Genomic DNA, 71,867 nt, shown 5'->3' on the forward strand with positions numbered 1-71,867 from the left:
GCGGCCTTACCGGACGGCCCACCGGTGGAGGAAGAAGGACGTTCGCCGCAGAGTTCGGGGAGAACTGGAGGGCGGCACCTCAGAGGTAGCCCTTGGAGAGTCGCGCGGCGTCGGTGTACTCTCTATAGAAACTGTCCCGGATAACATTGGAGCTTCATCGCCCCGCTCGGACTGTGGCTCATCAGATGGAGTTGGTGTAGATGCCGACTCTGGTCGTCTGCGCTTCCGAGTGGCCAGGGGAATGTCGTCGGCCGAACGGCCCTCTACCTCGACTTGAGTAGAGGGTTCTATGTCGCCCGCGACCTCGTCGCGAGAGGCAGGAGCGTCTAAGGCTTCGGGGACATCCTAAGTCCCCTCGCCTTCTTCGCCGGCCGGCTCAGCTGAAGCCGAGCCCCGCTCGACGACCTCCTTATTCTTTGCCGCCTCGATCTCGGCGGCTTGCAGTTTCAGCCGCTCGGTAGCTTTGGCGCGCCACATGACTTCAGCTGCATAAGCAAAAAATAAATCAGTTAGAACAAAACAAATGGGAAGATAAGGGAACTTACTCATGCTGCAGGGCAGATCGGCTGGGGTAGAAAACAAGCCGAATATATACATTACTCCCGGAAGGAGCAGCTTGTCAATATGATAGCGCTGACCGACCAGCCGGTCGGCTGCATGAAGATAGGCTGCATCACCTCTAAACTTGCCGAGCTCCGATTGCGCCGGCATCGACGTCTGCCACTTGATACGGAAGGTCGGTGGCTCAGGAAAACGTACGTAGAAAAAATGCTCCTTCTAATGTTTGTTGGAGCTCGGCATGTTGTCAAAAAGGACAAAACCTATCCTAGATTGAAAAACGAAGGTACCCCACTCGGCTTGCTTTGGGTAGTAGAAGTAGTGGAAATTTTTGGGGTCTAGGGGAATGCCGTTCAGTTTAAAGAGAATTATCACCCCGCTCAGCAACCTTATAGAATTCGGAACTAGCTGGCCGAGCGGGATGCGGAAGTAATTGCAGACTTGCACGAAAAACTTATGGGGTGGAAAGCGTAGCCCGACCAAAAATTGGTCTCTGAAGAAGAGAATGGTGTCGGGCGGCGGTTCGTGAGGCCGATCGGCCGGTGTGGCTAATACTATGTGGTGGTCGGAAGGGATGTCGTAAGTCCGAGCGAGACGCAACGCGTCCTCCTCGTCAAAATGGCTCTCCATGGTCGTGTACCATAGACCAGGAGCGCTGCCGATCGACTGCGAGGTGCTAGTCATGGTCGAAAAACAAGAATGCGGAACCAAAAGGGAAGGTTCGAGCAAGGAATGAAGGGAAACCGACTGAATGAAACGATTAACAGAAAGAAGAAAACGTAGGGAGCGAGGAAAAGGGTCTTACGAGCAAAAGGGATGGTCGACTGGGGCCTGGGGGTTGCCGAAGAGTTGAGGGGCAAGGTCGCCGGAGAAGAAAAAGAGCAGAGGGGCGCTGGAGGAGGATGAAGCAACAATGCGGCGAAAAAGGAGTTGCGGACTTTATATCGCCACCCGAGAGCAGCCTCCACCGTCCGATCCAGGTCGTGAAGAACGAGGCCATCATCCAGCCGTTCATTTCAAACGGCGGTCGTCCCATCAGAAGTGACGCCACCGCCATACACTGACAAAAGCATGATCGCCACTTGTCAGCAGAATATAGGTCGCATTTAATGATCGCCCCTTACCGTGCGCAGCACACGTGATGGGCAGTAGGGGAGAGGATGGGGCATGGATTCCAAGGGAATACAAGGCATGGGCAAAGTACCGCCGAACGGATGAGCATCCTTAATCCTGGCCGAGCGGATTAACGTATCGGTCGTTACTTTGTCAGATCGGCAGTCCAGTCAGTCGGACTTCGCCTCCTTCGACTAGACTTGAGGGGAAGGCAAGTGATCCGGCGGTTAGAACACGGGATCCCATAGCAAGGGGTCAACGCCACGTGGAAGTCAAAGGGTCAGGTGGTCGACCGGAGAAGGATGAGTCGACCTCCCGACCGGCCGACCAATGAACATCCGATAAGTAAAAGGCGCCCTGACAGGGATCAGGGTTCCGGCGCTCGATTGAACAGTAACGAAGGGCTGGGCCGAGCGGACGTTATGATCGTCCGAAGACATAATGTAACACACTGCTAGTAGTCCCTACATAACATCTTACCGAAGATCTCCCCAGCATGCCGATGGAGAGAGAAGGTCGGACGTGATGTAAGTGCCGTCCGGCCAGGCGTAAGAAGAATGCCGGCCGGACGGACGCCCCGTCCCACCGGCCGGCCGGACGCCCCGGCCTGTGGTCGGTAGAGGAGGACAAGAACATCTTATGACAGTTGTCAAGTCCTATGGCTAGGTCATACTCCAAGTCTGACAACGAGGTGTTCTGTTGTCCCATCGAAGACGTGCTTGGACTGTAGCAGTATGGCGTCAGGTAAGCTTTCTGACAGACACATACCGAGGTATGGGCTGCGGACACGTATGCGCCTTGGTGGACATGCAGGAGCTCTTTCACCGCTCTATATAAAGAGCCTTATACTTCGCCGGAGGTACGCACGTTCAACACCTTTGGAGCCACTTCTTTCACTGCTAACTTGCCTGACTTGAGCGTCGGAGGGTCGCCGCCGGGAACCCCTTCCCGGCCCGACTTCTGTGCAGGTTCGCCGGAGGTTCATACGACTAGACGGAGGCCCACGTCATCGACTAGGGGAGCGTCACGTGCCCAGCGTCCGTTGGTTCAGCGATTCGGACAGGATCAGGTATAGTTTCCTACTTCTATTACCTCCTCTCCATCTCATTCATGTAGGGCATGCATGGAATCTAAAAGTCATAAGCTACCTTTCTGTTCATCTAATCATTTTCTAATTTTCCACTTGAAATAATCCATTCTGATGTTTGGGGCCCTGCACCTATTTTGTCTAATCAAGGTTTCCAATATTATGTTACATTCATTGATCATTTTAGTAAATATACTTAGCTCTATCCTATGAGAAGGAAATCTGATTTATTTGATATATTCTGTAATTTTCAAATTCAAGTTGAACGATCTTTTAATCGTAAAATACTCTCTTTTCATTCTGATTGGGGAGGAGAATATCAGGCTCTCCATCGTCATCTTGTCTCTTGTGGAATTGTTCATCGAGTTTCTTGTCCTCACACTCCAGAACAAAATGACTCTGCTGAGAGAAAACATAGACATATAGTTGAAACTGCCTTAGCTCTTCTTCATCATGCATCGGTTCCACGTAAATTTCGGGATGAAGCTGTTAGCACTGCAGTGTATCTCATAAATCGACTTCCTACTCCATTGCTCAATCATAAATGTCCTTTTGAAAAACTTTATAATCAAACCTTTGATTACACTTTCCTTCGAATTTTTGGTTGCGCATGTTATCCATAGTTACACCCCTATTCTAAACACAAACTTGACTCTCGTTTACTACAATGTGTTTTTCTTAGTTATAGCAATTTGCACCATGGTTATCGTTGCTTGCATAAACCAACAGGACAAATTTATATTTCACGACATGTTACTTTTAATGAGTCTCTATTCCCTTTTTCGGTAGCTTCTTCAATCTCTCCTCCAGATAAAAGTGGCACCTTCTTAATGCCACCTAATATTATCAGAAGTGATGGCATCCTAGGTCCTGCTCCGGAGCTCTCTAATAACTCTCCTATACCATCAGAATCACCTCAGGTTGCTGCTCTAATCTTAGAAGCCTCACCGATCGAAGATAATATGCTCATTGGTTCTGGATCCTCGGATAATGCAAGTCCATCATCTACATCACCATGTCAGCCTACTTCCTCGTCGTCATCAACAAATGATTCAGATGATAATGCTCCTTGTCGCATGCTTCCCATTAGTGATATTTATGAGTGTTGCCCACCAAATGCAACTCGATATCCCCTTCCACGAGCTCTAGTGGTCTCTTCAAAATCTATTGAACCAACCTGTTTTACACAAGCAAACAAGGATCCAAACTGGCGTAGTGCAATGGGTACAGAATTTGATGCATTTCTTCGCAATGGAACATGGACTCTAGTTCTGCGCACTCTCTCAATGAATGTCGTGGGCTCTAAATGGGTATTACATCTTAAGCATCGAGCTGATGATTCTCTTGAAAGATACAAAGCTCGACTTGTAGCTAAAGGATTTAGTCAACAACTAGGTATTTACTTTAATGACACTTTTAGCCCAGTCATCAAAATTACATCTGTCAGATTATTATTATCAATAGTTGTTAGTTCTAATTGGCGTGTACGACAATTGGACATTTCAAATGTATTTCTTCATTGCCATCTTGAGGAAACTGTATTTATGGAGCAACCACCTGGGTTCATGCATCCACAATTTTCATCTCATGTTTGCCAACTCAAGAAATCCTTATATGGTCTTCGACAAGCTCCTCGTGCATGGTTTCATCAACTATCTAATTTGTTACAAGCTCAAGGATTTTCTGGATCAAAGACTGACTCGTCTCTATTTCACAAATATAATGATGGAAATATGATATTTTTTCTTATTTATGTGGATGACATTTTGATAACCGGTAATGATCACAAGGGTATCACAACTTTATTAAGTCTTCTCAATCAAGAATTTTCTACTCGAGATTTGGGTATTGCTCATTTTTTCTTGATATTGAGCTTATTCCACATGAGGATGACTATCTTCTCTCTCAGAGCAAATACATTACTGGACTTCTTCAAAGAGCCAAAATGGATGGAGCACGTTTGGTCTCTACACTAATTGCTATAAACAACTCTCCAACTTCATCTTCTCTTGCTCTATCTGATCCACAGATTTATCGAAGTATTGTTGGAGCCATACAATATGTCACTATCACGCCCTGATATTACTTTTGCGGTAAATCGTGCTTGTCAATTCATGCATGCTCCAATTGAACAAAATTGGGATAATGTAAAAAGAATACTTCGCTATCTCAAATATACTATTCTACATGATTTTCTTTTATATCGCCAATCGTCTTGAGATTTACATGCATATAGTGATGTGGATTGGCAAGTTCTCTTGAAGATAGACGCTCTACTAGTGGATATGCAATATTTATTAGACGAAATCTTATCTCATGGAATTCGAAAAAGCAACCTACGGTATCTCGTTCAAGCACTGAGGCAGAATATAAAGTTATAGCAAATACAACGTCAGAAATTATTTGGCTTCAATCACTTCTCTCTGAACTTCATCTTGCATCAAATATTGCACCAAAAATTTGGTGCAACAATATTGGAGCAACATATCTTATAGCAAATCCAATCTTTCATGCTCGTACAAAACATGTAAAAATTGATTTTTATTTTGTTCGTGAACGTGTGGCAAGTCAGCAGTTATCCGTCTCTTATATTTCTGCTGAAGATCAAATCGCTGACATCTTTACTAAGCCACTATCCAAACAACGTTTCAATAAGTTAGCAAGCAAACTCAACGTCAGAGATCTCCTGTTGAGTTTATCGGGGGGTAAAAGAGATAAAATAGAATTATCAAAATTGACCGGATCAAATTAGCAAATCAAATCATATTAGTATTTGGATCATTCTAATAATTCTGTTATAATTATTATCAGAATTATTCTTAGAATAATTCTGATATTTATTAATTAGTTAATTGACCAAGTACTTTTACATTATATATTGTATTGTCCTTAGGACAAATATCAATGAACAATATATTTTATTGCTCTCATATTATTTCTTGCTCTCTCCCTATTCTTCTTCTTTCAATTAGTTTTATTATCTAAAAAAATGGGAATAATACAATTTATGATGTTGATGGTTATATTGTTGATCCATGTGATTGCAGCTCCACCAAGTTGGATATCATCATCTACCGGGTTTTAACACGATGGGACACTGTACATTGCCAACTATTCCCACAACATTTTTTTAAGCAACTGGGTATGTCTGCCTTTCCTTTGTTTCTTTTACTTGATAGAATATCATACTTTTCTGTTGTTGCACCGGTTTACCCTCGACCAGGTCGGGCTTGAGGTTGATTATGTATTTTTTTTCATGCAAAAATATCTTGTTTTTCCTGATCCACTTTAGTCCAAACTTCTAACTTTCAGTATGGAATGTTATGCCTAATGTTGGATTCTATTGAAGAAAGGTCATTTTCTAGCATTTATGGGAAAACGGACAATTGGCAGAAACAGGTGGTTTAGGTGTTCTAATAGTTATTTCGCAATCTTTATAAGGTAGATCATTACTTTCAAGAATACTACTGATGGTCCAAAAAGTTTATTATGAGGTGGTCCAAATTTTAATGAGGTTGGTCGAATCTTTAGAGGTATATACATTCAAAAGATCCAAAACTATTGAATACAAAACATAGATATGATACGCTTCTTGTGAATTCTCTTTTCATTTAGCAATGCCTATTTGTAAAGCTTGAGATCATTTTTAGGGGATACAAGAGGAATATGATGACACTTCTCTTGCCTTTCTGCCACAAGAGTCATTGATTGCTTAATTCAAATCTGCCAATATTTTTCATGCATGTCCATATTTCTCACTACAAAGTGAAACGAGCAAAGATTATGTTCTGAGTGAAAACAAGTCAAAAGTTTAGTTATCACATAAGTAATATAGGATTTGTATGTTTCCTAGAAACTTACCAGTGGAGGAGGGGGCTCATACAAGAAATTGTTAGAGTTAGGGTAAGATTGTTGCTGGGGCATCATTTGCTGCCGCAAAAATGGTGGCTGTCTCATGTATACCTGTCAAAGACACTAAAATCTTCAAATCACAATTGACAATTAATTCATTTTCTTGCATTGATGTTGATTCTTATTTTTCTTTTTTCAAGCAAACATCCTCATCACAATTGAACCAGAAAAATGGTCCACTGTATACCTGTAGTTCTTCTGCATGAAGAATTTCTAACAAGAAGTTGAGAACATTTGAATGGCAAATGGCTCCTGCAACATCCGTTCTCCGGATGGTGTGCCTCTTGCACTGCTCTGCATGCAGCCATGATCGCACCGCGAGCTCCGAGATGAAAAGCTCACACGCTTTTGCAAAGAATATCGGAGTGTCCGCACTCACCATCTGTTGCAAAATTTATGCAATCACAGTCCTTAAAAGAGTCCGTAAACATCGCTAGGTAAATACGAGATCACTTAGTTCAAGAGAAAAACCTTTGCATCTCCTTCCATTTTCATTATACGTTTAATCCTAGCAAGTGGGAGCTGGTGCTGTTTATAATCTGCGAGAAGAGTTTTAAAATTTTTAATCAACCGAGTGCGGATAAAAAACAATTGCAGAGTTCCTTATAGTGCAATTTTTTTACAGCTATATCTTCACCTGCAAGGTTTTCTACTTCTTGCATTTGTTGCTGCCAGAAACATTGCAAATGCCATTTCTGCAGATCCATAAAATTGATTTGTGCATGCCCAGTCACCTGTGAAGTTACAAAACTTAGAATAGAAATTTCAAAGTACATAAAATATATAATGATAACTTCTTTTTGCATTTTTACCCCGTGCAGAGGATTGAATTGGAATTGAACCAGTGGAGCATGAGGCACTTGAAGGAAGTCAAATGTGGGAGCAGAAGCAATGGTTGATGCCGATGGGAATTCTTCTGGTTGACCACAAAGGTAGATATTCCTCCCTTGATGATTCATTTGTGGATGAGAAATCAACTTCAGTGCGAGGAAGCAAGCCAGTTGTATGTCTAAATGCTTTGTCCCAATCTAAAGTCCCTTAAATAAGGAGAGAATTCAGGAAACAGATAGCAGAGGATAGGATGAACCACGCAATAAAGAATAAGCCTGTTACCACAAAAGAATGCTGGTGCAGAGAAGAAGAACAGGGTGGTTGGGGATGATGACAAAGTGGCACGAGAAGAGGCCAGTTTGTCTGCGACACTTGGCAATGGAGGTCAGATTTCTGCTGCGAAAGTAATGAGTTTCTTTATCAGTTGTTGTGGACTTGGAGCCAAGAAGATGTCACGTTTTTGCCATTGCCCCTGTTGACTGTTGTGAGAAAGATAGTAGGAGGGAGGGAGGGAGGGAGCCATGAGTCTGACAGCCACTTGCAAGGTAAGTCTCAATTTTGAATTGTTCAACAGTAATTAAGTACATGCACTCCCTGGTATCCTATGTGACTTGATTTCACTTGGTAGCTATCATTGGCAAGGTAAAAAACAAGCCTTGTTCAGTAGAGAGTATTTGGATGCCAAGATCCTCCACCCAAGATCATTGGCAAGGTAAGCGCAGGTAGTCTCTGGCATCCTGTACAACTTGAATCATTTAGTATTCACTGAACAATTTATTAGGTGGTATTTGTATTGAAATTGTGTCAAAATTCGAATATCCTGAAGGTAGGTTTTTCTGAGCCTTCCAAATTGTTGAGCCAAATACAACAATAACAATTAAACTTTATGTAAGACATTTTTCTTAGACCCAAATTGCTTAGTCAAATAATTTGATAAATAGCATTTTCTATTGAGACTTTTGGTAAAGGAGTATTGTTTATCAAGTTGTTTGATATAGCGCACACATTAGGGACATCAAACCACCTATCATACAAATATAATCTTCGAAACTAGGTTCCCTCAGGATGGTGCGATGGTTAAGTCATGGGGTGTTGCCATATGAGGTCTTGGGGTCGAACTCGACGTGACCGAGTATAACCTCCCCCATGTCTTGGCCATTTGCACTAATGGCTAGTAGTCACCCGTGATTTACCTCCTCCATGTTGGCCTAGGGACGGATTGGCGGGGGCGCTGGAGGTGAGCAAATCGTCTTTTACCACATAATCTTCGAAACTAGTTCTCAGGATAATGGTGCAGTGGTTAGACTCTCCAAATGATTAACTATACATCTAAGAGTCAAATCTAGAAATTTTTTTAGAATTAATCGGTTTGAAAAACTGGATATATGGATTATCAAAAAAAATCTTCCAAACTGAAATATTATAATTATTAAGCTTGTTACTGCACTTGCATTATTACTCATGGCATTAACTTGTGATATGGATTATGGATGACTGAATTTTGACTACATTATATATTCAAATAATTAGATGATATCTTTGAGTTAAGTTGTTGAGGAGTCAAGTTCAAGTAGTTCCTTCGATTGATAATTCCAAACATGTACTAAAAAGGTTTTAAAGGAAGATGGAAAATGACACAAAGGTTTGGTTAGATGACTCTCTCCCAACTAGAGAGACTTTCACAAAAACAAATATGCTGATAAAGACTCCTTTACAAATCATAGGGAGGTGTCTTAGTTAAAGGATTAAAATTGTACTAACGATGTGACCAATTGTCAAGCTTTAAATTATAATGGTGATGTACGGTGCATTTAAAATTATGAAAATTTCCAAAGGGCATCTAATGTTTAGATTTTTGAAAGGACACATTTATTTTTTATTTTAACCTCCCTTAACATTACATTCAAATAACAATATCATTTATGATATTGAATTTTAAAGAACACAAATACTGATTTTCAAAATACTACAGCAGTTGTTGATTTTAGGATTTATACTATAATATTGATTTTTAAAATATAGTATTACAGCGATGTTGATATTTGAAATCTAACGCTAGTGTTGATATTTATAATCTAAGAGTATTCATACCTGATTCTCTATCCAAAATATATAATTTAGATAAATAATGATTTTATTAAATTTAAATATTCATTTTTCACTATATTATCTAATAGATTCATTATTTTTTTCTCTTCTCTATAATATTTAGGAAATTAATTTTCTAAATTTAGAGTACTATTTATAAATATAAAATTTAAAGAATAAATAGGATAATTGATAAGGTAAACTTTTTAAAGAAAGTAAGTAATGTGGATGCTCAAGATTATTAATGAAAAAGGTAAAATAGGAGACAAGCATTTTGAAAAATTTGAAAATTAGATTTGTCTTTTGAAAATTTCTTAATTTTAAATGCATCATTTGAGGTTATAAATTAGTACAATGTTCCTCAACACTTAAATTATTTCTCCATGGAATTTAAAAAAAAAAAACTTAAATTGAGTACCCCAGATGTCCTTGTCTTCAATTTGTACAATGATGGGCCTCACTGGCCTTCGATTCTTTGTGGTTCAATTCGTTTGTCTTCTTCTAGGAAGCATGTGCTTCGGCCCCCCTCAAGTAAATCTCCCTCCACTGACAGACAGTTTGGGTGGGTGATCAGCCCATCCGCCCATCAAGCGAATTGACCCCTCGAATTTCTAAAACTTTTTAACTTTGCTTCCTAAAGAGTTTAATAATGATGTGTGTATTAAATTTACATGTAAATAGGGGTGTAATCGACTAATTCGAGTTGAATTTTAGAATATTTAAATTTAACTGGTTTATAATTAAGCCGAACTTAAGTTTAATTTAACGAATATATTCATAGCTCACAAAAATTTATTCGAATTTTTATCGAACCTGAACGAGCTTAATAAATATAAATTATAAATTTAAATATTTATTAAAAATAAAATTATATATTTAAAAACATATAATATTCTTATAAAAATTTATAATTTTATTCTAATAAATAAATTTAATAAATTTATCTATATTTTTCATAAATAAAGTATAAAATATATAAATTCAATATTAAAATTATTATTTTTTTATTTAAGAATTGATTCATGAGCTTACTAATGAATATGTTCACGAGTTAACGAGCCGAGGATTGTAAAATTTGAACTTGATTCATGAGCCTCATTAAACGGACTCAAATAAATTTTTATCGAATCGGACTCAAATGAATTTTTATCGAATCGAGATTCGAATAACTCAGAAGTAACTTGATTTATTTACATTCCTACATGCAAGTTTCATTATTATCCATTTCACTTATTCAAATTTTAAAATTCCCCAATCGTATAGGGTATTCCTAAACTCATTCTTCTGTGTGTTTTTTTTTTTTTTTATAAATTTTTTTTTTTATAAAACTAATGGATGGATATAGAAAACTTTGAATTATTTAAAATTAAAATTAATATATTCTTAGAAGTCTTCTAAATGAGGGTGGATCTTCTTGACCAGGAATTCCTGGTTCCCCTTGAATCACATACCTCATATAAAACTGGGACCCTCACGTGCAAACCATGTGCACACGTCAGCGCCCAAAAGCCTTAGCGTCACGAACTCTCCTCCCTCCAGCGTCGAAGCGTCGCCTCCCTCCCTCCAGCGTCGGCCTCCAACGACCTCCCTCCCGCTCCCTCCCTCCAACAACTCCCCTCCCGTGACCTCGAGCGGCCTCCAGTTCGCGGTGACCTTGAGCGGCCTCCAGCATCGCGGCGACCTCCCTCCAGCGCCGCCTCCAGACAGCATCGCCGACCTCCAGCGTCCGCGACGACCTCCAGCAGCCTCCAGCATCGCGGCAACCTCCCTCCTGCGACCTTCGCGACCTCCAGAGTCCGCAACGACCTCCAGCGGCCTCCAGCATCGCAGCGACCTCCCTCCTGCGACCTTCGCAACCTCCAGCGTCCGCGACGACCTCCAGCAAAAGCCCCAACCAACGACCTCCGTAATCTCCAACGACCTCCCTCCCGCTGCCTCCAGCAACTTCCCTCCAGTGACCTCCAGCCACCTCCAACGACTTCCCTCACCTCCAGCCGCCTCCCTCCCTGAATTAGGTAATAGTGGTTGAAAATTTGATTTTGTATATACAATTTGCAAGCCTGAATGTGTTGCTGCTCGATTTTCTCAATTGGCAGTTACTAGTGATTTTCAACTTTGCACCAAATAGTTCCCAAGTTGATTGATGTGCTATTTTTTGAGTTGCACTGGAGGTGGAGGTGCCGTTGGAGGTGGAGGTCCTGGAGGTCGGCGATGCTGGCTGGAGGCCGCTCGAGGTTGCGGGAGGGGAGGTGCTGGAGGGAGCGGGAGGGAGGCCACGGGAGGTCGCTGGAGCCCGGCGCTGGAGGGAGGGAGGCGACGCTTTGACGCTGGAGGGAGGAGAGTTCGCGACGCTAGGACTTTTGGGGCTTTTGGGCACTGGCGTGTGCATATGGTTTGCATGTGAGGGTCCCAGTTTTATATGAGTATGTGGTACAGGGGAGACCAAGAATTCCTGATCTGCACCCCTTCTAAATGTATTTATGTACATGAATCTAAATTTAATTGTATAAATTGAGAATAGTAAATTAAATTAAAAATACATCTTTAATTTTTTACTCTAGTCATTCAAAAATTAATTCACTGTTCTCAATTGGTGTTATCAAAATTTAGATCCAATGGCGTAGATATATTAGGGAGGTTTTCAAGAGTACATTAGTTTGGTTTGAAGTGATTCAAAATTTTATAGGTTCATCATCCAATCTCATTTGAAACCTTTTGAAAATTTAAAAGTTTGATATTTTCTAAATCAAAAGAGTCATAGGAATCTGTTGATGGTGTTAGTTAGTAAGTATTATTGTCCTAGACCTTATAATGAACTTGTTATAAATTTTATCAAGCATTTATAAGCTTAAAGTTCACTCCTAGTAATTTATGTTATCAAATGCAAATTTGAGATCATAGATATATTAAGGAGATTCCTAGGAGTACATTAATTTTAATTTGAAATAATTTAGAATTTTATAAGTCCAAGTATTCGGGGAATATGCTATGCGATTTGAGTATTTTGAAACTTGGGTAATTTTTTGAAATCCAGGTATTCAATTCTTCGAATTAATTTATTAGTTTGATCCCACAGAAAACTCTCACTAATCAGCAAGGTAAATCGAAAAGTATGCACCACTCCTCGCCCAACAACCAACGCCCCAGGTTTTTCATCTCATTAGAGAAAAATGTTTTGCAATACGTCATAATTAGGAATCGAACCTTAATTTTTCGAAATCCTGGTATTCAATTATTCAAACCAATGAAGTCCTAGAGGTGACTAGCCTGGTCCCACAGAAAGCTCTCACTAGTCATCAAAATAAATCAAGAAATTGAAAGTGACTAGCCTAGTCCGACAGAAAACTCCCACTAATTATCAAGATAAATCGGAAAATATGCATCACTTCTCACCTAACAACCAACGTCCTAGGTTTTTCATCTGATTAGAGAAAAATATTCTACAATATGCTATAATTGAAAATTGAACCATGAATATATTTAACTATTCTGTCAAACAACTTGTTGTTGCACCATTGTTTGGGTCACTAAATGGGTAATAGGTTTTTTTAATATTAGGTATTAAATCTTCCAACTTGATTAATCCTATGATAGATGGACCATCCCCACATTTTGCCCAAGTAAATATAAGAAGCTCGATAACTCGTAAGTGTCTTCCATGAAAATCAAACCCTCATCGTTGGAGAGAAATGCCAAGCCTCATGCTACCACACCATGCCTTAAAGGCGTGAAATTGGTAATAGTCACATGATTCAGTGAATTGTTGTTAAATTTATAATTAATTCATACAACTTATGAGGTTTATTCATTTGCTAAATATTATGTTTGATTTTTTTCTTGTTAATAATTTAGGTGTTTAAATTTTGTCCCGAAGGTAAATAATTTTTCTTCTAGTTTACTTATTAGATAAATTTGAAACATAACTTATGTATATTTATATTTAGAGGTTGACTTTAAGAATATTCATTTATATTAGGATTCAAATTTTGATCCTCTTTACCATTGCATCACCTCCATTGGGGCAATGTTTAATTTCCTTTTTTTTTTAAGGTTTGTAGGGCTTTTAAATCTAGCATAACTAATATATAATTTTTTTTAAAAAAAATATAACATAACATTTTAAAATAAAATTAAAAATATAACAACTCACTATTAGATAGCGTCAATTCTTAATAATGGATAATCTCTTTAATCTTATGTCTTTATTTTTTATTTCGACTTTCTTGAGTTTTGTACACATTGAAAGTCTAATTAAAGAATCTACATTCACCTTGCAAATAAAAAATAAATAAATATAAAAGTCACCTTTAATATGATATGCTTCACAGCTTCGAGCACTAATCATATTTTACTTTTATCCTTTTTATGCCTTTAAGCTTTTTAATCTAATTTTTAATTTATCAATAAAAAATATTAAATCAGATAATACCGAATCTAGGCATCAATCCGGTCCTATCCAAATTTTTCATAGTTGAAGATTGCTGCACCATAGTCTGAGCGTTTTATGCTAAAGGTAATCTACAGTGAAATAATTATAAAATTTTGGTCGATGCAGTGAGAAACAGTTAGCAAAGTTGTTGTTAGACAACGGATGCATGAGCAAGTAGATCTATTGCAATTGACTGCTTTTTAAGTCGCATGATAATAATTTTATGGTTGCATCTTTCATAAATTGGGTGGAAAATATTATTTTTTAAATATTTTAGGGTAAAATTCGAATGAACTTAAATTGCTGGGAGTTTTATAGATATAACTTTTAAATTATGGGGCGAATTGAAAATTTTGGGACAGTAAAATTCCCTCGCTGCTCCTTAACCCATGCTGCAAAGGTTGTCAACCTAGCGGCCCCCTCAACCCGGCCCCACAAGTATGAGAGGGAGTAAATCACGGTGAATACGGGCCCAGCTATGACATGGCGGTCTTAGGTGCTTAGCACGGACAGATATTGATGTTATTGCAATTGCTACCGCAGACCCTCGACCTCTCCATTCATGCTGCAAGAATCCATGTCATAACCAGTTGATCCCGCCCGTGGGGCTCGCTGCTCCTTAACCCAAAGCGGGAGAGAGAGAGAGAGGGGCGGAGTGATGGACGGGGGGAAGGAGTCGCCGGGAACTCGTGATTGCCGCGGCGACGGGAGAGTGTCGGCAGCGGAGCTGCAGGGGATTATGGAGGGCGTCATGTCTGGAGTGGAGGAGATGCAATCCCAGGCAGCGCTGGACATCAGGAGGCTCACCAAGACTTCCTCGAGGAACCGGCGGCAGCTCTCCGCCGCCGTACCACCCCTCGTGGCGATGCTGCGGTCTGGGAGGGCTTCGACGTGTGAAGCTGCCATTCTCGCCCTCTTGAATCTTGCCGTGAAGGATGAAAGGTGCGGCCTTTGGTCTGAAGAAAATAAAAATGGTTCTTTTTCTGTCCTCTAGATTATCGCTCGGTAAGCTTATTGTTCTAGTTGCTTTGTTGATTGGAAGATGATGGCGCTTAGAAGAATGGAGCTTGTAGAATCCGATAATCTTTCCTTGGAAGAAAAATGAGAAATTTACGAAGCTGTTACATAAATTACTGGATGCATTAAAAAGGGATTCTTAGATCGACCGATGCTAGGAAGTACCAAAGAGAAACCCTAACCGAGCGGGATCCAGCCACTTAATTGTTTCACTTTCTGTTTTTTTTCTTGGATAAAGGTGCTTCCAATTAGGAGAAATATTCATTTTGTAAGATTTAAGCTTTTATCAGTTGCTGAAGATTTCCCAAGTTCTAGGCCTGAAGCAGCCATGGTTCTCACTCAGTATGAAGTTCCATCTACATTTGTCAGTTATATGCAACCCACATGATCTTGAAATAATGGTTGTATCCGAATCCATTGGCCTCAGGGGGATCAATATATTTTGAATTATTGGGATAGAAAATCTATCATACTTATTAGATTCACTTGCACATTGAACAACCCAATTAGTAGCTCATTTGCCCTGTCTAACCAAATGAGACACTTTAATCTCCCCAAAATTAGTAAACAGGTCTGGGATGACTTCAGCCAGTTAGATCACAATGTGCGGAGTGTCTTTGTGTCCCTTTGAAAATTGGACAAAAATTTAAATGCTTGTCACAATATCTTCTTTTGTAGCAATACAATCATGCATAATCTGAAGTGAGACAAGGTTCATGTTTATAACGACCCCAAATATTTAGCAATAACAGTTAGTTGTTATTGTCGCCCATACTTTCCCCTATTATTCTCCCATACTGTGACTTACAAGTGCATACAACCATGGGTTTTATGTCTTGATTTGAGTTACAGAATTTATAGTTGAATTGCCAAAATGTTACCATCGCTTGCAAGTTCCGTAGTTTAATTTGATGGGATTTTTTTTCAGATGTTAACATTGGTTGCCCAAATATTCTTGGTCTACTGCCCCTGATTTATAAATTTATTTTACTGCAACACTGCATAAAACTAATACGAAGTGTTTGCTGAATTGTGCTGTGCTTTATATTTGCAGGAACAAGATCAGTATAGTGGAAGCAGGAGCACTTGAACCATTGCTTGTTTTCTTAGACTCAACAAATTCTTGTTTACGGGAGTATGCCGCTGCCTCCTTTTTTACCCTTTCTGCCTCATATGTCAACAAAACCAGGATAAGTGCCTCCGGGGCCATTCCACTCCTTATTAAGGTTCTTGAATATGGAAGCCAACAAGCCAAGGTAGATTCTATAGCAGCTCTTCACAATCTTTCCTTGATCAATGACAACCTCAAGACCATCCTCGCACTTAATCCTATTCCACATATGATCAACTTTCTCAAGACTTGTAAGAAGTCCTCAAAGTCAGCGGAGAAATGTTGTGCCCTTTTGGAATCATTGATCAGTTTTAATGAAGGTAGGCAGGCTTTGACAGCTGAGGAAGGTGGGGTGCTAACTGTCGTTGAGATTCTTGAAGAAGGATCTTCTCCAAGTAGAGAGCACTCAGTTGGAGCTCTCTTGACGATGTGCGAGAGCGACCGAAGCAGATACAAAGGCCTTATTCTAAAAGAAGGTGCCATTCCAGGTCTTCTTGAGCTCACTGTTCAAGGGACTCCAACATCTCAAGCGAAAGCTCATCGGCTTCTAGAGTTACTGAGGGACTCTCCCTATCAAAGATCCAAACTAAAGCCAGACACGCTCGAGAACATTGTGAGTAGCATTGTCTCCAAGATTGAATGTGAGGAACAGGCAGGGAAAGCAAAGAAGATGTTGGCAGAGATGATTCAGATCAGCATGGAGCAGAGCTTGAGGCATTTGCAACGAAGGGCCCTCGTGTGCACCCCAAAGGATCTTCCTCCCGGAAACCGTCGTTCCGAAGTTTCATCAAAATAAGCATAGTTTTTCTTTGTTTTGCTTACTTTCATAGATATGTTTACTGATTAAGAAGAGAAAATGCATGTATTGACTACTAGGATGGTGTGCCAGTCCTGGCCAGTGATGGTATAAGGTGATTGGTGAGGTTTTTCTATTCAATACCATGTATATACGATTAGCCACTTTTTCCTACAATATTTTCGTCTCTGGAATCTGTTGTCGACACTTGCATGTTATGAAGGGTTTAACAAGTTATTATAGTGCAATCATGCATAACTTATTGTCTAAAATGAATACCTACAAACCCCAACCAAAGCTTGGGACTTTGTCTAATCAATCAGCATGTTTAGAGCAACAGTTGTAACTTTATTATGCTTTCTTGCCTAATACTGTTTATGAAAGAATTCTGAAAGACTTTATGCTATAAATTGCATTTGTGGGTATTCATAGGCTTCAAAAAAACTTCTCTATTTTGCTGAGCTACGCTTGGAATGTTGTCATTCTGTATAATGAAGGAACAAGCCTGGTCTGCCATTTTGGTACCATACCACAAGACTAAACTAAAAGGGCTGCGTTCACCTTTGCTAAGGAAAAGTGGTAATTGCTAAACAAAACAAGTAACAACAACAACAATTTCTTAAAAACAAATAACAATAGTGAAAATTGGTCAAATGAAAAGATAACCATATGATTGTCCAAGGCTGCTTTCATTTAATCCCGTCTGTTTAACTAAATCAAATTAGAAGCTTTGGAGACAATACTGAGTGGGTCTGAATTGGTTGAGTTAGATTGGGTTTCCCTATAAGAAAGCTTTGTAACCATACTGAGGACAAAAAGGATAATTGTCTTAGGAAAGGAAATTGCAATTATAAACACTTCATTTACTTGTCATGCGTTGTGATGATATAAACTGTTGAATAATATTAAATAATACTTATGAAAATAGTGTAACAATAAAACAGCAATAACGTGCTTGCTTTCTGATTAATGCTCTCGTCATTTTTCCTCAGACTATTAATTTCAGTGCAACCCGACAGTTAGCAATCTAAACAGCTCTACCCACCTTCGTTTCTTTCAATTTCAGAAATTATAAAATTGATAAATATTAAATATCTCAAAATAACATTCCAATATATTTCTCATTCTAAAAATACTTTTTTTTTCAATATCTATGATAATATATAATACTATTATATCAAATATTTTTGGATAAAAATCAAAACAGCGCTTTAAATTTTATAAATCATGGAAAGAAAGCCTCTTTTTTTTCAAAAAAAAAAAAAAAAAATCAAACTAACTTTGATTTTTTTCCGAAAATATCTCTTGACCCAATACTATTGTACAAATTACTAGGTAGCTTCTACAACGTATAAAAATTATCAATGTAGAAGTTACAGATAATTGCTATAATATATTTAGGGTGAATTTAGGATTTATACTGTGTAGAAGCTACCAATAGCTGTTACAACATGTAAAAACTATCAATAATTGCTACAACATGTAGAAACTAATGCATAATTGCTACAACGTGTTTAGGGTGAGTTTAAGTTTAGAATTTATGATTTTTAAATACTATTATATCAAAATTTTATTTATTAACTTTATCAAAATTATTTAAACTTTATCAAAATTACTAAAAAAAAAATTATCATGTAACTTCCTAAACCCTAAACTCACTTTAAACATATTGTAATAACTATTTGATAATTTCTACATGATATAAATTTTAAATCTTAAATCCTAAACTCATTTAAAATATGTTGTAAAAATTATCTGATAACTTTTATAGTAATACAATAATACTGAATCTAAAGGTATTTTCAAAATAAAATAATGAAAGAGACAACCATTTAAATTTTTGTTATGGAAAAAAGAAGTGCCCATGTGATTTTTCTCTTAATTAATTTCGAGTTTTTTTTAAAAAAAATTTGCCCAATATTTTTTATCAACTTATTTAAAATTAAATTAACATTTTATAACTAGTTATGATGCATCTGCCATAATAAATTTTAAAGTAATTTTAATTAAATTAAATATGATTTTATAACCTCATGTCGTCAATTCTTCGACCCTGATCATTAAGTCAGGGATACCATGCGTACGCCCCGGGGGCAAATATGATTTTAATAAAGAATAACGATTCCTTCATCCACCAATCTGTCCTAGACACCCCTCCATTTAATATAATAGTATTATATATTTATATACAGTATATATTTATCATATCGGATTAATTATGCACATATATAATTGTTTTCGAGCGTCTCCTTCTGTTTTGTCGGGGAAATACATTATTACGTCCCTATTGTTTCTGAATTTTCCCACTTATGTCCCTAAAATATTTTCGTTCCCATTTATATCCCTCATAAATCATTTTCGTTCCCACTTATATCCCTGCCGTTAACTGGTCCTTGATATGAGACGGAATCGGCACGTGATTTGCACGTGCATGTAAAAATCCCGATTCCTCGTTCATTCGACGCAACGAGGATTTCGAGACTACGCCAACGCCCTCGGGCGGGACCGCCAGCGGTGACCTTTAGGGTGCGTTTGATTCGGGGTTATTCTTGATAACCTTGGTTATCCATCCAAGGTTATCAACAAAAACCTTGTTTGGTTTAGGTATTCGATGATTCTCAAGTAATGTTCCATGCCCGACACGTCAGCAAAAGGGTCATGCAGCCCAGAATCGGAAAACCTCATAAAACTAAGGTTTTTGTTGATTCCGGGGTTAACGATTTTTTTTTACCAAAAATACCCTCCGATAAGAAAAAACATGAAAAAAAAGAGAAAAAATGTAAAAAAATATTAAAAAAATAAAAAAATGTTTTAAAAAATTTAATTTTTTTTTAAAAATAAATAATTTAAAAAAATAAAAAAATAAAAATTTAAAAAAAAAAATAAAAATTTTAAAAATGTTAAAATTTTTTTAAAAAAAATTAAAAAAAAAATTATAAAAATTTGAAAATTTAAAATTTTAAAAATTTTAAAAAATTATAAAAATTTTAAAAATAAAAATAAAATTAAAAATAAAATTAAAAATAAAATTAAAAATAAAAATTAAAATTTAAAAAATGTAAAATATATATATAAATATAAATAATTTAAAAATATAAAAACATTAAAAAATAAAAAAAACACATAAAAAAGTAAAAAAATATACAAGAAAAAGAAAAGTAAAAAAACATTAAAAAATAAATTATTAATAATAATAATAAATAATAATAATATTATGTATAGTTGGTTTTGTAACTGAGTGTAATACGGTAAAATATTAAACTAAGGTATTCATTAAAACCTTCAAACAAACAAGTTTTGGTTGCATTACCTAAGTTGAACCAAACAACATTTGGTTATGTTTTATTTCCTATAACCTTGGTTATGTGATTACCTGGTAATCACATAACCAAGGTTATACATGATGACTTGAACCAAACGCACCCTTAGGGGATTTCGACGCAACGGGGATCGGGACTTTTAGGGGATTACAGACAGAAACTCGACGACACGCTTTCCTTGAGGAACGATGAAGTGGTTAGAGTCAATGTACCGCACCGCACGATTGGACTCCACCAACCAGCCCAGGAGAGCTGACATGGCCTCCTCGAGGTTGGTGGGAAGAAGAACGTCGAGCCTGGCATTTTGGAACATCCACGGACCTTCCTTAAAGTCCCCGTTCACAACAGCGTTGTTTGAGAAATAGAACAATTAATGGCCACACTGATCCAAGGCAACACAAGGACAATTGAACAGGGAAAAATCGACACCTTTGGGTCTTTTGGGAGTGAAGAGCTTCTTAATGGCAATGCTGTCGATGATAGGGCTGCAAGTGGGATCGTCTTCCATTCTCGGATTCTTAAAGCTTAGCAGTGACTCGGTGCCGTCGTCGGCCTCGGCATGGAAAGCCCAGGCATAGGCATCCCACCCCTCGACGTTGTACAACGTCTACAGGTCCACCGTCGACGCTGCCAGAAACACCGACACGTTAAGCGACTCCAGTTGCGCGCATGTCCGCGCGACGCTAAATGTTACTACGTATGATGCCCCTTTCTCCAGCTGCAGACCCTGCGATATCTGCACCTCGTTGCCCAGCCACAGCGCACGCGATCCTACATCGCCAAAGATTACAGTCAAGTAGAAATCAGAGCAAAACTTCGTAAACAGTAGCCATCGATCATCAAATCAGCAAATTTATGTAAGAAATTACTTTCAGGAACGATAAGAATCATGCCGCCTTGCTTTTGGCCTGACTCCACGAGCTCGACGGTGCCATTGACGGTCCAACCGAGAAGGGAGGTAATTCCTTCACCGAGGTGACCGCTTGCTGTCCGGCCCGAGGGCGCTGGCAGCCTGGCATAGTCTCGAAATCCTCGTTGCATCGAATGAACGAGGAATCGGGATTTTTACAAGCACGTGCAAATCACGTGCCGATTCCGTCTCATATCACGGACCAGTTAACGGCAGGGATATAAGTGGGAACGAAAATGATTTATGAGGGATATAAATGGGAATGAAAATATTTTAGGGACATAAGTGGGAAAACTCAAAAATAATATGGACATAATAATGTATTTCCCCTGTTCTGTCCTATTTTCTTTCATTCTCGTCCTCTTCCCCTTCCGCGACACTCCGTCCTCACTTCTCCACTTCCTTCAATCCCCGCTCGAAAACCCTAACCCTTAAATCGAAGCTGAAGCCAGAGGCGGGATCCGATCGCTTGGTTCTGGATCGATGGGGGAAGGAGACGTGCTGCAGAGGTTCGGGCCAGAGGAGATAGATAGTTCGTGCACGAAGGGGGATCTCGCGATGGAGGTCGATGCGCAGCCGGGACGGGATGGCGCTGCCACCGCGGAGGACTGGAGGCGAGTCCTCGCCAAGGTGGTGCCCGCTGTGGTGGTGCTGCGGACCACCGCCGCGCGGGCCTTCGACACGGAGACTGCCGGGGCCAGCTACGCCACCGGTTTCGTAGTCGACAAGGTTCGGGGCATCATACTGACCAACCGTCATGTGGTCATGCCCGGTACTCTTTTTCGACCTCGACCTCCTCTGCCGATCGGCTTTAGAAACACACTCGCATCTGTTTCTGCATCTTCTTGCTGCTGCAGGTCCTGTGGTTGCGGAGGCGATGTTCGTTAATCGGGAGGAGGTTCCAGTTTATCCTGTGTATAGGGATCCTGTAAGCCTGTAATTTATCAAATTTACAGCAATTTCATTAACTTATTTATCGTTTATTTGACCATCTGGCCAAGTTTTTGTCTTTGCTATTTGTTATTCTATATATTATCGTATATATAGTGACCCTTTAAGTTTCTAGTAAGCTAATCTGATTGCAATTTCATTAACTTATTGTTCATAATTTAATCAGCTGACCAAATTTCTGTCTTTGCTATTAGTTATCTTTATCAAGTAAGAGCTTTTCAATCGTTCTATATGTGGAGATGTGGTTCTTTTTTGGCAGCAAAAAGGTGAAACTGTTGCAGCCCCTCCAGGTTGGCCCCCCACAAGTGACGTAAATCACGGGGGTTTCTCCCATCAACAACAGTGCATGCAAGGAGGGGTTGAGACCCAACGGGGCATTCCACATCCGCTGCAAATCGACCCTAGGTTTATTGGCAATAACATCCTTGCATTAACCAACTGCACTAGCCCATGGGGGCGAGATGTGGTTCTTTGTTGCCATTTGGGTTGGTTGTTGGTCTTCGGTATTAGAGCATCCATAACTGTGGCAAAAGGCGAAATGCTCGCCCCCAGCGCCTCCGCCGTACCCGACCCAAGGCCATCACGAGGGAGGTAAATCGCAGCATCCGAGTGAGCATGTGACGGACAGGGTGTAATACAGGGATAGGGGATTTATTCCCCAGCTGCCCCGAGGATCGATCCTGCGACCTCATTGTGGCAACACCCGCCACATACCAACTCGGATGACCTGCGGGGTCAAAACTGTATGGGTAAACTTTTTATAGTGATAGACACCACCGTCGAAATGACCCCTTATCAGAAACCCCCGAAGGGATTTTTGGGTGAACGGTACCACTTAATTGATAAGAGCCTGCGCAGGGGGGTGCTCGAACCTGACACCTCAGTCAAAGGGTACAATGTCATAACCATAGCATCCATAATGGATGCATTAATGGGGTGTTATAACATCCCCTTAGTGTTAATACCATTGTGAAGGGGTGTTATAACACCCCTTTACTTGAACGCGTTCAAGCAAATTTTATTTATTAAAAAATTATAAATTTTAATATTATTTTTTAAAAACAATAAAATTATTTTTTTTAAAAAAGTAAGATTATTATTAAAAATAATAACAATAATTTTAATATTTTAAAACATATTTAAAATGTATTTATTTAATATCATATAATTTTAAGATAATTGAGTGTATGAGACCTATAAATAATGAGTGTTAATGTTAAAAGGAATGTGGGTGAAAGAGATATATTGTTATAATGAGTATATGACAGTGGACTCCATGCTTTTTGATGAGGTGGTGGCTGTTATAATGGGAGTGGGTTGTGGATGCCCTTAGTGATAAATAAAAATACATTTTTTTTTTCAGGGTACTACTTTGTTTCAAATGACAAGATACCAAGGTGCATGCTTGTTGATGCCGCCTATTTCTATCTCTATATCTTGACCTTACTGATGGATATCTTTTTATTTAGTTGTAGGCTATTGCAGTTGCTTGTAGGATATGGGTATAGATTTCAACTTTGGCTGCAATACCATCACATTCCTCTGTTTTTGATTGCTTCATATGCTTGTGCTTATCAAGCAACCAAACTTTTATACCTGATCAATCTTTCATTCCTCTCAAGCTGGCCGTTAACTAGCTTTGATGGATTTTTCATCTTGCATCATTACTTTGCAGTTCTAAAGTTTGTCCTGTTTGTGAATACAAGATCACTTTGTGATGTATATTTGCTTAAAAATTATTTATTAAATAGTTGTTTCAAAATCATACATTCTTGCACTTTTGGTAAAATTGGAAATTTCACCCAAATAGAGGATTTGGTATAGCCTTCAACTAGTACACAATTGTCCTTGTATTAGGGGGAAGGAGAAAACATTCATAAAAATTATCATATTTGATGGAACTAATGTTTTTTTTTTTGCTGGGTTCTCATCACTATTTATTTTCAATTTTGTCTTTTACATAGGGGTTTCAAGGACCTAAGGGGGAGGTAAACTATTTTGAAATACAAGTCATTCCACAACACCCTTTTTTGTTAGTTGGCCAGTATGAAACATTGACAGTGTGTTGGAAATAACTAACTAAAGAGAAAAGGGGGAAAAATGATGGATACATTTTTTTTGGAGTTCTTGAGATTTCTTTTTTCACCTAAATTTCGTCCTCAAGTAGTTGGAGTATTTCTAAAGTACTTGCTGAATTGCTGAATGTCTAGAATTGAGTCTTTTGACTATTATGTAGCCTGAACTGGCCAAGCTAACATTCCCATCCTTTACCTCAATCTATTACATGTTGACGCTGCATTAGCCTAGTATTTCTGTATGAAAATAAAGATTGACCTGGGCAATGGTTTACAATTGGAGTCTTTGAGATTTTTTTCACCTAAATTCTTGTTCCCAAGTAGTTGGTGTAAGGCCCCTTTGCGGCCGGCTAGAGGGGGATGAATAGCCTCTGCACAAATCAAGCAAAAAGAACCTTTCTCGGACTTATAACTTAAAATAACACTTGCATAAATATAGAATGAATAATAAACTAAAAGACAAAGGCATGTTTACTTAGTTACAATCGGGGAGGTTGTTAATCCAAGGCAGATGAAGTCGCACTAATTACTCCTTCAGGCGAAGAAGCCTCTTTACAGCAATGAAAGCTCAAAATGACAAAGCTAAACAGAAAAGAAAGTATGTACAAGTGTTGCTTAGATCTTTCTTGTTTTTATTAGCTTCTGGAAGTAGGGCTGCTTATATAGCCCTGCTCGGGATGCCTGGAAGGATTCCAGGCGCTTGGAATGAGATAAAGCTTTATCCCCGACGCAACGGTACATGCCACGTAGAGTTTGGCTAAAACTTGGGTTATGAGCGCCCCGACCTGGTCTGGGCGCCCTAAGCATCAAAAGTCAACATTTTGTTGACTTTCGGTCTCGGTCTCCTGCTCTGGTTCCGCTTACATCGATCCAAGTCTTCCGCTCTGGCTCCGCTCGCTTGGGTGATTTCGGCCATCTGAAATAAGGCTCACCCGAACCTAACTTTCGATCTTCTCCTCGAGCAAGCTTCCGCTCCGGCTTCTCGTCTCTCAGAATTGCTGCGTTCTTCCTTCTCGTCTGCCAGCGTACTCTTCCACAGCTTTTCGTCACAGCTGCGTCTTTTGCTCCTTGAGCAATCTTCTGCTTCGGTTTCTCATCCCTCGGAAACACCGCATGCTCCATTCTCGTCCGCCGGTGTACTCTTTCGTAGCACCTCGCCCCTTAGACGCACCGAGCCCGTCGGCTCTCTCCCATGCTGTCCTTCTCGCTAGCTGCGTCTTTTGCTCGACTTTCTGTGCTCCTAAGTTCTTGCACACTTAGACACAGGTTAAACACAACATGACCTAACCTAACTTGTTTGATCACATCAAAACTAGCTTGGGGTACCAATAATCTCCTAATTTTTGATGTGAGTAACCCAAGTTAAGTTAGAGTAACCAACATAAAGTAAAAACAATAAATTTGTAATTAAAGTGCAAAAATTTAAAAAAGTTAAAATTACCTCCCCTAGATTTAATCTTCCCTTCTCTCCCTTTGACCACATAAAAAATGGGGTACCTCAAAAAATCTAAGGGTAACTTTTCAAAAATAAGAATTTTTTTTTGTTATATAAAATACTCTGATTTTCCAAAAAAAAACTTATTACGTTTTTGAAAATTTTGAAAAAATTTGAAAATAATTTGCAACGTAAATAATTTTAGAAACTTTAAGTTTTGCAAATACAATTTCTTAAGTTAAACAAATTTGCAAAAAAAAATATTTGAGTAATTTTGGTAAAGTAAAGCTGGTACTTTCAAAAAAAACTTTGATAACTAATTTAAAAAAACTTGAAGGTTTTTTTTTTAAAATTCTAAGTTAAAAACACCGAAAAAAATGTTTGAGTAACTATTTGAAGCATTATTTAATTACAATTAAATGTTTTATCAGTTAGTCAATTAAACATTTTATTTTATTAATTGGCTTCCAGGCTGTGGCGAGACACTAGACTTTCTTGGTTATTAGAGCAACAACCACTTTCTAGACAAAACCTCTTTAAGGAAATCAAACATTTAATTTTCTCGCTGAAAGCCCTAAGTCCAATTAAAGTTCAATTTATACAAGATTTGGGAACCCAATACTGGTTCCTTTCAACTGGATTAATTAGAAATCTCTTAGGATATATATTTCTGAGAAATTTTCCTGATTTGTCTCTTATGGTAATTAAAATACTAGTTCAAATTATTATATTTCCTAATATTTTGATTTTTCACATTTGAGCATGCACGATTTTTCAAGTCTTCTACTTGTATTTTCAATTTATCATTTTCCAATTTTAATTTTTCAAAATCTTCTAATAGACAAGATTTGGCTAGAATTAACTTTAATTCTTTATTTTCTTTTTCTAGTTTGCAATAGTCTTTAGATAATAATTTAACAAATTTCAATAACTTATCGGGAGAAAGAGATCGTATCTGACTTATCTTGTCGATCTCGTTATCCGTAGCTCCCCCTGAACTGCTGTTTTCTTATGATGTCGCTCCCCCTTCATCGATGCTCTCGATGCTCATTTTGGACGAGCTTGCTTCGTTTTCATCTTCTTGGTGACTCACCATTAGCGCAAGTTCGGAGAAAGCCTCAATCTCTGATTCGGACGATGTTTCGTCCCATGTTGCCTTTAGCGTACTTGTTAGATTGGACAGGCTTCTTATTCTTTCCTTTGTCCTTGTCCTTGATCTTTAACTTAGGGCAGTTGTCTTTAACGTACCCTACTTCATTGCAGTGGTAGCATTTGATTGTTCTTTTCTTTCTACCCTGTAGATGGTTAGTTTTTCTAGATTTAACTATTTTTTTAAATCGCCTTACCATCATTGCCATTTCTTTGTCGTCGAGAGAGGATTTTAAATCTTGTTCGTCCATCCTTGCCTTAAAGGCAACGTTGTGCTTCAGCTCCTTCTTTGGATCTGCACATCTTGTTTCATGGACTTCAAATGTTGAAAACATTTCCTTTAAGATAACCGATTCTAATTCTTTAGATATATAGTAAGCATCTACTAATGATGCCCACTCGGTAGTTCTAGGAAATACATTAAGCGCGTACCTTAGCGAATCTCGGTTGCTTACCTTTTCTCCGAGATTCGTGAGTCTCGTGAGTCTGGTGATTAGTTCCTTCATTCTCGAGTGAAGATGTGCAACGGTTTCTTCTGCTTTCAATTTTATGTTACTCAGCCGGTTCCTTAGCAGATCTCGTCTCGTGAGCTTGGCTTCGGACGTCCTTTCGTGTAGCTCAAGGAACTTCTCCCAAAGCTCCTTTGCTGAGTTGTAGGCGCCGATCCGGTTGACTTCTTGTGTCGATAGGACGCTCAGCAGATGGAACTCTGCTTTGCTGTTTGCCACGAAGTCGACCTGCTTCTTTTTCGTCCACTGGTATTCTTCCTTACCTTCGGGTGCTATAAAATCGAACTTCATTATTAAAAGCAATTCAAAATTTATTTTAAAGAATACCTCCATTCTCTTTTTCCAGCTTGCGAACTCCCCCTCGAACTTTGGTGGGTAGATATTCGGTCTGGCCATTGTCTCATGTGCTTCGTTTGACGGTTAGTCCTCCTGAAATGTCCTGGCTATGATATCGCTTGTTAGGCCCCTTGGCGGTCGGCTAGAGGGGGGTGAATAACCCTTACACAAATCAAGCAAAAGAACCTTTCTTGGACTTATTACTTAAAATAACACTTGCATAAATATAGAATGAATAATAAATTAAAAGACAGAGGCACATCTGGTTTACTTGGTTACAACCGGGGAGGTTGTTAATCCAAGGCAGATGAAATGCACTAATTTCTCCTTCAGGCGAAGAAGCCTCTTTACAGCAATGAAAGCTCAAAATGACAAAGCTAAACAGAAAAGAAAGTGTGTACAAGTGTTGCTTGGATCTTTCTTGTTTTTATTAGCTTCTGAGAGCAGGACTGCTTATATAACCCTGCTCGAGGCGCTTGAAAGGGTTCTAGGCGCCTGGAATGGGATAAAACTTTATTCCTGACGCAATGGTACATGCCACGTCGAGTTTGGATAAAATTTGGGTTCCGAGCGCTCGGAAGGCTTCCGGGCACCCGAAGTATGGGGCGCTCGGAAGGCTTCCGGGCGCCCGGAGTCTGGGGCTCTCGGAAGGCTTCCGGGCGCCTGGAGTCCGGGGCGCCCCGGATTGGTCCGGGCACCCCGAGCACCAAAAGTTAACATTTTGTTGACTTTTGGTCCCAGTCTCCTGCTCCGGTTCCGCTTGCATCGGTCCGGGTCTTCCGCTCCGGCTCCGCTTGCTTGGGTGATTTCAGCCATCCGGAATAGGGCTCACTCGAATCCAACTTCCGGCCTTCTCCTCGAGCAAGCTTCCGCTCCGACTTCTCGTCCCTTAGAATCACCGCGTGCTTCCTTCTCGTCCGCCAGCGTACTTTTCCACAGTTTTTCATCCCTCGGACAGCTGCGTCTTTTGCTCGCAATCTTCCGCTCTGACTTCTCGTCCCTCGGAAACACCGCACGCTCCCTTCTCGCCCGCCGGTGTACTTTTCGGCAGCACCTCGCCCCTCATACCCACCAAGCCCGTCGGCTCTCTCCCGCGTCGTCCTTCTGCCTAGCTGCGCCTTTTGCTCGACTTCCTGCGCTCCTAAGTTCCTGCATACTTAGACACTGGTTAAACACAACAGACCTAACCTAACTTGTTTGATCACATCAAAATTACCTTGGGATACCAACAGTTGGAGCATTTCACAAAGTATTAGCTAAATGTCTATAATAGCTGTGTTTTGTCTACTGTGTTGTCGGAACTGGCCAAGTTCATGCTCCTGTTCTTTACCTCAACATACTAAATATTGATGCTGCACTAGCCTCTTATTGCTATATCAAAATAAAGTTGACCTGGACAAATGGTTCACGGCTATATTACTCGGACTTGTGTACACGTATCTAACACAGGTGGGTTCGAAGTGTTCAATACAATTATTTCTAAAAATAATTAACTAAAAGTATCAGCATCCGAGTTCAAATGTTCGAAGTTCACAACGAGTCGAAGATATGGGTCTTGTATGATTTGAGTTTTTCTTCTCAATTCATTGATATTTTTGTGACTGCTAAGTTAATTGAGTCACTCCCATACAAATGCTTTTGTGGTTATTATACATTTTGTCTTGCTTCTTAGCGTTGGTTCAGCATCTTTAGAGATGTAAAGATGCTAATGACTTAAATGTTTGAGAAGATTGCATTACTTTCTATTTTAGGATTCTTAGTAGATGAATGATGTATATCCAGTAGGATGGCCATAGTTTGATCACTTGTTCATTCAAATTTTGCTACTTGGGCTATATATAGACAAATTAACATTATGTCTCTCAAAACATCCATAACTCATCGTTGTTTCCATTTTTTTCTTTGTAAACCACATATCGTGCTTGTTGATTTGCTCCTTACAAGATTTTTTTTGTTGAAATTACTTAATATTCTAAACATTTTTCTTTTAATAGATACATGATTTTGGGTTCTTCCGTTTTGACCCTGAAGCAATCAAGTTTTTAAAGTATGAGGAGATTCCTCTTACACCTGAAGCTGCTTGTGTTGGATTGGAAATACGAGTTGTTGGGAATGATAGTGGAGAGAAGGTAAGTTTTTTGTGATAGTATGTGTAAATGGAGTGATAGTGAATTACTTTCTTATCTACCAAATTGGATATCTTATTATTTGGGTTTGTGTGGTAAGTAAGCTAGAGATGATGATTTTCACGGTTGTGTTTTATTTCACTGGAAATAATTGATAAGAAAAGTCTCCATTTTTTTTGTTGTTTTCTAAGGAAAAAATACTTAGTCCACAGACAATGATAAGTAGCTTAATAATAAACATTATTTACTAAACTGTCGGTCACCATATTTTGTCAGCATTTTTGAATTATGTCTTGAGCTGTTTGGTTGCCTGAAAATTCTCATTTCAGCTTAGTTCAGTTTGGATGGCATAATAAATCATATCAAATTTATATTATATACTAATATAATAATGAAATTATATATAAACTAAATAAAGTATAATAAAAATCAATATATGGCATGTATAATAGTTAAAAAATTAATTACATAAAAAAGGAAAAGATACAAAAAGAGAAAACATACAAAAACAAAACAAAACAAAAGTGTTTAGTTTTTTAAAATTAAATAATTAAATAGAAGCCCAAACTTATAGAACTATAAATGCATCAAAAGATGTTTACTAATTGGATGAGCATAGATTGAGCTGCATGCTGCACATGCTTAATCTAAAAGTTGGAATGCAGAATCTAATTTAGTTTAAAATATTCAAAATAATTGTATATGTTGTGGGCTAATTGAGCCTATTTGTAAATATTAAGATGTAGTTGTCTACTTCTAATTTTTTTATATCGTTAATAATATTAAGGGAAGTTAGCTAGGGATTTTTTGAGGAACAATCTCCTAATATCATAACATGATATTAGTGCCACCTGTTCTTTCATAATTGGCATTCATTTCTTCGCATGCATTTGTTTTTGTAGCAATCATCTCCCTGGTGACAAAGCTCACTGCGTGTGTCGTCCTTCAATGCAACATCATCACATTGTGGTTTCCAATTGAAGCTTTCGCTCGTTTGCTTGTTGGTATCTAGGGGTGTAAACGAGCCAAGCCAAGCTCAAGCTAGCCTTGGCTTGAGCTTGTCTCGGCTCGAAATATGCTAGCTCGGTTCGAGCTCGAGCTTGATCGAGCTTGTAAATTTGAGCTCGAGCTCGGTTTGATCATTTAATCCAAGGCTCGAACTCAACTCGAAAAGCTTGAATTAAAATCAAGCTTTCAAGCTCGAGCTCGAGCTCGAGCCAAAGGCATAACTTGAGTCAATTTTGTTGTACTTCTTATTTTATTGTAAATCAAACCATAATAAATATAAACAAAAAATTGACCAAATTCATTCATAAAACAGAACAAAACATAATTATCTCTGTCTCTCCAATAAAAAAAAAGTAACTAGACATCAAAACATAATTATCTCAATCTCAAATATCATCCCAACATAATTTACCAAATCCAAAAACATGATATTCCAAAATTGAAACCACCTAACTTGCTCAAAATACCAAATATCTACAACATTCAAAATATTTGTCTCCGTCCCATACCTGCATTCAATAATATGAATATTAAGCTTAACAATAATAGCATAATAATTACACCAAATCACATGTTAAACACAGAACTAAATTGAACTTACTTTAAGAGGTAGATACCGGAAGAAAAATTTCCTGATAAGTTTTCTCTTTCTGAAAAAGCAAAAATCAGATAAATAAGTGATTAAATTTAGTTTGTAACTTAGAAAACTAATAATGAAATTTAACTTACTTTAGTCTTCTTTTCAGTCCATGTATCTGTCGAAGCCAATCACCCCCACACAATAGAGTCTGCACTGTGTCTGGAGAGAGTGATGAACGATAAGAATTAATAACTCTCGTCCCTGGACTAAATGTTGCTTCTGAAGCCACTGAACTCACTGGGATAGCTAAAATATTAGCTGCTATCTTTGACAATATTGGATGCTGCATTCTATTCATCCTCCACCATTCTAAACATGAAAATATTTTAGGAATCTCATTCTTCTTTAGACGACCCTTTTCAAGATAATCTACCAATTCAGATCTCTTAATCTCTGAAGTTTCAACTTTTGCACAATAGTCATCAAAATCATCCCAACTATACGCAGAACTTTGTTGACTTCTTCTAATACTTGAAGAACCAAAACCCTCAGATTCAGATGGATGAGGTGCTCTTTTATTAGTTTCTTCAACAACATACTCTTCATACAGAGAATTAATTGTCTCCTTAACTTTTGAGATATGCTTAGAGGCATCCAATTCAGAATAAAGCTTAGGGAAACAAAATTCAACCGCAAGCATTTTTTTGGTTGGATCTAACACAGCAGCTATAGCCATCAATAGATTACAATCACCCTAATACTTATCAAAATTTTCTTTCATTTTACTAGCTAGTTGCTTAAGAAACAAATCTTCATGCATAAGTATCCAATGCTGACTTTATTTTTTGAACTTCTTGAAGAAATAAATTTGAAGTAGGATATTCACTACCTGAAATGATATGCGTGGCTGTCCAAAAAGCCTCCAATAATGAGCAAATCTTTTGAGCTTTGTTCCATTCTTCTTCTTGAGGGCAGCAACCATAAAACTGATCACGTTCTTTGAACATTTGAAAAACTTCTTTGAACTTGAGTGCACAACTTAACATCTCAAAGTCGAGTTCCACCTAGTTTTGCAATTGCGAATCAACTTTTTATCCTTCAATTACAATTGTTGCACACAAGCAAATTGCACACATCTTGCCTCTGAACGATTTACATATTCTACACATTCCCTTATATTACTAATAATATCTTCAATCTCCCTCAACCCATCTTGAACACACAAGTTCAAGATATGTGCACAACAACGAACATGAAATAAGTTTCCTTCACATACTAATGTTCTAGATCTTCGAATGGTATCTTTCATGTACCGAATAGCCAAATCATTACTTGAAGCATTATCAACTGTAATAGTGAAAACCTTGTTTTCAATGCCCCACTCTTTCATGCACTTGAAAATGGCATTGGCAATTTGAAGACCTCCCCTTGGTGGTGGAATGTTAATGAAACTTAAAACTCTCTCTTGTAAATTCCAACAAGAATCAATCCAATGCCTAGTGACAACCATGTATTCAATCTTTTGAGTCTTTGACTTCCAACAATCTGTTGTCAAACTTATTTTATCAACGCACTCAAGACTTTTCTTCAACCTCTTTTTCTCAACCTCATAAATTTTCATACAATCTGCTCTACATGTCGTCCTACTAATTTTTTGTCATTCCGACATTCCACGCCTCATCATTAAATTGAACCCCTCTTCATCAAGAATGGTGAATGGATGTTCATGCATCATAATCCAATGGGCAGCTGCCTCCCTCATTTGTTCCATGTCAAAATTTCCAGAATGCAAAGCAAGAATGGATGGTGAAGTTAAATCAGTGGGCAAAAAATTCAACTTTGTTTGTTGTTCAGCTGCTCGCAAATGAATTTTTCTCTTTACACAATTTAATCTATGCCTCAAAAGACTTGATGTGACCCCTGATTTACCCAATGTAAAAAGAGATTGACAATGTTTACATTTTGCTTTCTTTGATCCATTCACTGTGTCAAAATCATTCCAAACTTCTGAAATTTTTTTCCTTTTCTTTGTTTGGAACCTCTCTTCCTCTTTTTCTTCAGCATTTGCTTGTGTTTCTTGACCAACTGTGCCAATTTCCTTGTTGATGTCAAGATTAACCTCATTACTTTCAGCTACAACACTGTTTATGGTATTTGGAACAGATGACTCTTCTACAAACATAACTGATCAAGAGATAAATAATTGTCAAATAAATTATAAAAAGCTCAAACACTAATAAGAAGAGAAAATACAATCTACAAAGAACTCCATGCAAGCACTTACGAGAAAAAAAAAATAAGCTCCAAACTTCCAAGGTCAAATCTTTGAAATCAATGAAGGAAACAAACCACAACACATCAGTTCATTATCATGTCTATATATTGCAAGCACACATATTTTAAAGGTCATTCATATTACATCTAACAGAAGATTATGAAAACGTGATAAAAGTTAAATCTTTAGGCTAAGAATTCTAATATAGCCGCAAGAATAGATAAGATAAAGGAATAATAGGAACAACAGTTATAATACTAGGATATAAACTAAACATCCTTTAGAATTCTAAAGAAGATGAAATCGCATGTCAGAAAATTAAATGGAAAAATCATGAATGATTGCCCTAGCCAATAAAGAGATGAACAAAGGAGGCTTAGATCCGCTGGAAATTAAAGGGCAAAGAGGGATAGACAACGTCATGGTTGAAAAAAAAAGAAAACTAACCTTTGAGGAACCCTAATCTTAGTCTGGTTGCAGAAAAAAGAAAGAGGGAAACGTCGAAGGTTAAGTTGAACGGCAGCAGGGTAGCGTGTTGAGTCTGCTGAATCAATCTCTGTTAGGGGACTTAGGGCCGCGGTCGCCACCTTAGGGGTGATTCAGGTGAAGGCTTGAAGACGTGAAGGTGAACGAAGAGAAATAGGACCGAGAGAAATTGAGATACTAACAATGAGGGATTTTGAATTTTATCCTTTTATAATTTTGAAAAATCTTCCAAATATTATGATTTTACTTAATATTTATTAGTAATTATTTAATGTACTAAATTATCAATATTTACCTGAATAAATTAAAATAATATATTATACATTAAAATCCGGCTTGATAGGCTCAACAAGCCCTCGAGCCATAATATCTGGGCTTGAGCTTGACTTGAATAATAAACAAGCCGGCTTGAGCTCGGCTCGAGCTTGGTCAACTCCGAACTCGAGTCGAGCTTTGACCGAGTTGCTCGCGAGGGGCTTGACTCATTTGCACCCCTATTGGTATCTATATTTCATAGCACAACTACATACTAAACAATGATGCTCAAGGAGGTTGGCATAGAAGGAAACTAGGAAACCTGTAAATAGTCTTACAAATCCTAGTGTCAAATTAGTAATAGGGCAAGGGGAGCTATTAATTGATTCCAGGAAATATGAAAGGTTGGTAGGAAAATTAAACTTTGAGTCAATACTTGACATCTCATTTGTTGGTACAATGATCAGCCAATTTGTGAAAATTGATTCTATGCTACCTAAAAGGTGAAAGATGCTCTAGGGAAAGTGGCTTATTTGGTGATTGTAGCCATTTTTAACACGGATGGCAATGAGTCGGGTTCGGATCAGATTCCATATTCTCCGTCCCTATACCCATCGGGGATTGGATATCTATCATCATACCCATACCCATTAAAGGATCAAATATCTTCTATACTAATAATTTTTTTTCTTTCCATTCAACTATCATCATTCAACAAAAGCATATTAGAATTAACATTATATTAAAAAAAGGAAAATATAATTAAAAAAATAGATTAAACATCTATATAGCCTACTCCTAACATTAACAAAAATATTTAGTGGGTTTTGTAAGATCACCGCTGTAACATGTGAGTTCATTTAGGTTAAGCATTTGATGATTGAGTTAAGATACACCCTTGCAAAGTCAATGAAACTTTATTATGACAATCAAGTTGCAATGCATATAACCTCAAGTATCTTGTCATCCATGAGTGGATAAGGACAAAACATATAGACATTAATTCTCACTTCGTTAGAGAGATTCTTTTGTTAGTTCTAACGACCAATTATTGGTTTCTTGACCAAATCATTAATAAGACTTAGAGTTGAATATATTTATAATAAGCTGATTTTCTACAATACATTCAAACTAGCTTGAGGGCATGAGGGGGAGTGTTGTGGGCTAATTGAGCTCATGTTTAAATATGTAAGACATGGGGCTCTATTTGTTATTTTTCATATCTTGAATAATATCTCATATAGGTAGAGGAGGTCTACCTAGGGATTCTACAAGGAAATTCCTCCTAATATCGTAACAATATTAATATATTAGATATTGAAATTACCAAATGTATAAATAAAATGTTCAAATAAGATTGGTTTGGATGGCCTCAAGGTCTGTTTGTTGCACCGTTCTTTGTGTCTTCATCAAAATACCCCAAAATTGTATCATGCCTCACTTTCTATGCATGACTAAATGCAGACACAAATTACTTTTATGAAATAAATAAATTTTAAATATTTTTCTTAAGGTTTTGTAGTAAATTTTCTGTCTAATACATGTCTAGTGGTGTGGAGAACATGGTTTTTAAGTATTATATTTAAATATTTAATTCAATGTCAAGAGTACATGCTCAATTCCTCTTTGCCATGGCATGTTGGTATGTTTTTTGACATTACCTCTCTTTATGTCTTCAACATGCATGCAACGGTACCTTTTGGCATGGTGTGCTATGGTTGTGGCAACATTGCCAATTGATGTAATAGTTGGTGATATTGAGGATGCTTTTATCACATGCAGAACTTTTATGTTGTATATTGAAGAATGTATGCTCTGTGAATGTGCTTCTGATAATGTTCATTTGTTATTTCCCATCTTTGTATCTTGTGATGTCACTGATATAAGTTTGAATTACACATGTATTGGAAGGTATTTTCAACCATGAGTTACAAACATTTAAATTTTCACACATGCTTGCATGATCTGACTTAATAGATGAGCATTGTTTAAGAATAAAGAAGAATGCAACTCAAAGTTTCAAACAATTAGCTGAATATATTATATAAACCAACTCAATTTGTCTAAATGTCCAGTTTAAGGTCTCTTATGCTATGGCTTAATAAAATCACAGGTCTCCATTTTGGCAGGAACTCTTGCTCGTCTGGATAGGGACGCTCCTCATTATAAAAAGTATGTTGTGTCTTTTTGATTCATTTCTAAAAGTCCTATTACAATTTATGTATTACAACTTAGAAAATACAATTTTGTTCTTTTGAAGAAATGAGCATACTATGAGAAAGCATTCTCAACATCTATTCCAAGTGCATTAAAACCATAACTATATTTTCCTCTCTCTCTCTCTCTCTCACACACACACACTCATGACATGATGCGCCCTCGGGGTTATAGTGCAGCGGTAAGGGTTCTCAATTGTCTCCCAGGCACTCATGGTTCGATTCCCAGCTACGACGTATTTGCAGAGATTTTTCCTCCAAATGAGATTTGCAACTAAGGGATGTTGGGCTTCTGGGTCGTCCATCGCAAGTGCTTCCCAATTTGCCCTCGGCCGGTGGGAAACTTTCGTGAGGCCGAGCCGGTCACCCAGGCTCGACGTTACCCAGCCTGATTAATAATTTTTTTTCTCTCTCATGACATGATGCTTTCTTACCTCTCCTCTCTCCATGCTTTATATGCAATACCAATTTTCCTTCCCTAACTACCATGATTTTCTTCTGACTGTATTATCAGTTAAGAAGACAATATGTTGTAAACACATCCTATCATACTCTCTTCCAAGTAAGGTTGATTTGATTTTTTTTCTTGTTCTCCCTTCATTTTGAATCATGAAGCTAATGCACATCTAGTAGAATAGTTGCGCATGATCAATCCAGTGATTATCCTGAAGGTTGACCAATATGATCTATTCCCATGCCTAATTTCAACAGTTATCCATCCATGTTACTCACCAATGTCTGCCATAGCTTATATAGTTATAAACGATGAAATTCTATGCCACATTCCTTTCGGGCGCCTCATTACTAGGACATACTTGTAGACAACTCTCGGTGTCCTAGCTTTTAATTTTCTTATCTTTGTTCATTTATGGTCTGTCTCCTTGAAGAGATAAGTCGAAGGATAGATCCTCTTGATCTCTTGTTTCCTTTCTCAAAAAATGAGGGTAGATGAAAATTTGAAAAGATAAATTTAAGCATTTACCCTTCATAATTCATAAGCTCGATATCTGATGGAAAGCTAATTAACATTTGTTGATGATAAAAAGTAGTTCATCCTCTTAATTTACATCCGTTCAAGGAGACTACTTGGCATCCTTCCCCCCACCCATGTTTTATATATTTGTCCTTTCAATTTGCCATATCTCCCAGGGAAAAATGGCCTTATTTTTATTTTTGCATTCTCAATACAGGGATGGATATAACGACTTCAACACATTCTACATGCAGGTATGACGTTATTGAATATGAGAACAACTAATGTAGAATTTTAATATTAAGTTTTCATCCTTTTTCTTCATAAGTCCATCTTGTAGATGACTATTCATTTTGATTTATGATGATTAATTGGTAATAATCCATTGTACCTATGATCTCAAGTTTTCTAGTTTATAGGAGATGGAATTCTAAGTCTAAAAGGTTTTGTAGACTACCTTACTATCAGTTAGTTTGTTGTCAATATATGGTTTCTCAACTTCTAGATTTATATATATTTAAAAGGTACTATGTGCGTTGATTCACAACAACTGCATGAACATTAATTATTGAACCTAGTTAGAATTTGATAGGTTTATTCATCTCTTTCAGAAAAATGTTTCACTGTAGCAGCATTACATTGCCTGAGAAAGCAGTTTACTTGGTCTACTTAGCTGTTGAATTCATTATTTTATTCATCTCTCAAGTCATAGTCAAGTGATTCAAAACAAAATTTGGGATTAACTTTATTTCCTTGTTATTTAGCCCGTGTAATTCAAATTTTCATTTAGAGAATTCGACATCTTACTTCTTTCCTTCATTATGTAGGCTGCCTCTGGAACAAAAGGTGGCTCAAGTGGTTCACCAGTAATTGATTGTCAAGGAAGAGCTGTTGCCTTAAATGCTGGAAGCAAATCATCCAGTGCCTCTGCCTTTTTTCTTCCTCTTGAAAGAGTCAGTTCTTTTTTCCACTATGTTGATTAATTCTAGATGCTGCCATGATATCCTCCATTCTCTAACACACTTGAATTTTACACACAAATACTTTTAAACTTGTAAGGTTATGAATATATGGATATTTAGTTTCATGTAGGATAACTATATATTTTGACCTGGGACTAGTAATGCATCTTGCAAATCTTTGGTTCTCGTGGTCTATTCAACTTGCCTTTTGTGCATTATAGTAATGTCATCTTTATTTTGTATGTCACAAGCAATATTTTCAAACTTTCATGTGGATTCTTCTCGTACTCAGATTCTTCATCTATCCCACCATACTTGTGTAGGATCACATGGGTGCCACACTTATGGTGGACACCCAACATCCTAGTTGCTAGCATGTAAATTTTTTAAGAAATAGCCGTGTTGAATGCTTAGATCGACAGCCTTGTCCAATACTCGTACCCAAGTCCGACTAACATATGCCATATGACTGTCATTTCATAAAACACAAATGTTTGAACCACATATGAGGTCCTTAATTTTAAGTTTTATGAAATTTATTTAAATAATTTGTAATATAAATAATGTTAAGAAATTTCATAATAAAATCTAAGTATTTGTAAATGAATTCTGAATAATGTTTTTATCTGCTTGCATGGTAGAATTCCAGTTTAGTCTCACTTTGGAAGTTTTGGGCTGATAAAATATGCTCATAAGGCCTATATGAGTCTATTATCATTAACATTGCTTTAAGCATTTTGGGTTAATAGTTCAAGCCTATGAAGTTGGAACAATTATCTCAGTTCAGTCAGATCATCACATATGGTATCATAGCAACCTTAGTCGTACGTTTGGTGTGTTGATCTAAGTGGAAAGGGTTGATAGTGGAGCCACTATTAGGCCTTATAATATGTTGGCGTTACACCTTTAGGCCTTATAAGCTGGTGGCTGAGTATTTGGACCTTGATGAGGACATCTAGCTATAAGCGAAGGAGATTGTGACACCTCAGTCCCATTGGAGTTTATTGGCTAATACAAGTGAATTTATAAGACCAAGATGAGTCTATTAATTTTAGCTTAGGCTTAAACATTTTTGGCCAACAGTTCTTTATCAAGTTAATAGACTAGTTTCTCAGTTTACTCAGTTCGTTACATGCAACTATGAATAAGTGTAGTCAGTTTACTCAGTTATATCTATCAAATATCTAATTTGATAGAGATAGTTTGACTGCATCATGACAACATTTAATATATCCAAATCAGTGAAACCATTATGGCGTTTACAGTCAGTGGGATTTGTTTTTTTTTTTCTTAAAAAACAACCATTGTTAGTTACATGAATGTTCTTTCATGTTTACTCTAACAATTTGTCCATGCCATTATCTGTATTTCCATTTGTAAATGTTATGAATAAGTTTTTTTCCCTAGGAAATTAACGGTTCAACATGATGTGATTGTAGTTTTATTCAGTTTGAATTGCTTGCAGGTTGTAAGGGCAGTAACATTAATTCAAAAAAGTTGGAGTTCATTTGGAAGCAAGCCAGATTCTATTGCAATCCCTCGTGGCACACTTCAGGTTTGTTTTCCCTGAATATTTGTTATGCCCTTTTCTATGCTTCCCATGAGGTTGATGAAACTATGGAAGTTTAGTTTGAGGGCATTGAAATTTTCTCATGTTAAATAATTTGATCATGAAATCACACTATTCCTCAGTAGAATATAATCTCTTATGCGGAGTACACATATCACCACATTCTTCATCTTCAGGAAATGTATGAGATTTTTTCTTATCGTCTATTATATTAATATGATGTTCTCCATTAATGTTTGATCACATTTTTGAGCTGCTATAATTTATGTGAATTTCTACATGAAAATTACATGTGAAGTTGAATACATTGAGGATTGATATTTCATACCAAGTTTTATGTTGGCTTTCTTTTACTTCAATTAGACCTACATCTGATCTAGTATGCATTTTAAGTTTACATCAAAATTGATGCTTTGATTATTTTTTTTTCTCATGTTAAATGTCCAAATGAAAGTTAAATTGTTGTGGGGATCATTACCTTAACTTGGTGCACTACTAACAGCAGGGTTTGAGCAAATTTACTTCTGTAACTATACTTCAGGTGTTTTTTACATCCATCCTAAAATGTCATTATTTCATGTTAGAAATATTCTACTGTGGAACAAACGTGGCATGACTGATTCTTAAGAGTAAAAAATGGTGGATAAGTTTTAGAATTCCAAAATATTCCATTCAATAACATAATAGGTTATAGGAAATATTTAAAACCACATTAGTTTTGCTCCAAAGAAAAACAATGGGCATATTTATGATGGATTTTTTTTTTTTGTAAGACATGGACTGGGTCTTGTTTATTCTTCTATATGCTCAAATTTCTAATTATCGTGAGTTTTCAATCATATGCAAAGATATTGGTTCATAGGTTGCTGCATGAAATGTATAATTAACCTTTCACATTGAGCACCATCATAAACATGTGACCAATCATAGAGTTAGTTTGCTAGGACTGTGTTATACCACATGACTGCATTTGATGAACTTTCCTGGTATTATTGTTTGCAAGGCTGGTTTAGAATCAATTTAATTGTAATTAGTCAACTCAAATAGTTGCTATTGTCTCTTGTGTTTCCATGAAGGATTTTCTTTGATTTTTGAGTTATCATAGGTAACTTTTGTTCACAAGGGATTTGATGAAACAAGACGACTTGGACTTCAAAATGAGACTGAGAAGGTATGTAGGTTATTATTGGAATGCATACTGCTTACAGAATCATATGTACTGAATGAAAAGTTAGTTATCTGAATATCTGAATTTGAGTTTCCTCAACTGTGTCTATTAAAACTTTGATATTTTATTTGACCTTCTTTTCTAATGATTAGATGGTGAGGCTTGTTTCTCATTCTGGAGAGACAGGAATGTTGGTGGTTGAATCCGTGGTTAGTTTCTCTTAGTCCTGTTGAAGAGTTGTGTTACTTTTGTTCAATGATAATTATATGTTTTTTTGGTTTTCAAACTATTGCAGGTTCCTGGTTGTCCTGCTCATAAGCATCTTGAACCTGGTGATGTGCTTGTTTGTGTTAAAGGAGAGGTAAGCTAGATTGACTTTGAGCCTTCAATATTTAGACATCAATTTTGTTAATTCTGTCATACACGACTTATAATTATTTCTTGTTATTCATATGATACCCTCTCATAATGGTTGTTCTAAAATCTAAACCATTGTGTCTCTTGGACTATCTCCTTCTAGTCTTTTGTTACTTCAGCCAATTGGTACTGTGTTACTTTTTGAGTCTTGTTATTGTAGAAATTGAAATGGAACTAGTCCAACCCAAAATACCTAGACATTTAAGTGCAAGGCCCCTTTCAGTCGAGTATGCCCAAGATGGTCTGTTGCCTTGTGTTTCTGAGCACACATAGGATCAGATACCATACCATAAGTGAGGATAACTAGATACCAGCTGTAGAGAGAGCACAAGATCTTGTTGGACTCAATCATTCAGAGGAGAATTGGTTCTCTTGGGGAGAGGATAAAGGACAGGAAATTTATTCAGGATAAAATTTGCTTGATTGCTACTAAAAGAACCTTTTGGATATAGAGGCTGCAACACTTTCTCAATTTCTATAAACTTGATTCTAGTTTTAGAATTTTGTTCTTGGATCACTTACTAAAAATGAACCTTCTGTAAAACAAGTTCATTCTAATTGTTGACAATTACATAATTGTATCTTTATGATTTACAATTAAGTGCAGGTGATTACTCAATTTCTTACATTGGAAACTTTACTTGATGACAACGTGAATGACGACATAGATTTGCAGATCGAAAGAGGTGGAGCGCCCTTAACCATGAAATTGAAGGTAAAGTTGTTTAAAAAAAAGTGTCCACCATACTGATACGGTCCAGTAGGTTGCAGTTTCAATCCCTAATCTGATAATGCATTGTGATCTTTATATTCTCTTTCTTCAATTTTTATTTTCAATTAATCCATATTATAATCTGTTGCTATCATGTTAAATGCTACCTTGATCAATCTGAGATCACTTATAGTTCCAATATTTATTACATTTTTATGCTTTGACAAGTACTAACTAAGATTTTAACGCTTCAGGTTCAAGATTTGCATTCCATAACACCAAATTACTTTCTTGAAGTAAGTGGTGCTGTTATCCATCCTCTCTCATATCAGCAGGTGTTGCTCCCTTCAATTTCTCTTTTATTTGTAATCAATATCAAGTGGTACTTGGTTGGAGGTGTGCATAAATATGATATAAACTCTATCTTTAATAGGCTCGAAATTTTCGTTTCAAATGCGGACTTGTCTATGTTGCAGATACAGGGTAAGCCTGTCTCTTAAGAAATAATATTACTTTCTTTGTTAATTATTATCATACATTTAGCACACATTGATTCATTATCTGCAATTGTTTTTTTTTCTATTGTGGAATAATGCATCTTAATATTGCACACATTTCATTTTAATGTTGGTGAAATTTACTTCATTGTATGACTAGCATCACTTTCTTGGATAATGAAGTCATAGGAATATCAATTACACAACCTCAAAGCAAGTAGTATTCTGAATGCAGTATGCTTATATTGCATTTGATTTTTTCACTGTTTGACAATGAATCAATATTTTTAACATGATCAGAAAATTTCTCTCTTGCATAATTTTATGCATTAGCATTTCAGATTTGGATGTATGTTGGATTGCTGATATATAGTTAAGGAGTTGAAAATCCATTTTGGCTTTCCAGTGTATTTAATGTTTATTCATAGTAACTGTTTTTGCCATCATTTGTCTTTTTATATCTTGAAATAGAAAGACATATTGCAACTAGTGTAGTTTTTGCTACTTCAAATGCTCTTATAAAACTATGGTACAAACTAAGTGTTTGAAATGACATGATTTCAGAGTGAGACTAAGGTTCATGATCAGTTTATAGTTTCGACTCAGGTTTGTTTTTCTTGTTGTTGATGTCAAGGATTAGAGTATTGTTCTGATTTGGGGTATTGGTCCATGGCTAGAACCATACTACTTCGATATTGTGTTGACATGCCGGCACAATGTTGGAGGCATCAATTAGGAGGAATGCATTTGGAAGAAAAAAATAATTAAGAAGAAGAAATCCTCAAAGAATTTGAAAAGTAGTGGAGGAAAAGAAAGTAACTATTTACCTGGAGGAGTTAGAAGAAAACCATCGCATGAGATGGAGCCAAAGTAATAAGACTCTGTCGAAAAAGAAGACTCTCAGAACTGCAATACTCTCACGAATGGTTCATGGTGCTCCTACTGTATTCATTGCATGGCGGAAGAAGACGCTAAGTTTGTCGAGGGGCTGCAACACCTTCCTTCTCACCAAAACCTTGCGGAAGATGACGAAGACACTGGAACCCTAGATGGAATATGGAAGATGACATAGTGCTCAGGGAAGCCTCATGGAAAAAGACACAGTGCTTGCTAAAGCCTCATGTGAGAAACCATAGATATATTTGTGTCTATTGATGAGTTGCATGTATCAGTTGACTAGTGGAACGATATGTTTTGTCTTGTGTCGACACGGTTCAATATATTAAACCTTGGTTGGAATATATCAAATCTATTGTCAACAACATTATACATACTTTAATTATTGAATCATGTTTCTAAAAGGGCAAAGGGGTAGCCCGGTGCACGAAGCTCCCGCCATGCGGGGTCCCGGGGAAGGATTGTACGCAGCTTTACCCTACTTTTTGCTAGAGGTTGTTTCCAGGATTCGAACCTGTGACCTTTTGGTCACATAGCAACAACTTTACCGTTACGCCAAGGCTCCCCTTCAACAACTTTACCGTTGAATCATGTTTCTATGGAAAAAAAAATTGTATGATCAACGGTTGGTTGAAAATGAGATGTATGTAAATCAAAAGCTTCAACAATCAACACAATTGGTCTAGGGCCAAGTGGGACTTCTCAACTAGCTCATTTTTCTGTATATGTTGATTTTTTTATTGTAATATTAATTATTTCCCCAGATTTAAGTGATTCATGCATTTCAAGTTTCATGCGATGGTCATGAATTCATTATAGTAGCATTGGTTTCTCATGTGACTCAATATTGTGTAACTTATTTTTTTTCTCTAAATTGCATATGGTATCATAGCAGTAGTACTCTGAATGCTCTTTACTTGCAGATTTAATTGTATTTGCATCATGCTTTATAGTTGGTAATAAAATGTCCAAGTAGTTAAACTACATACTGCAGGTATTTCCTCTCTCGAGCTGGTGTCCCACGCCATGCAATTATCAAGAAGCTTGCTGGGGAAGAGACATCAAAAATAGATGATTTCATATCAGTTTTATCAAAATTATGCAGGGGTGCACGGGTGCCTTTAGAATATGTGAGCCATGTGGATCGCCACCGGAACAAGGTGTTGTTTGCCTTCTCGTCCACTTTGCTAAATAGTTATTTCACTTCTTTGGATTTTCATGTGTTATGGTCATTGCTATTAACACTTGGATTACCTCAAGACAAAACTCTTTTAGTTTTAAATATATAGTCACAGTTCTCTCAAGCGACAATCCGTGTAATTAGTTTTATTTATGTATTTATTTTTACTTATAACATCAAAAATTTACCAATGATAATGGAGACTTGTGTTATGTTGCCTTTGCATTCCCTGTTTCACAGGATAGTATGTTTTTTCCCCTCTGCTATTGTTTTCCATAAACCCAATATTATTGTTAATCTTTCTTAATTGTTTTCTGTAAACCCAACATTACTGTTAATCTTTCTTTGTTTTACTCATCTGTTCAATCTTTTTTTACTGGGTTTGCCAATTTTGCCTGCAGTCAGTTTTGATTACAATTGATCGTCATGAATGGTATGCCCCTCCACAACTATATGTCTGTGACGATAGCATAGGGCTATGGGTGGCTAGACCAGCTATACCAGCTGATTCTACCATATTTTCTTCAACTATCGACTGGGGTAGACTAGGCACAGCCCCTATGGAAACACCAGTTATTGGCGAGAGACAATTGGAAGCTGATCATCAGAACAACAGTGAGAACTGGGAGGATAGGTGTAACAGAATGCAGACTGATGATGAGAACAATGCTGATGATTCAATTTCCAGGTATGGTTCCTTTGGTGACAAAAAGAGGCAACAAATAGAGGAAGATTCAATAGTAGAAGGAAGAGTATTCTCAAATGGAGCTTTGGATGACTTTAAAGATCAGAACTTGGAGCATCAACCCAACTCGGAAAATACTGAGGTTTTGCATCATCAGGTAGCAATTCGAACAAATGCATCAATTGCAGAACAAGTGATAGAGCCCGCTCTCGTAATGTTTGAGGTAGGGAAGAGCTTTCTATTTTCAGTGGTTTTATGAAAATTACAGTAGTATGGCTATCTGATTGAGCATTTACTTTTGAAAAATTCTTATGCAGCAGCTATTGGTTGATATTTGGTTCTTAGTTTTGCTTATTTATCTATTCTATTGCTCCCTTTTAATGGTGATGCTTCAATATTGTTGGTTTATCCTATAAAGGCATCATGCTTCAAATGTTATGGATGAGAGCAGCATTTGCCAGCCTTTCATGGGGAAAAAATATAATTTGATAATAGAAGACTGACATATGCTGCTTAAAATATATAACTTAAAGGCTGTACAGTTTCTCTTTATTTCACAGTATATTTTCAATGTAAAATCCAAAAGTCATTGAGTTTGCTTTTAGTGTCCTTGCAGTTTCTCATGAGTTGGATAACTATAGTGGTTATGTTATGGGCTTGAATAACTATAGTGGTTATGCATTTTTGCTAGAAGTATATATTAATTGGCTAATAACACTAGGGAACATGTGAAGACAGGCATCTGTTTTCTAAATATTCAGTTACAAACATGTAGTATACTGGTGTGTTGGGGCTAGAAATGAAGTGCAAATATTTTAATAGAAAATAGTGAGCAAATGGTGCAGCTGAAATGACTGATGTGATAAGTTACTTTTTGCTGCTGTTTCAACTGGATATCAACACTATAAATTGGTGCAGCTTTACTAGTCAGTATGAATCTAGGTGAGAACAAGTCTTGAATATTAAACTAAGATGTATCTTGATATACCTAAGTTGTTGCAGATAAGCTTATAAAACTGTGTTATTATTGTGATATTCTGTCTAGCTTTATTAGTATTATGGTTTGAAATTTTAGCTTTTTTCATCAGAAAATTTTAGAAAAGTATGTGCTTTTGATTTCTCTACTTTTGTGGATGCTTGCAATTTGTAAAAAACGTTGAGAAATAACAATTTATGGTGATATAACCCTCTTAGCTCATTTGTTATACTCCAAGAGGTTCCAATCTATTTTATTTAATTCGTTTGAGTTACTTTTTTTAGATTTAACATTATCGCTCTTGCATTAAATTATTGATTGTTCTTTTAAACGTCTCTTCTCTTAATCTGTGAATCCATTGTTACCATGATTTGAAATTGCTATTAGTTACATGTAAGCTGCATTGTAGTTATTACTTATTAGTTTGTATTCATACAATATTCTTATTCTTGCAAATTTGTTCATTTATGTCAACACCTGCAGGTTCATGTGCCACCATCTTGTATGATTGATGGTGTCCATTCTCAACATTTTTTGGGGACAGGAGTTGTTGTACATCATTCAGAAACCATGGGTTTAGCTGCTGTTGACAAGAACACAGTTGCTGTATCTGTCTCTGATGTAATGCTGTCATTCGCTGCATATCCTATGGAAATTCCCGGAGAGGTAAGGGTTCATTGATTATTTGAAATGTAGGTCAGTTTGCTGATGCTGCAATTGCACTTACAGAATTTCCTTAGGTTGTTTTCTTGCACCCCGTTCACAATTATGCTCTTGTTGCTTATGATCCTTCTGCTCTGGGGATTGGTGCTTCCAGCGTTCGTGCAGCTGAACTTCTTCCTGGTTAGTTTATTTTCAGGTGTATCTTGTTCTTGTAAAAATATTATGTAAGATTCTCTTGCACAACTTATGTGACATTCTATTTCTCGTTCTTAATGAGAATATTATGGGAGTTGACTGTCTCTTTATCATATGAATAAATCAGGGTAATTTATAGTCTTGGTTGCATTGCTATAAAGTAAGTCTGGAACATACATAAAGAGAGTATTAAGAATTAAAATCATTTCTCTCATTTTTTCCCCATTCTCTGTGATGGAGTACTCTTGTGCCAGCGGTTAGTTTATTGTAAGTGTATTGATAAAAGGGTGTAAAAACAAGGTAAGTGATGCCTGCTCATTAAAGATTGGCAGGATTTGGATGAATGAAGAAATTATACAAATTTAGACTAAATAACACAGAAATCATTCATAATCAACAAATTAAAACTTAGATTTAACCAATTTTATCTAATAGTTTGTGTTTAGAGCTAGCTATGTGTTCATCAATATGGTAACTTGAGTCTTTCCACACATTTGTCTGTGGTCATCTTTCACCGTAACTTTGTTCGCATCCCACTCAATTCAGTAGATAGGACTTTGGTAGATTATTGGTCTAGATCACATGGTTAACATATAAATTGGTTTTATCAAGATATAATGGCATATTTTTCTAGCTGTGATAGACAACATAAATCTCTTTTATTGAACTTTATGCTTTCTTCTGTCAATTTAATAATATCAATCTCTTGTTTGTTCTCCTTTATAACTGTTGGTAGTAAGACGTGATAACTGTTGGTAGTAAGTAGTCACATCTGGCCTCGCTTGTGGCCACGGTCGGCTCGCGGTCGCGAGGTTCAACGAGGCTAGCTTGTTTTTTCCCCACCCCTCTCCTTTCCTTCATCTTTCCCTTCTTTTCCTTTACTTTTCCCTAGCACCTTGAATTTCTTTCCTTCTTCAATCCAAACCTCAGAGTAAATAGCACAAACATAGCTCTCAGTTTGTTGGGCCTATTGAAAATTATAATTTATTTTTAATTCAATTACTAGTTGATATAGTTTTATTAAAAATAGAAAATATAAAATTAAATTGTGTAGAAGTCATTTAAATTCATCTCAATATGCTTTAGCACATGTAAAAATGTATCAGCCATTTGTATGATGTATGTAGTATGAAAAATTTTAATTCGACTATCTAATTGCTAGCTATTGTTTTATAAATAAATAAACTAAGTAAAAGTAAGTAAAAGGGCATTTTAGGAATAAAATCAATCTAAAGTTATGACCACATAGTTAAAGGCATGCTAAAGTGTTTTGAGTGTCAGCATCAAATGGTGTCAAATCTACCATTCTAACTGGGGACCAAAATTGTGGCATGGAATGATCCTCTTTACTTTGCCCACCTGTACGTAGCTTCATAGTCTTCTCTCTTTCTTCTTCATCTACTTCCTCCATTCCAATTCATCACCGACTTCATGTATCAAAACTCAGGCACGGTACCAAAAATGAAAATGCCTCATTCTGGTCAACCACTAAATTCCAACACGGAACAAGATTTTAAACCTTGTATTCGTAACAAGCTAGGTTTTTATAATGTTTTTTGAACTGTTTGAGAGGGAATCTTAGGCACCTACTTCCAAAATAGATAGAAATCTATTTATAAATATCCAAATACATATTGATGTATATATTAGATGATAATGAGATAATACATATAGAAAAGAAACTACCTAGGAGATTAGTGCTAATATATCTAGGAGATTACTCTAAAATATGTATATGTAGTTTTCAAATTCAACAGTAATGTTTTACTAGCCCATATATTTTTTCTCACTTCTGAACTTTTGTGCTTGAGAATTGATATGCCAAAAGAATTCTTACGGTTGATAAACTCAGCATTGTACGTTGACATGGTTAATGTTTATTAATAAGTTTGTATTGGAGAAACACCTAGGCTGATGGATTATGATTTGGTGATCAATAATGAGAATGATGGTGGTTACATATACAAATAGCTGCAACATTAGGGTTATGTATCAAATAGCATTTTTGACCCAGCTAATCTATATTTTGGTTCCTTCTCATCTGCTGAAGTCTAGCTTTGAACCTCACTGCGGAGTGTAACACAGCATTTTTTTAGGAAAAAAAATTGAAAGCACAAAATTTGTTGGCCTATATTTCATGCCAAGTGACTAAGTCTTCAATCATTGTGTCCTTTAGACGTAACTAAAAAACGTAGTGAAATCCATACAAATTTACTTTGGAGCATTGAAGAGTAAGCCATTTAGGAATTAAGGCAGTAAGGATGTTTCCACTTAATAGTTAGACTGATATTTGCTTACTCTACAAATTAGACAAGGAACTAAGCGATTCATACTGTGTTTTATAGTCGTATCACCCTTTTCATATATAGCTGATCTTTTTGATGATTTCTGTTTACAGAGCCTGCTTTACAGAGAGGAGATTCTGTATATCTTGTGGGATTAAGTAGAAGTCTACAAGCAACATCGAGGAAATCTATTGTTACCAATCCATGTGCTGCTCTAAATATTGGTTCAGCTGACTGCCCACGGTATCGGGCAACTAATATGGAAGTTATTGAGCTTGATACTGGTAATTTCATTGCAATTGTCATGTCTCTGAAAGCCTTTTATAAAACATGTACTTCTATTTGCTGACTCTTTTGGCTTCAGATTTTGGTAGTACCTTTTCTGGTGTGCTTACCAATGAACATGGAATGGTTCAAGCACTTTGGGCAAGCTTTTCTACTCAGGTATTCACAACTTGGATAACTGTAAATACTTTCTTTTTTTACATGTTTGTGAGAACCACATCATAATCCATGGTGCAGCTGAAATATGGTTGTAACTCTTTGGAAGATCATCAATTTGTTAGAGGCATCCCCATCTATGCAATTGGTCAAGTTCTTCAGAAAATTGTCCAGCAGGCACCAGGTCCACTTCTTCTCATCAATGGTGTAAAGAGACCAATGCCATCACTTAGAATTCTGGAAGTGGAGCTTTTTCCTACATTGCTTTCAAAGGCTAGAAATTTTGGTCTGAGTGACAGATGGGTACAGGTAATTGATTTACTCGTTCTTGATTGTTGTTCTCAATTCTTTGCAAATGAGAATTCAATTCCACTGCATTCATATAATATAAGATGGAGTTTAATGAATTAGATATCTTAGATAAAGTTCGTCAACATAAATATTTGGGGATCATATTTTGAGTAATACTAGTCTTTTATGATCTTTCTCTCTGTTCATTTTTGGGTGTCATTTATTTATTTTTAATCCATCATATCTTCAATAAATGAACTCAACTTGTTTAACTAAATTATCTCCAGAATCATCTTTGAAAATAACCTATTTTTCTTATTTTATTGACTCAAGTATACCTCTAAGAGCTTGCAGGTAATGATTATTTTATTTCTCTTAGTTCTGCACATCCTTCTCCACATTTTTATGTCTTCTATACTCTTGTTGATGTTGTTACATTTACCAAGTATATATTGTTTGGCAGTAATCTAATTCTATAAGTTAATAAGGCTTCAACGGTTTTCATTTCTTCTTTAAACTATACATTTTAGCAACATGTGTTAAGCATGTATGTTATAATCTATAAAATGGCATGCATTGTGAGCAGTATCTAATTATATGACAATATTAACTTATATCTAGGCTTTAATAAATAAATTAACTGAGTTTTTATATACTATCTAGAACGTTAAGTGATAATTCCATTCAAATTTACATAGGGGAGTACTGTAACCTCTGTGATAGGGGAGCACTTATATCCAGTATGCTGTAACCTCAGTGATATGATAGTATTTTTTTTTATTATTATTACACTGCACTGTAAGCACTGAATAAGACTAAAACTTAGAACTTTGTATTTGTTGTAACATTGTAAATATGCTTGCAATCCTTGGTAGGGGAGCAAGGCAACCTTGCAAAAATACCTTCAATTCTTCATATTTACAGCTTAGGTTGAAGGCTGGTAATAGAGTATAATGTGTCTGTGTTAACTTGCCTATAAATCTAATAAACATGTTTATTAAATTTTATGTTCCGGACGATAGTTTTATTCAGTTCAGAAGTTACAATTGTCAATCTTGTATCTAAGGGCACAACTTTGACTTAATTCCGTAGTTTGTGTTTCTATTGTTTCAGGCCCTTGCCAAAAAGGATCCTATTAGAAGGCAGGTCCTACGTGTAAAAGGTTCTTTAGCAGGATCAAAGGCTGAAGGCCTGCTAGAGCAAGGGGACATGATTCTAGCAATCAATAAAGAACCAATCACATGCTTTCTTGACATAGAAAATGCTTGCAGGGAGCTAGACAAAAGTGACAACAATGCTGGAGAACTTAAAATGACTATTTTATGTCAGGTAGACAGTTATTTGATTCAGAATATCTTGAGGAAAACTTGATGTTTATGTTTCTATTGATACAGGGTCAAGAAAGAGAGATTGTTGTCCGAACTGACATAAGGGATGGCAGTGGAACAACTCGCATGGTGAATTGGTGTGGATGTGTAATTCAGGATCCACATTCAGCAGTTCGTGCGCTTGGTTTTCTTCCTGAAGAAGGGCATGGTGTATATGTAGCAAGGTAAGAAACCAGCACTTTTTCAGCTACTCGATTCTTGCTTACGGTTTATACTTATGCGACAGGATGACATTTAGCTGGTCGATAGGTAATGAAATTATGTGATCTATCATAGGAATTAATTTATAGTTATTTTGTTCTCATCTCCCTTTGGGTTTCGTGTAAAACATTAACTAAACTTCATGTCGCTTATCAGCTATCCATGACTGTGTGACTTTAACTAAATTCCTTAGGAGAAATAATAAATTATTTATTTTTAAGAGAAAAGTAAGTCTTATGATTTTAAGTGTAAAAATGGGGTATTTCTGAGCTTTTGTAATGCCAATAATAATGGAGGATACTTGTGGTTCATGTGCTCTTGCCACCATGATACCAACTCGCATATTTAATTTTTATGCTTAATTAGTTGAAGATAATAGTGAGGATGCATTTGTTGTTCTTGAAACAATATTCTGTTTTTATGGAAAATGTTTTGGTAGCACATCCCTGCTAAGGGTTGGGATGAGCAATCCCTCAGAAGTGCAACCATTTTCTTGTGCTCAGAGATCTTTAACTGTTATTTGCATGAACATTCCACTCTCTTCTGGCACCTAGATTTTTCACAAAAAATTTTACGCTTCTGCACTTTGGTTTTTGTTTTCTTTGTCCAGAAGGTGCCATGGAAGTCCAGTTCATAGATATGGTCTTTATGCCCTGCAATGGATAGTCGAGGTGAATGGGAAACCAACACCAGACTTTGAAGCTTTTCTAGAAGTGGTAAAGGTACGCCTTATCGTGCCCATCTCTGCTTTTTGTTTGATGAGTTAATGTATAAGATTGATTATATATATATATATATATATATATTTCAAAAACACAGAGTCTGGAGCATGGAGAATTTGTGAGAGTGAGGACAGTACATTTGAATGGGAAACCACATGTGCTGACATTGAAGCAGGATCTTCACTACTGGCCAACTTGGGAACTTAAATTTGATCCAGAAACGTCCATGTGGCGACGAAAAGTGATAAAAGCTTTGAGTGACAGCCAAATATCAGGACTGAACACACCATTCAAGTTGTGAGACATCACATGCAAGACCTCCAACACAAGTTTCGTCTTTAGTTTGAAGAAATCACGTTGGTAGCGGCAGAGCCCTTTAAGTTATAAGAGATACAAAATCCACATAGTCAAATTTGCCACAAATGACCTCATGATCCTCCATCATGAGGTATATGTCCATTTCGATAAGTGTGGTTATATCTTATTTTAAAGTACATAATTCAAGATTTGTCTCTAAATATGCAATAGTAAACTCCGAAGAGTAACCAGTCTAGATCTTTTAGTTCATTTGTCCACCATCATCTCGATCGCTTTATCAGCCTCTTGGACTTGCTCCCAGCTGCACTTGTTAAGCCATTAGCTTCCCCAGGCAATGTGTAAATTTGAAATAATTGCATCTTTGTAGCGTTCCTCAAATTGTTGTAACTGAGAAAGGCCTAAGGTGGAGATATGTAGTGCATAAGCTCTAGCTGTTAAAGTTTAAATGTTCCACAGTTAATGATTTAATACAAGTTCTTGTTGATTAATTTTGTCATTATTATTTATGGACACTAATGAAGAAGGTAACCCAACATTCTATGATCTCTGGATCTAGTGAACAAGTGACATTAGCTTTTTAGTTTTCCAGCGAAACTAATGCCGATTACTTGTGAATTGCCGTTTGTTGACTACTAATATTATTGATTCTTAAGGCCCAAGGATTTTTAGTTACTCTTCCTCTTCATTTTGCCCTCGCCTTGCGTTCGTCATTTGCTGCTTGCTTGAGACCCACGGCAAAATTTTGAACCAAGTTAGTTCTCCATGTGCATAAGCTATCATTTACTTGATGGAAAGATCATCAATCTGTCTAATTAATATTTGATACTTAATTAGCTAAGTACAAGGTTTTGGTAGGAAATATTTCCCAATTTGAAATACAATCAAGGGCAAGAAGGTATTCTTGTTGGTGCATTGATCCAAATTAAAATGATTTAAAACATTTTTCATGTTATGAGTTTGAATGGAAGACCGAATTAGTTTTAATTGGAGACTAAGTTGAGAGGGCAAGTCTACTCAAACCATCTTAGAGAATACAACTTAACTATTTTTTAATATATTATATTTATTTTACATTTTCAAATATTAATCATAAATATTCTTCCACAAGACAAATATAAACGTGTTCTCTTCAGTTTTCTCAATTTTTTCTTCACTGGATCAAAAATTACGTGGAGGTTCTTGAAAATATGATCACAAGTGTGTACTAAAACCAAGTTCTGTTTATTATTTTTTAGCCGGTAACGCTGGGTGCCTGAGGAGATGAGATCCTTTGTCCTAAAAATGACATGTTCGTGTGTCCCCTTGTCGATTGGACAGCTATGATATTCTTGTGATGTACATTGTATCTTAGAGATGTGATTTAGTTCGTCCGATCGACGAGGGAACACGAGACACGCCATTTTCGAGACAGAGGATCTCATCTCGTGTCTGAGTGCATGTGGACACCTGGAAGTGATCTGGATGTCCGACTGCGCTCAAGTGGTCAGCGTAGGCACACATGGGGCATCAAACATAACACCTCCCCTCTCTCTCTATATATATCTAGGTGTTTGTTATGTTGGGCACCCTAGTAGTACTTAGGCATTTGTAAGGTATCCACGTTGGGCGTCTAAGTGTACATGGGGCACCTCGGAAGTGATCCGAGTACATGGGGCATCCACGTAGTCATGCTCCTAGCGTGGGAGAGCACGTGGGCCCCTAACATAGGGCGCCTAGCGAGACATGGAGGGGAGGGGAGTTAGCAGATTATTTTCTATTGACGTAATCGAAAATTTAAAATAAAATAAATCCACATTTCGTTGATTGTGAGTGTCAGTCACAACTGCTATATATATATATATATATATATATATATATATAAAGAGAGGGACATATGCCAATAAAATTTTACCTTTATAGTTTAAGGGTTGAGTTATAGTATTAAATCCATAAAAATTTTCAAACAAAAAATTTGACATTATATATATATATATATATATAAACGTCGACGGCCATGCACAGCAAGTGCTAGAGGCGTCTGGAATTGATCCAAGTGTCTCGAGCTTTAGTTTAACGTAACTTATTTAAAATTCTAGATTCCTTAAATCCTACCACCTTAAATATTATACATAAAATTTTAAATTCTAAACCGTAAAAAAAAATTACACACCTTAAATATTATATTCTAAACACTGAATCCTATACCTCAAATTCTAAATCTTAAAGATAAAATAAAAAAAATAAAATAAAAATTTCGCATCCTAAATATTATATACTATACTTTATGAGCATCTAATTTTTTTTTTTTCATTTTATTTATTTTTTTAACTTGAACACTATAACTCAACCTTTAAATTTTTAAAGTAAAATTAAATTAACTTAACCCTATTAACCCTAGAACTAAAAGAAAATAATAATAAAAAAAGAATTTGTACATATACTAAGGTGCCTCAATAAAAATAAAATAAAATAATCTAATTTTATAATTAAGGCACCTGCGTATATTGCAAGTGCCTCAGTCGCGCACAGGTACGTACGTGTGTTTGTATATATAAAATTTAGTTTTCATAAATAAAGAAATATCTTGCAAGCGATCACACGAAATGGGTTACACTCTTTCTCTGCCATCATCTAGGTAGGATAATGGTTGATTTGCTTGTTGAGGTTAGTTAAACCACAATTAAAGTCAAGATTAACAAATTGCCACGTCAAAATATTTAAGGACATTGTTCAATTTTCTAAGTGTCACTTGTCAAAATAAATTTGACAACGTAATTAATGACCCTCTCAACTCTCGCTCGCCAACAAACTTTGTGAATAGAGAGGGTAAGTGATTATGCTCCATCTTATAGAATATGGACCATTAATTCATTCATCAATTATTTTTTTGACAATTTTTATAAAGAAAGACAAGTTCAATTCATCATCTTTTTATTTATCATTTTTTTTATTTACCTATGAAACACATTATATATATATATATATATATATATATATATTTAAAAGTTCTTTTTTAAAATATTCATTTCATTTAAAATTTATATACTGAGAGGGAAGGTGTAGCTAGGACATTTTAGTTGATTAACAATTCCATAGGTTTGCAAAATAGCCCTTTGAAGAAGTCTCTCCTTTGTTTTTTTTTTTGTCTTTATCTAACTGAAAACAACCCTTGAGATTTTTTTCGTTTCTTGGTTCTTTGAACCGACTTCTCCGGTCGAATAAACCCGGTTCAATTTCTGAACCGCTCCTCAATTTCTCCGTCGCTCGTCTTCCTCTTCGCTTCTATAAAACCGTGCAACAGGCAAGCCACCACTTGCACCACCGCCGGAGCACCGAGCACTGGCATAGCGGCAGCGATGCGTATCCGGCTCCTCGACGTCGTCGCCAGCCTCGTGTTGCGTGCAGCGAGGAGACTCTCTGTCCGCCAGCGCGACGTCGTCTCCCGCTCCGGCCGTCGCCGCCGCACCCGCGAGAAGAGGGAGTGGTGGAATTGGAGCTACTCCGACGACGAATCCGGAGCCGAAGAGGACGGAGGCGTGTGGCGGAGGACGATTCTGATGGGCGAGAAGTGCAAGCCGCTGGACTTCCCCGGGGTCATCTACTACGACGCGGACGGCCGACGGCTGTCGGAGGTGCCCACACCGCGCTCGCCCATGCGGAGCCCGTTTCTGTCCTACACCGCCAGGAGTCCGGTCACCGCCGGTTACAGTAATTAGTTCGCTGTCTTCCCCTGCTTCAGACTCTGTTTTGTCACTTTGTGGTTGATACTCTAGTGTTTATCGTATATTTTTAAATTTATTATTTATATAGTAACTATAAACACTATCAACATAATATAATTTTGAGCCTTAACTACAAAATAAATACACTATTAAAAAATGGAATAAAAAAAATCAATATACGCTTTAATAAATATAAAAATTATGTATTACATTCGATTAATACAAAACTTTAAATGTACATTTTAATAAATTGCTAAAAAAAATAAATTATAAATCTAGATTAGTTATAGAAAAATTTTGGTCGATTAACAGGCACCTCTGTTTTTACAGGTACATTTTAATAAAGTCATGTTGTTGACTTTAGGCAGATATTGCAGCTTGTCGAAAATAATTGACCTTGTCAGAGTATTAACTTAATTTCTCTTAAAATCAAGAAAAATATTATGAGTTGACTTTGAGAACTAAACAAGAGCATGCATCTGTACCCAAGATAATACATAAGAACTGAAGAAGTTAAACTGGCTGAATTTGAGCTTGACATGATGAATGCGATGAACAGGGCGTCTCAAAGTTTCACGAGACGTAGGCGAAAAATAATATTTTTTTAAAAATTAATATTTTCCTTTATTTCTTTTTATCCAGATTTAGGACTGATAACAGCAGATTTATTTTTTTTAATAAATCAGATTTAAAAATTCGTATCATGTAATTCTAATTTGATGATATTTTAAAATTCGACTATTATCTATATAAATATATAAAAAAAATTCTCATACAATTACTAATAATCTAGGTTTAGATTCATAGTCAATTCTTTCTATAATTTATCATTTATATAAAATAATAACAAATATTTTGAGAAAAAGAAAAGAGCGAAAAAAATATTAACGGAGTGAGATAGGAGAAAAATGTTTCTTAGAGAACCAATGACAAGGGAGGAAAAAGTACATAGAACACTAACGAAAAAATGAGTAGATGAACAACTAATTACAAATAAGATGAAAAAAAAACATTAGGTGTAAGATCTCCACAATGTATAGTTATTTTATAGCTCTAGATATGATTTTAGGACTAGAGAATATAATAGTTATAATTAATATATAATTAAATGTAGTTGTCATTATAATTAATTGAAGAGCACTATGGAAATTAAAAGGAACAAAATCTGAAGCAAAATCGTCATTGGAAGCCAGCACAATCGTTACATTTAAAGCCAACAAAATCTAAAAAGCACTACAACGAAAATCGAAGCAAATTAAATTTGGAACAAAATCTAAATGAAATTTATTTATTTTTTAAAATAATGTTGAGTACTAATAAAATTAGGATCCTAGGCTTACCTATGCATTGAGCCGGGCGCGCGATGAACACATGTAAGAGTATATATATTAGATAACTTATTTAAAAATTTATTCTAAATTTTAGATAGGATAATTAATTTTTTTTATTTTTTATTTTATTTTTTAAATTATGTATTTAATGAATAATACTTCCTTAAATTTTAAAAAATAAATTCTATTCCTTAAACATTGCCAAGGAAAGAGAAGAAAGAGGGAAGTAGATATATATAGTGCATTGAAAAATGAATATTTAAGTTTAATAAAATAATATTTTATTTTAAATTATACATTTTAGAGAGAAAAATTAGTGTGAATGCTCTAGGTAACCTTTAACATCATCAAAGACAAATGGCCACAAATAAAGCTAATCTCGATGAGTTTCAGTTCCCAATTATCAGATTGATGGCTTCGTCAGGCAACAACCTTAAATTGAGTAGGCAGAGGAGCAATGCTGGCGATAGCCAAGCAGCAACCTTTTAGATAAGGAAGCTCAGTGCTTGTATTCAGAGCCTTTCTATTACTCCCTACAACGAAGCTAAAATCATTTTGCAAACTGTGGATTGAATGTTACATCAGGAAAACCAACTCCCAATGTCTGTGTCTGTGGTAAAAAGGTTAAATCGTTCACCCTTAACGTCTCCGTCATACTCGATTATTTTAGGTCATCACAAAGAAGGTAAATCACGATAGCCGAGAGGACAAGTGGTGGTGGGTTAAGTTACATAGAGTCCGGGGATTTATGCCCCGACAACCCTACGATTCGACCTCGCAATCTCATGTGACAAGCATATCACTATTTATCATCTCGGATGACCTGTGAGATCCCTAATGTGTGTGTCTGTGTGTGAGAGGGAGAGGAAGAGGGAGAGGGGAGGCAGGAGGAGTGACTTATCTGAATAATAAATTCTAATGTACAGATCCGTTAATCCGAATAGTCTGTTAGAGATGAATAAACTTTAAGATGGATGGTTTTACACGATGGATTTAGTATGTAAGGAAGAAGCTTCCTTTGATTTAGATTTCTTGAATTAAGAGGGTTTTTTTTGGTTGTTTCTTCTCCCTTGAACTCTTCCTCATTGAGACTAAACTAAGGTTGTCGTTTAATCTCGTAGAAAACTTCCGCTACATTGTAGGAATCAACTCTAGTGACAAATAAGATCAATGGCTCATATGATGAATTCAGGTTAGCCCATTGTTAGCTATTGTTTCGATTTTTAGTTTTAGTCTTAAGAATGGATGATAGTTAGATCTTGTAATTAATGCAACATATGGTTTTATTTCAATATATCACTATTGCTTTCAATTTGCGAATAAAAGTCTTCCAAATCGATTAGGAAATTCGACTGCGGTTGAGCATTTGATTACCATGGGTGGACAATCAATTAACGTGTCTTGAAAATGGCACATAAGGTGTGTCAATTGATTGCGGCTTGAAGGCAATCGATCAATAAGAGTATCAATCGATTTGTAGATTTGTAGTAGATATCAATCGAGTGATAATTGATTAGTTGAGTTTTCAGCAATTTTCATATATCTTTCTATACATTTGCTACTTAGTCGAGCCAACACTATCGTCAATGCGAAAACTATTGGGGAGGCGAAGGGTATTTGTATAGATTGATGTATATCCATGTTAAAGATGATTGATCCGAAAGAAAATTATTTTTTATGCCAGATATATATTTAAGAAAGCTCAAAAATCTAGTTTGGCTTTTAAATATACACATAATGTATCGGCCTAAAAGAATGCGCACTATAGGGGCGATTAAAAGTGTTGTGAGTGATTCTTGAAAGCATAAGTTAACTAAGAAAATTCATATATAAAGTTAATCATACGCATGACGTGCCATTTAAAGAAAGACGTATTGTGTGACCGATAAAGATAATTATAAGTTATTTAGAAAGTACCATGACTAAATTGTATTTAGTCCACGACTTAATGAACAACTGTATTCTTGATCTTGCATGTCTTGCATTTTTTTTAGGAGACAAGTTAAACAGACGAGAACATTTTTGCGGCCATGTCAAATGGCTATCTGATGTTAAAAGATAGAGACAGGATTTGCTGGGCAGTAGTTTCAGAATTTTTAGTTTCCACATCATCATTGAAGGTCAATCTTGCTAGTTGAACAACTTAAGTGTCTTGTCGGCTGAGAAGCTACAAGTGAAGCACTTGAATGCCACGGTTTTTGCATTTGTAAAATGTTCAGCCGTAGCTAGAAAAAACTCCCAGTCCTTGACAAATTTCTCCCTTTCATCCTTCGTTTCACTGCTGAGCACACGAAGAGTGTCAATGTCCTTATGAATTTCAAGTTGATCATTTTCAAGTTTCTTTCTGCAAGCAACCAAATCTTCTTTTTTTCTTCTGCAGTCGTTCTTTGTTCAGTTCCAATCTTCTATATGTCAACTCATTAGTGTTACTTAAAGATTGTAACTCATTTAACTCTATAGTAATCTTTCTCTCGAATTCACTCTCTCTGCTTTGCAAGTCTTTCTCTAAAGCTTCCTTTCTTTTTCCCATTTCCATATCTATTTCATATTTACGTAGCTCAAGATCCCGAACCATAACAGGACGTTCTAGCTCGAGCATATCATGCACAGCCGACTTCTCACCATTTTTCTCTCATTCCTAATTCTTGCCTCTTCAGCAAATCACCATTTTTCAAACCTTTCTTTCTCTTCAGTTGATACGGCGAATGAGGTAGACTCCTGAGCGGGCAGTCAGAGTCCAAGAAAGGATTACTTACGCATCCTAATCTCCAAATAGTTCCTACAGGCCGATCAGAGGGACGAGGTAAATCCCCCGGGATGTAGAGCAAGGCCCCTAAAAGCCGAGCGGATAGCATCGATCGGATATTGGCGAAAGCCACGAAACCCAGCTTGAGCTTGAATAGCCAAGCATCCCAAGTCTTTTAATGAACACACGAGATGATTTCCTCTACAACACCGGTCAGATGATTCTAATTGAACATTTGTGGGCCCTAGCTTCCCAGGTTTGATCGGACGTGCTGCTGAAAAGATTCCTTGACCCTTCAAGTGACTAAGATTTGCAAGTCAAACGAGGCCGACTATAGGGAGGTGAATAACCTTGCAAATAAAATTTAACAATTCTCTTGCTATCGAACTTAGCAAGGACAAAGATACATTAGTTAATTAAAAAAAACATAAATAAAAGTAAGAGACAAGAATTTTATTTGATTTTCAATAAGAGAGGTTGCTAATTTAAGGCAGTGAAAGCTCCACTAAAAAGTTCTCCTTCATTAAAGGCGAAGTAGCCTCTTACTGTTGAATCAAGACATGCGTGAGAGGGGGAGGGGTGAATTACATGATTTTAAAAAATTTGCCTTTTTCGTTTTACAGACAAGAGTATGCAACGGAAAAAAAGTAGACAGAAATGAAAAAGACAAACACAAGGATTTTTACTTGGTTCAAAGCCTTCAGTGACTCCTACTCCAAGATCCAGGTCCCGCGGACCTATTGATGGGAAATTCACTAAATAACTCTTTTGGAATCGTCGGAAGAGGAGATCGAGTACAAAAGAGTCGGAGAAGTGTAACATACTACACTTCCCATTTGCAGAAATTAAGTACAGTAATTAATTCATTACCAAACACTGTTTGTAGTTGGTTGGCTTCAGCTCGATGTTTGGGCGACTTCTAGGCACTAGTCGGGTATAGCAGAGTCATAGCAGAGCAGTAGCAGCAAGCTGGAGCAATCGAAAAGCCGTTCAGACGCATAAAAGCTCATATAGAAGTTGATGATGAAGCCTTGGGTGAAATATCCTTTTATTGAGCATGGAAGGTGCTTTCCATAATCTTGAAAACGCTTTCCATAACCTTGAAGACACTTTCCATCACCTTGAAGGTGCTTCCAATGTAAGAAATCTGATCCTGAACCATCATCTCCTTATCTGCGACGAAGTTTGAATTTTATCCTACGGAAGACGCCTTACATAAATAGTGCGAAGGCGCCTTCCATAGCATGGAAGGCGCCTCGGGCACTGTTCACCCCGAGATATTTTGTACTCCTTTTGCCCTGTATTCCTGTCTAGAAGCTGAGTCAGATGAACTGTCGATGTTATGTGGCTAGAATATTGACTGAATCGCTATGGCCTAGAGGGGGGTATGTTGAGTTGCCTTCTATGTTGATTAATTCGTCAGAAGGTCCTGTTGGGACAATTTTCCTAGGTCAAGTTTGACCAATTTGACTAAGCTTGAGTCGGGATTTGAGTTTTGATATTTGACAATATAAGGAGATTGCTGGAGCAATCGTCCGGTTATGGAGATGGTCAAATGATTGACCAGGTTGATGAGAATACAAGTCAAGTAGGTTAAGATTGACAGGAGACTTGACTGGGAAAGTCCTAACTGGATGTTAGGCATTTGGAAAGTCCTAGTGAGGAGCTAGGCAGGAGAAAGTCCTGGTGAGGAGCCAGACAGTTGGAAAGTCCAAGTGTGATCTTGGCAAAGGAAAAAGTCCTGGTGAGAAGCCAGGCAATTGGAAAGTCCAAGTGTGATCTTGGCAAAGGAGAAAGTCCTGGTGAGGAGCCAGGCAATTGGAAAGTCCAAGTGTGATCTTGGTAAAGGGTGTAAGTCCAAGCATGTGGTCTTGGCAAGGTAAGTCCTAGTGTAACTTGGCAAAGAGAACTCGACAACTAGGATGAGGCCAAAGGAAGCTCTTGAAGGCAAGGCGTGAAGGATGGGAGATATCCGAGGGACGCAAGGCTGATAGAGGAGGCTAGAAGGCTAGTTCGAGGTTGGTCGGGTGTGGCCAAATGCTAGGCATGAAGACCCAACAGGTCACGATTGACCAGGAGTTGGGTTGGAGAGTTTGAACTTGAATTTGAGTCAAGTCTATGCTAGTCAATCGATCGGGCGATCGATTGAACCAGGGTCCAATCGATCAGTTGATCGATTGGGGTGTGCTGCTATTGTGGGAAGACCCAATCGATCGATCGATCGATCGATCGATCAATTGGGATATGGAATCACGAGCACAGAGGCTTTCCCAATCGATCGGGTGATCAATTGGGAGATGCCGATCGATCGGTTGATCGATTGGGCAGTAGAAACTCTCACGAGGATGCGAGAGCACAGAAAGGTGCTGAATCGATCGGGTGATCGATTTAGACAGTCCCAATCGATCGGTCGATCGATTGGGAAGTGACCGTTGCGCAGGATGCAGGTGATGGATGGCTGTGATGGAGCAGTGCTGATGTGGCAATCGATTGGGGATGAATTGGATCCATTGGGAGCACTGTTTAAAGCCCGGGCGGAGCGTTTTCTCCGAAGAACTTTGCGTTCTTCTCCTGCGGTTTTCTGCGATTTTCACCAGCGATCTCCTCCGAGATTCATGCCAGTTCTTGGAGTGCATCTCTAAGATTCAAGAGGCAACAACAACAAGCAACAAGTAAGCAAGAAGAAGGGTGTATTTCAGTTGTATTCTTGTATTTTCTTCTTGTGTGAGTGTTGTAGTGTTGTGTGTGTTTGTACGAGGCTTCTCTGCCTCCGGCTGCGACCGAGAAGGAGTTGTTTCATAGTGGAGGAGCGTGTCATGTGTGGATCCTTGGATTAGTCACCTCTTCTTGAGGTGGATACCAAGTAAATCTACTTGTTAGCGTTGTGTGAGTCTTGTATTTCATTTCCGTTGCATATTATCATCAAGATGTAACCGACGAGCGCACGACGAGACGCTATTCACCCCCTCTAGTGGGCACATCGGTCCTAACAATTGGTATCAGAGCGAGGTCGCTCTTCTACGGACTAACTGCCAAGAGAGCAAGAAGCTAGAGGAAGAAGATGGAGTCCGAAGGACCGCTCGGATGGGATACCCGAATTCCACCTCCGTATGACAAAGAAGATTTCAACTATTGGAGGACGAGATTGGAAACTTGGTTCCAAATGGATTGGAACCAATGGATTGTTTTGGAGGACCCATTTGAAGCTCCAACGGACAAGAAGGGTAAACGCCTCCGACCTCGACATTGGATCGAGGAACAAAAGGAGCAAGCGGAGGCGGATCGATTCAGCACCTTTCTGTGCTGAATCTTGTTAAATTTATTACCTTCTAATATCATTGTGAGTTTAGGTGAATGCATAAGTGCATGTGATCTTTGGAAGAAGATCATTGCCTATCATGAAGACCTGTCACAATTCCAAGGAGTAGAGGAGTTCAAGGAGAAGGGCTCATTGGTCCAAGAAGAGAAGGACTAATTCGATGTTGACACAAGGTCAACATTCGATGAGAAGAAGGAAGAGGAGGAGAAGGAAGAAGATGAGAGATCTTCTACATCTTCAAGAGAGGAAGATATGGAAGTATCCACATTCTCAAGAGTCGAAGAGGTGGAAGTACCCGCATCCTCAAGAGGAGAAGAAGAAAAAGATGATGCAACCTCCACAATGCAAGATAAATCAAATGGAGGATCAAGTATCACCCCTACGAGCAAAGGTATAGAAATTTCACTTGTAAATAATTAAAATCATATCATTTGCTTTGAGTGTAGGGAACATAGACTATAAGAGAAAGTGTCCAAAATTGGCCTAGAAGAAGAGCCAAGTAATACCCAAGGGCAAGGAGAAGCCCAAGGAGTCAATCCCCACAACAAAGAAGAGCAAGGAATACATTGTGTGTTTCTTGTGCAACCAAAATGGACATTATCGAAGCCAATGTCCAAAGGGGAAGAAAACAACCAAAGTCAAAGGAGGAAGCACAAGTTTAGGGGAGCTTCCAAGGTAAAAACCAAAGTATCATTTAATGAAACCATTCCTTTGACACATGATAAAAAAGCATGCTAGAAATAATGCTATTTGTCATGAGAATAGGAGGCATGATAGCTTTAAGGATAAATATATTCCTCCTCATGCTAGATTTACCACACCTAAGGTTAGGAAGGTAAATAACAACTTAAGCAATAACACTAAGGACTTTAGATACATGCCTAAATATAGAAATGCTCATAGGGGTCAAGAAAAATCCAAATATATGGATTTAATGACGGAGAACCAAGTCTTGAGGTCAAGACTTGATAACCTAGAAAAGACCCTAGCAAGAGTGGAAATTATACTTAAGGGTAAAAATGAGCAAACTCTAGGGAGAACTAGGCAAGAGTCATTCAATGGTCATAGAGGTTTGGGATACAAACTCAAAGCCAAGAAGAGTGAGACTCAATACCATAGGGTTCCATATAGCTATGGGGCCAACCCTAGGTTTAGAAGTCAAGTCAAAGATACTAGGGAAGGAATCCCTAAAAGTACTTTTGGCAATACAAATGTGACTAAGGCTCCAAAAAGGCCAAACAAAGTCACAAAGAAGGTCACAAGGAAAGTTATCCCTAAAGTTGACCTAGTAGAAGTGACCAAGGCTTCTAAGAAGCCTAGAAAGGTCCTTAGGAAGGTATCTAGGGAAGTTATCCCTAGTGAATACCTAGAATATCCAAGGAGCACCAATAGGTTTTGGGTTCTTAGGAGCATATTCTCTATACCCTAGATTGGTTTAGAGAGTGTCAACTCAAATTGGAAGGGTAGTTAATGTTGGAGCAATCCCAATGGTCCGTGCGACCATGTATTTTGGTGTTTGGGCAAAGGATTTAAGTTAGGTTCACCCTTGTATTTGATATGTGTATTTGAGTTGTGCAGGTTTGCAAGATACACATGTGACTCAGGTTGATGGCTTCGGGTCCGGTGAAGGATGGAGCATCCGAGGGACCGTGGACAAGGCAGCGAGGACAAGGGCCAAGGGAAGCGACTTCGAGGCAACGTGAAGGATGACATTAGGGACGAGCCGCGGGCTTGAATGCATCCGAGGGACGAGAGCCAAAAGAAGTAGGCTTGAAGGCAAGAGATCAAGGTTGCAAAGAAGTGTCAAGTGAGTCATAAGGGTGAGGGTACAAGTGCACGAGAGATTGTACTCAGAGTAAAATCCTAGTTTTAGGGTTTTACTGTAGCAGTACTGTAGCAATCGACTGCATGTTTTAGCAGTCGATTGGTGCAGTCAACTGGGAGCGAACAGAATACTTCTATTCGTTCAATCAGTGTGGAGCATTCGACTGCTAGTTTTAGCAGTCGACTGGTATCAAGCCGTTGAGATGTAACAGTCAAATTTCCACATAGGTCAGTCGGCTGCATGTTTTGGCAGTCGACTGGTAGGCGGGGTTTTCAACCCACGGGCTATATAGCCAAAGCTTGGGAGCTTGGTTATAGCTGACGAAATTAGTGGTAGCAAACCCTAATTAGTAGTCTACTAGTCTCAATAGTCTTGGTTGGTGTTGTGGTGAGGTTTCTGTTGGATCGGAAGCGCTAGAGGGGGGGGGGTGAATAGCGCTCGTGGCTATTTCGTTCGTTTCGGAATCGTAAAACTAATCGAGATAATAAATGCAGCGAAAAATAGTAAAGAGAATATCACACACAGAGACACGAGGAGTTTACTTGATTCGGAGCCTTGAACGACTTCTACTCTAAGGCCCACGCTCGTTGAGCGTTTATGTTGGGCAACACTTATAATCTCGAAAATATATTACAAGCTAAGTATAGAGAAAAATAGTAATTAACTTAATACCGACAACAAAGAAATGAAAGTTGAAGCTCCGGGTCATCGAGATGATGTTGCAGCACTTCGGGATCGTCTCGTTAGTAGCTTGTAGCGTTAGGATTGCTCGGAAGTTGTTGTACTGAGCTGCTGCCTTGACCCCCTTTTTATATTGTGCTGGAGGAGACGCTTCCAGGCCGCTGAGTCGCACGGGTGGATCAGCGCAAACATGGTCGCACCTTATCAGGTTTAAGGCACCTTCAAGCCTCCTCAAGGCGCCTTCAAGCCTTGGTCCAAGGCGCCTCCAGCTTCATCCGAGGCGCCTCCAGCTCCTCTGGATAGCTGGCTTCGGCTTGCACCCGAGGCGCCTCCAAGCCCCATGGAGGTGCCTCGGACACTGTTCATCCGAGGCCAAAGTTGCTTCTTTGTTCTTGCAAAATGTGTTAATCCCAAACATATACCCTGCAAAACAAAGTTAGCACAGAAATGATATAACAAATGATAGTCGACAGCCATCGGACTGTCCGGGTCTGACTTCGGATTTCCAACCGGAAACCCTAGGTCGACCCGACGCCTACTGTTCCCTCTATGGGGAACGCGTCCTCACCTACTCCACTCAGGAGATTTACCTGTTGCCAATGCGATCCTCCAGATCGACTGGACTTTTGCTCAGTATTCGAAGCTTCCGGACTTTCTGCTGGACTTCCGCTTCCCAGCCCGTCCAGTCTTCCACCTGGTTCGTGACACCAGGACTTTCCACCTAAGATTACCACCCCCTAGGACTTTTGCCTGAAGCTCTTGACCCGCCAAGACTTTCCGCATAGGATTGCCACCCCCTAGGATTTTCCACCTGCCTAACCGCAGCTAGGACTTTTGCCTAAGTACACTTAGGACTTTTCCTACAAGCTCATTCAAACTGTTAGATCACAAGACGACTTAACATTGAACCCTTTGCCATTATCAAAACTTGGGTTCGATTGTCTGATGCTTCTCGCACCAACAATCTCCCCCTTTTTGATTATGGCAACTCAAATTCAAAGTTAAGTAAAACAAAATGCATAAATGAACATAAACATGCTTTTAAATAAGAAGTTTAAGCACAAACGTAAGCATACTTAAGTAACAAGTTAAGTACAAGCTAAAGAAATTTTAAACTTTATGAAAGTTAAGGTAAATTTAAAATTTTCAAAGTTAAGGCTCCCCCTTAATAAGAGAACTCTTATCCTTAATTTGAATTTTTTGTCCTACTCTCCCTCTTTTCCATATATGAAAAAACTTTGTAGAAAAAACTTAGTAAAATTTTGCTAAGTGAAAAATTTTGAAAACTTAAGCTTTTAAAGACTTTGTTAAACCTTAAAAAGTCTTTTAAAAGGGATTTTCTTAAGTACGAAAATTGAATTAAGTTTGGGAAAAACTTTTAAAGAAAACATTTAGCTTTAAAGAAAGGATATTTGGCTAATTTAATGAACTTTTCAAACACTTAGCTTTTTATAATTAATTTTCATTGTAAAACTCATTGCTAAATATCTAAAGAGATAATTTTCTTTCAACTAAGTTTAAAGAGCTAGTAAAAAGTTTAATTTTAAAACAATATTAAAGTTAATTTTTGAAAAAAATATTAAAGTTAATTTAATTTTAAAAAATATTTAAGTTAATTTAATTTTAAAAAATATTTAAGTTAATTGAATTTTGAAAAATATTTAAGTTAATTGAATTTTGAAAAATATTTAAGTTAATTAAATTTTGAAAAATATTTAAGTTAATTAAATTTTGAAAAATATTTAAGTTAATTGAATTTTGAAAAATATTTAAATTAATTGAATTTTGAAAAATAGTTAATTAAATTTTGAAAAATATTTATGTTAATTAAATTTTGAAAAATATTTAAGTTAATTGAATTTTGAAAAATATTTAAGTTAATTAAATTTTGAAAAATATTTAAGTTAATTAAATTTTGAAAAATATTTAAGTTAATTGAATTTTGAAGAAAATATTAAATTTTTGAAGAACAAACATTTTAAATTAATTAATTTTGAAAAATATTAAGTTGATTTAATTTTGAAAAAATTATTAAGTTAATTTAATTTTGAAAAACTATTAAGTTAATTTAATTTTGAAAAAATTATTAAGTTAATTTAATTTTGAAAAAAAATTATCAAGTTAATTTAATTTTGAAAAAATTAAAGTTAATTTAATTTTGAAAAAAATTATAAAGATAATTTAATTTTGAAAAATATTTAAGTTAATTTAATTTTGAAAAATATTTAAGTTAATTTTTAATTTGAATTTCGATTCTCAATTTCGAATTTAAATTTCTTTTAATTTTTACTTCTTAGTCATCTCACCCGATTTAAACTTTCAATCAGGAAATCCTATAATTTTGTGAGATGAGTTAGGTTCAATTTTTAGAGTTTGGTTTAACTTTGTGTTAGATTCAGGTTTAGCTTTGAGTTCAACAAATAGACATTCTTCGGATAAACTTCTGGGCTATGGTGAGTCACAAGGACATTATTAAAGTAACCATGCCTTCGAGGTTTTTCAAATGGTTCTACCCATTGAACTTAGTACAAAACCTTGGTCTAACTAGTTAGGATCCATAAAGGGTAGCTTCAATCAGTTCCACTTAGCCAAATGCACCAGGTCGAAGCCATATCTTCCTAGACATGCGATGACTAAGCTTCCCCAACGTACTATCATCAAATACTTCACCAGTACCGTGAATCAAGTTAACCCTAACCTTTTTTTATTCTAACCTTAATTACCCTGCTGGGTAGTCTACTCTTCGTTACCCTTGTCGGGTGGATTAAGTTTGGAGGTGCTAGTTATTCTGGAGCCTTCCCTTGGATTTTTAAGATTTTGTTAAAACTTCAATTTCTAAATTTGATTTGAATTTTGAATTCATCTGAATTTTTAATTAAATTTTAATTTGAATTTGAATTTTTATTTTAACGTTGATTTTGATTTTGATTTTAATTGTGGATTTTAATTTTGGTTTTTAATTTAATTTAATTTTTATTTTTTTTCTTCCAGCTCCCCCTGGATCATAACATCGGTATGGTCTATCGAGGTAATGTATTTGATCCTTAGGGACTCAATATTGGCCAAGTCCAACTTGATTAACCAGGTTGGACTTGGGTACCCATGCTTGGACTGATTTGCTATTTAGTCTGTTTACTAAGGATATATAAGATCTATATTTCTTTTTTGTTTTATATCCTAGCCCAGTTTTGTTGTAAACGACTCTTTGTGTCCCAAGAATTAGATTAAGTTTCTTCGAGCCTAAAGAAAACCGTTCTAAAATTTTCTCCAAATCCTTGACCTGATTTTTTAGATTGGAATTTTCTTCCTCAAGTTTTTGGACTTGAGTTGAACTTCCAGTCTGAACTAGGTCAGACAAGGTCTTGGAGTTAGTCACTTCTTTAAAGACTGCTACTTCCTTTAGAAGTGACTTGACCCTAATATTTGATTTTGCTAATTTACGTAATAAATAATTAACTAAATTATTAAGTCGAGGAATACTTACAGCGGTGTCAGGCCCTTCGGAAACGGATACGGATCCATGGCTTCGTTCGGACTCGGCTTCCGATTCTCTCTCGCTCTCGGACACAACGATCTGGTCCCGGGCCATCATTGCGAGGAGACTCATCTAATCGAGTTCGTCGTCGGTATCTTCTTCTGAGGATTCGTCCCATGTCGCCTTCAGGATCTTCTTTTTCCTCTACTTCTTTGCATTCTTCTGATTTGGGCAGTTGGCCTTGATGTGCCCTTTCTGGTTGCACCCGTAGCATGTTACCTCGAACTTGACTTTTGAGCTTGGTTGACTCTCCTTGGATTGGACTGCTTTATTTAGGTCTCTCTTGTTGAAGCCCTTCTTCTTCTTGTAGAGTTTCTTCACCAGGTTCACGAGTTCGGAGGTCAATTCGTCGTCTTCATCGTCTGAGTCGGGTTCGTCTTCCGACTCCGGTTCAGTTCTTCGTCGTGATCTTGGTTCACGTGTTCGACTGGTACTTGCAACCAAAGCAATACCCTTCTCGGTTGGCTGTGTATTAGTCTGCTCATGCAATTCGAATTCAGAAAATAATTCATCTAGTCTAATGGAAGATAAGTCCTTGGAGACTTTGTAGGTATCTACCATTGATGCCCACAATAAACTCCTTGGAAAAGCATTTAGAGCGTACCTTATAATATCTCGATTTTCAACTTTCTGCCCGATCGCATGGAGGGAATTGAGAATGTCTTGTATGCGAGCATGGAGTTGACTTACTGTCTCTCCTTCCTGCATCTTTAGATTATATAATTTATTAAATAACAAATCCCTCTTACTAACCTTGGTGTCGGAGGTGCCCTCGTGGAGTTCGATCAGCTTCTCTCCCATAACTCTTTTGCACTGTAGAACGGTCCAACTCTGTTGAGCTCTTCCTTGGTTAGTCCACACTGGAGGGTGCAGGTCGCTCTGGCATCGGCTTCCACCTTCTTGATTAGGGTGGGTTCCCATTTTTCGCAGGGTGTAGGTTTGTCGTCTTCGTCGGTTGGTAGTTGCAATCCAGTCTTGACGATCATCCACGTCTCGAACTGGATTTTGAGGAATGTTTCCATTCATCCCTTCCAATACCCGAAATCTTCTCTGGTGAAGAGCGGGGGACGAACGATGCTGAAACCCTCTTGTTGGACCATTGATAGTATGCAAAATAAAAGAAAAACAGAAATGTCCCAAGACTAGGTCTTGGATTAGCAGTGCGGGAAATAAAGTTAAGATTACGAGCTCGAGTGGTGTTGCACCAATTTCGAGCTAAAACCGATTTAAAAAAATAATTAGAATGTAGCTATTAAGCTAGATTCTAATTGACTCCGTAAAATTGAAAACACCACGAAAAAGTTTGTGTGATTGGTGGTTGCACCAAATCAACACGACCCCGCTCTGATACCAATTGTTGGATCGAAAGCACTAGAGGGGGGGGGGGTGAATAGCGCTCGTGGCTATTTCGTTCGTTTCAGAATCGTAAAACTAATCGAGATAATAAATGCAGCGGGAAATAGTAAAGAAAATATCACACACAGAGACACGAGGAGTTTACTTGGTTCGGAGCCTTGAGCGACTCCTACTCCAAGGCCCACGCTCGTTGAGCGTTTACGTTGGGCAACACTTATAATCTCGAAAATATATTACAAGCTAAGTATAGAGAAAAAAT

General features: G+C 37.2%; 4 protein-coding genes and 1 pseudogene across 6 annotated transcripts; 3 read left to right on the forward strand and 2 right to left on the reverse strand.

The window, feature by feature from the left end:
* Positions 1-6,339: 6,339 nt before the first annotated feature.
* Positions 6,340-7,908, reverse strand: LOC121982933 (nuclear transcription factor Y subunit C-2-like). Its single transcript, XM_042535934.1, has 7 exons — positions 7,784-7,908; positions 7,483-7,698; positions 7,308-7,404; positions 7,142-7,209; positions 6,858-7,052; positions 6,620-6,721; positions 6,340-6,516 (listed from the first exon to the last, which is right to left on the reverse strand). The coding sequence occupies exons 2-7, from the start codon at positions 7,627-7,629 to the stop codon at positions 6,514-6,516; spliced, it is 612 nt and encodes a 203-aa protein (XP_042391868.1). The 5' UTR covers positions 7,630-7,698; positions 7,784-7,908; the 3' UTR covers positions 6,340-6,513.
* Positions 7,909-14,621: 6,713 nt separating this feature from the next.
* On the forward strand, positions 14,622-17,174 carry LOC121980688 (U-box domain-containing protein 3-like). Its single transcript, XM_042532848.1, has 2 exons — positions 14,622-14,960; positions 16,090-17,174. The coding sequence occupies exons 1-2, from the start codon at positions 14,677-14,679 to the stop codon at positions 16,940-16,942; spliced, it is 1,137 nt and encodes a 378-aa protein (XP_042388782.1). The 5' UTR covers positions 14,622-14,676; the 3' UTR covers positions 16,943-17,174.
* Positions 17,175-20,401: 3,227 nt separating this feature from the next.
* LOC121979683 lies at positions 20,402-21,225 on the reverse strand (annotated as a pseudogene).
* Positions 21,226-21,525: 300 nt separating this feature from the next.
* LOC121980689 (protease Do-like 7) lies at positions 21,526-53,616 on the forward strand. 3 transcript variants are annotated; one of them, XM_042532849.1, is made up of 24 exons: positions 21,526-21,944; positions 22,030-22,100; positions 29,622-29,756; positions 36,471-36,529; positions 37,764-37,800; positions 38,374-38,499; positions 39,974-40,063; positions 41,184-41,249; positions 41,399-41,455; positions 41,542-41,607; positions 42,271-42,378; positions 42,630-42,771; positions 42,852-42,858; positions 44,764-44,929; positions 45,351-45,857; positions 47,094-47,276; positions 47,351-47,453; positions 49,867-50,037; positions 50,118-50,197; positions 50,276-50,503; positions 51,599-51,814; positions 51,880-52,037; positions 52,685-52,796; positions 52,894-53,616. In XM_042532849.1, exons 1-24 carry the CDS (start codon positions 21,656-21,658, stop codon positions 53,095-53,097), a joined length of 3,381 nt encoding a protein of 1,126 aa, XP_042388783.1. In that variant the 5' UTR covers positions 21,526-21,655; the 3' UTR covers positions 53,098-53,616. The 3 variants fall into 3 exon arrangements, with proteins under 3 accessions (XP_042388783.1, XP_042388784.1, XP_042388785.1); XM_042532850.1 differs by having other exon boundaries at positions 42,630-42,710; positions 42,809-42,858; XM_042532851.1 differs by lacking the exons at positions 21,526-21,944; positions 22,030-22,100 and having other exon boundaries at positions 29,696-29,756; positions 36,487-36,529.
* A 2,798-nt stretch (positions 53,617-56,414) lies between these two features.
* Positions 56,415-56,894, forward strand: LOC121982934. Its single transcript, XM_042535935.1, has one exon. It carries the CDS (start codon positions 56,450-56,452, stop codon positions 56,807-56,809), a length of 360 nt encoding a protein of 119 aa, XP_042391869.1. The 5' UTR covers positions 56,415-56,449; the 3' UTR covers positions 56,810-56,894.
* Positions 56,895-71,867: the final 14,973 nt, after the last annotated feature.

Source organism: Zingiber officinale, chromosome 5A, assembly GCF_018446385.1.
Source record: "Zingiber officinale cultivar Zhangliang chromosome 5A, Zo_v1.1, whole genome shotgun sequence".
Classification (NCBI taxonomy): domain Eukaryota; kingdom Viridiplantae; phylum Streptophyta; class Magnoliopsida; order Zingiberales; family Zingiberaceae; genus Zingiber; species Zingiber officinale.

What these genes read in the sequence shown, in the direction of transcription:
- LOC121982933 (XM_042535934.1), bottom strand. Translation starts at nt 7,629, where the DNA reads ATGAATCATCAAGGGAGGAATATCTACCTTTGTGGTCAACCAGAAGAA. An exon ending in AATTCAATCCTCTGCACGGG is followed by an intron (nt 7,405 to 7,482) that starts GTAAAAATGCAA and finishes GTAACTTCACAG; the next exon opens with GTGACTGGGCATGCACAAAT. An exon ending in AGAAGTAGAAAACCTTGCAG is followed by an intron (nt 7,210 to 7,307) that starts GTGAAGATATAG and finishes CTCTTCTCGCAG; the next exon opens with ATTATAAACAGCACCAGCTC.
- LOC121980688 (XM_042532848.1), top strand. Translation starts at nt 14,677, where the DNA reads ATGGACGGGGGGAAGGAGTCGCCGGGAACTCGTGATTGCCGCGGCGAC. An exon ending in CTTGCCGTGAAGGATGAAAG is followed by an intron (nt 14,961 to 16,089) that starts GTGCGGCCTTTG and finishes TTATATTTGCAG; the next exon opens with GAACAAGATCAGTATAGTGG.
- LOC121980689 (XM_042532849.1), top strand. Translation starts at nt 21,656, where the DNA reads ATGGGGGAAGGAGACGTGCTGCAGAGGTTCGGGCCAGAGGAGATAGAT. An exon ending in CCGTCATGTGGTCATGCCCG is followed by an intron (nt 21,945 to 22,029) that starts GTACTCTTTTTC and finishes TTGCTGCTGCAG; the next exon opens with GTCCTGTGGTTGCGGAGGCG. An exon ending in GACGCTCCTCATTATAAAAA is followed by an intron (nt 36,530 to 37,763) that starts GTATGTTGTGTC and finishes TTCTCAATACAG; the next exon opens with GGATGGATATAACGACTTCA.
- LOC121982934 (XM_042535935.1), top strand. Translation starts at nt 56,450, where the DNA reads ATGCGTATCCGGCTCCTCGACGTCGTCGCCAGCCTCGTGTTGCGTGCA.